Here is a 70,723-nt window from a genome sequence, read left to right as displayed (position 1 = left end):
GGCAGGTGGATTCATAAAGGCACACACTCCTGTTAAGTGTTGGTAATCTAATTCAACACCTATCCGTGTTTGAGTTAATTTAAATGTAATCAAACTATTACAGCAACATATCTGAGGCCAAGCTCTGAGCCTGAATTGATTGTGTTGCATTCAGATCCCTCTTAGGCTGCAGCAATGTTGTATCTGTAGCTGTAAAAGCACCAGTTTAAACATTGCTATGGTTGGGAGACTTTAGCACTACTTCCCTCCAAAACAAGGGCAGAGCTGTCATAGCTTGTAAAGCCAAAAGAGACTTGTGACCATCCCGTGTCCTGCTGCAGGACCTGGGGGTAACTGCCTTGGTGCAGAGTTGATGTCCTGCAATATGACCTCTTAGGGGGGTGGAGGAGAGCCTGGTGCAGCTGTACAAATAAGGGATTTAGCTGCTTTGGTTTCAAGTTTGCCAGCCAGTTTTGGTCAACTGAATTGAAAAAAAAAATTGTCTTTGCTGTCAAAGTGCACAGCACATAAAAAAAGGTGTCAGACCTGGGCTGAAATTACATGTTATAACTGAGGTAGAGAGTTTTTTATGAGTAAAATCACTTCATTTTAAGATGTAACTAAAATACAGAAAACAGAAACATCTGTTCCTCTTTAGTTTTCTGGCAACTTTCTTTTACATCTGCTCCCCAAATTCCTCCCTAAATTTTGTCCCAGTTACCATGACTTAGTATAATTATTTTTTTCTCTTTAAATTGTAGAAGCAATAGGAAGCATTTAAGAAATGTGCTCAGTTTCAGCACACAAGTCAAAGCAGCACAGTTAAAAGTGGAGGTACTACCTTTACAGATAAAACCATCCTTGTCCCTCTTGCCCAGATGCAATAAGGTAAATGGTAGGTTGACTGAAAGCAGAAAATTGAGTTTCGAAGCAAAACATTGTCCTCAACTTACCCCATCTGGTATGTTCACACCAAAGGATCCAGATCCCAATCACAATACCACAGGAACTTTGGTTGCTGAAGGCAACTTTGCAGTGCAAGAGCATAAACATCCTCAGAGGAATGTCACCCTTTCATGCATCTCATGGGATACCCTAAACATGAAGTTCTAAATCCATGTAGTAATTGGAGCTGTTAGGAGTAGATAGAGTCCATCGGAGTGAGTGAACCCCAAAGGGGCTTTCTAATTTTACTGTAATATAAAAGTCCTGTGCTTAATAGAAGGAAAACTATATTGGAGGGGGGAAGAAAATACAAGGAATTTTTACTGGCAATAAAACAGTGCAATTCATAGCTCGGTCATAAGAGTTGTTTCACTGTGTAGTTGGCAGAAGTTGTCAGGGACAGATTTGGGCAGCAAGGCAGAGGTAGGTGGTGTGGGACGTGCACTTGAGGTGATGCCATGGGGGAGCTGTCATTTCACTGCACAACTTTTCCTCCATTTCATGCCAACTTAAGGGCAACATCCTGCATACTTTCACAGGTTGTACAGCGCTGTTTTTGTTAATTTATCAACATGTGGCTTCTACTCAGTGGTCTCTATCACCTTGTCCTATAGCAATACTACGTGTGTGGAAAACAAACTGTGCCCTGCATTATTTCTTCTTAAGTGGGTCCTAGTCCCCAGCATAGAGGAATTGCACAAAAACATTTTGCATGTGTCTGGTGATAGAAAAGTTGTTCTGGAATCCCCTGTGTGCAAATGCGCCCCAACCTGATTTTCACTTCAGGCAGATTATGGCAGATCTAATAACCCCAAAACTCTAGAAACAGAGATACAGATGGGCCATTGCCAGTGAAAGAAAATTACTGCTTCTATTTAACCATAGTTTATGCCACTTTTCTTGAATAAGCTGCCAAAAGAACAAGATCATAAGCTGTTACAAAAACAACTGTAGCTGTGATTTGTGTCAAGCTCATAAGAAGGAGAAATATAGAATCTGTAGGCAAGAGCAAACATAGCACAATAGCTGCGACTCTGGGACAGAAAATAACCCACCTCTTAGAACAGTTTTCTTCAAACTTGTATCAATTGCTAAATAATAGCATCACATATCTATCATAACTCTTAAAGTATTTGTTAAAGCTGGGGAAACCCTGGTCACCTGTGTTTGGACTCAAGATACTTTACTTTCAGCCTGTTTTAAAATAAGGAATTACACTGCATCTGCAATGTTAAATACACCAATTCTGAAAATTACTGTTGTTACTTGAATCTGGCTCCCTCCTATTTATTTATTTTAATCACAGATGGGAGAAAAAGGAGAAGAGGTGGTGTTTAGGTTCCCAGTATGTAGTCCTTTGATGCCTATCTTGATTAGAAGGAAGTGATAGGGACAGCAGATTTGAATGTGAGGTAAAGCCAGATGCATCTTGTTATATGGGCTGCTTTTAGAAACCTGGATTTGTTTTCTTTCAGCCTAGAACTACTGATAACTGGAGCTGTATGGAAGCAACTCATGTTCCCAGGACTTTTCTTCCCTTCAGTCCACTCCAGCTGCTGCTGCAGCAGCTTCTTGGTGGGCAGTAGTGACAGCAACAATGTTGGGAGTGAGATGGTGAAGAAAACTGGACTGTTATTTAGCCTTGCTTTGTGGGGAACACAGGTATGTGTCCTGCAAAACAACAGGTTTTTATTTGCAAAATCAGAAGCTTCTTGCCAGAGAGCTGTTTAAAGGGCAAACCAGAGGGCAGCCAGCAGCAAAACTGTTTTCTAGCTTCAGAGCTATTCTTTTCAAAGGCCAGTGTAAATCCTTGAAGCATTAAAGCTGTGAAAACAAATCAAGAGAAGAACAGAATGAAATTGTTCTTACCACAATAGCAAGGTTCATATGCTCAGAAATAAAACAAACCAGAGCAGTGCAGAAGTTACACTTCACCCTGCTCTGTGGTGTTGAGTGAGCCAGTGCAGCTGGGGAGGTGCCGAATTATTGCCTGTGGAAGGTGGTTGCTGCCAGGAGGGTTCTATGGGAACTGGGGAGGGAGTGTGAGGCTTTCCTTCAGTGGAGAAGGAAGAGGTGATGCTGTGGCTGGTGAGTGGTGTGATGTAGCTGTATGAGCCATATGGAGCAGCTGCAGCACCTTTTTGATTCTACAACCAGCTCCTTCCTCAAACAGTTCGATTGAAGCCTTGTTTTGGTGCTTTACTGGAGAGAACTGATTTCTTGTAGTGCCTTTTTTTTATCTTTGGCTTTTAAGCTTTTCGATTTCTTAAATGGGCATTCTTTTCCCAGCTACTGTGAGTAGCTAACTTTGCTCCCTCCAACCCCAGGTAATCTGAGAGAATCCTGTATTTATGGAAAATATTGAGTAGATGGTCCTGATCCCCAGAAATGGGGCAGGGGAGGGCAGGTATGCAGAGAGTTGCGTTGCTCTGTCAGCATTTCTCACTCTTGCCCTGAAGGACCACACAACATGCTGAGAAAACTAATCCAGCACCAAGAGCTGGCTTGCTTGAAGAACCTACAGACTGTTCCAAGCATTTCTTTTTCTCCCTGACATTTGCCTTTAATTTATTCGCAGCTCCCGTTAAGAGGAATTTACATCAAAACCTCAGGAAACCACTTAATGCTCTTTAAAACAAGATGCTTTAGATCAGTTGTTACTGAATGCGCCTTTGTGTTTTTAAGGTATTTAAAATATAGCTAATTAGCTGGATTGGTTTTATATTACACATGTTCCTCATGATAATTCAGCCGAAAAGCCATCACTGAATTAAATCAAGGTTACCTAATTCTCAGTCATAGGTGTGATGATGATTCACATTTACATGTAACTCCTCCTAGCACACATAATTTTTGTCATTTCAAAGACAACTACCTGGCAGTGACAAATGACCATCAACTCTCCCCTGTTCTCAAATTAAAAGCTGTTAATTAGTATTACGTACTTTTAAACTGAAAATACCAGTTTCTTAGCCCTAGACAGATCCTAAGTGAGCAGGTAGTTGACACCTCCAGTGAGAGAACCATCAATATGAGATTTTTTTTCCTCTCTTTTGAACTTCTCAGCAGAAGAAAGGTGTTGCTGTCTTCACTTCAAAGACACTTGCTGATTGTCTTCCAAACTGGCTGTGGAGCTGAGATGGATGTGGAGGGTGGCCTTTCCTCAGTAACTGGGTCCTGTTCTGGAGCACAGCAGCACTCCACCATGCACAGCCTGACCTCCTTCACGTGCCAGCAAGGTCAGCCCCCTTTACTTTTGTTTATCCTACTGGAGAAATTCAACTTCACTGGAGTAACTCCTGGTTAACTGCAGTCACCGTTATCAGACTGGGAAGAAATTGGAGAGATCCAGATCAACCCAGATATTCTTAAGAGCCTTGGTAGGGAACAACTCTGTCCTATTTTGTCAAAATTAAAGTGATGGTGAGTGTTCAGATTTTCTCAATGTTTTATGTATTTTTATTCAGAGTAACACATAAAGATTGCAGAAGTGCAGGAGCCTAGTTGAGGAAGATGATGATCTGTAATGGCTACTTTTGGGCCCTCAGCTTTCACATTTTGAAGCAAGAAAAACACTAAATATATAAAAAATAATGTATTATATAATTATATCTAATATTTAAATATATAATTATATCTAATATTTAAATACATAGTATAAACTAAAATAATGGATTGTCATTGTTAATGTAAGAACTTGTGCTGTGTATTCTAGTATGAATCTAGCAACAGCAACAGGCTGTTAGTTCTCAGAAATTGTTGTAGCCAGTCAACCAGCAGTCCAAAAAGGGCAATTTAAAAGGAGTTTTATAACCCAGCTATAATCATGGAAGTGCAGAAGCTGGAAGGGACTGCCATTTGGTCACCCCTCATCTCTCACACCACACACAGGTCACTCAGTGATGCCTCACAGGACAGGGTCTACTCCAGCCCAGTCCCCAGTGAAAGGGCCATAAACCAGCCTCTGCAGCCTGTTCCATTGCATAACTGCTCCTCCTAATTTTTTCCTGATATTTATCATAGTTTTTCCCTTTTGCAGTTCACATCCACTACCTTTTCCTGCCCCTGTTTGCTAATGGGGGTGGTTTGGTCCTCTCATTCCCTGGGACAAGTGAATTCACTGAAACTCCTCAGCAGGAAATTCAGTCCCCTTGGATGTCCAGGAACAAGGAACAGATCAAGGTGTTCAGATATGTATCTGAACCTCTTGAGTATGCAAATGCAGTTTGGAATATCTGTCCTTAAACTGCTACTGGCTGCTTTTCTGGGCAGAGCATAGATCCTGTAAGAACTAGGAGCTGTGTTAGGCTCAGAGGGAGCCTAAACATAAATCCCTTCTCTTTCCAACCACATGATGATTTTCATTGCCTTTTCCTAATGCCCCAGGTGACTTCCTCATTACCTGACGCTAAAACAGTTTCCACTATTTCCTACTTCTAATTTTGTTCACTTCTGTGAGGGGGAAAAAACAAAAAAGATGTAGTTGGGCAAAAATTCCTGATTCTTACAGTGTCACTTCAGATTTATGTTCAGACTTTGGTGGAAGTTGCACCACTTGGCCTCTTTGTTGCCTGTCTCTTCTGGCAGGAAAATGGAAACCTTTGATTTACAAACCCTTTGTCAAAACTATCTGTTTTGTTTTGGGTTTTTTTATGTTCTCCTGAGAAGAGCACTTTTCCAGAGTACGGCAGAATTGCTGGATCCTCTTTGTGTTGAACACTTTAAGTGATACTTTCACATATTTTGGCCTTTAGACTTTAAGAAGTTGTAAGGTGAGATGGGATCAGTTTGATTCCCATCTCACTGACTGCTGTAAGGTATGTCCTTCGAGCCAGACAAACCCACCAGTAAAAAGAATTACTGTACTCTCTAATGCACTTCTAAAAAGTCACAGAAAAAACCAAATGGCATCAGACAGATGTGTCTGGGAAGTGTTGACTGATAAGCTATCAAAGTGACACATTAATCACTAATTAATGCAGTTCTTACTAGCAGTTGAGTCTCATTTTTGTTTAGTTTTCTCCCTGGGAATGTCACATGCAAACATGAAATGTCTCGCATGAGTGGAATTTTGGGCTCTGGCTCGTGATCTTTGGCAATTAGTATTGCAGTGATGTTAAAAAAAAAAAAGTGTTTCTTTCCTACTGTCTGCATCATTCATTAGTTAAAATGCATGTTTCGCAAGGAGAAAGTAAAAAGTTTACCTTAATAGTATATAATTTAATATAAATAGATATAAATAGCAGTGGTACTTAACACACGTAGCTGTGATTAGGAACGTCCCCCTTTGCTCAGGCTGCACTGGGGGAAACAAGATCAGAGATTACTTTAGAGGAGAAGCAAAATTACCTAAACAGACAAGAAAAACTGGAATGGAGTGTCAAAATTACTTGCTTGATGTCACATGGCAGACCAGTGACAGAGCTGGGACTGAAATGGTGACAAATCATGGGCCTGTTTGGTCTTATTCTGGGAGACTGGGGGAAGGAAAACAATAGTGGTTTTTACTGAGCATGTTTCACACACACAGTGAAAAATACACTTAATTTATTCCTTTTTGGAAACTAATTTAAAGCAGAGTTTTAACACTGTTTTCTTTAATTTTATGACTTGAAAATATTTATAAATCTTGGTTTTTACCTTAAAATTGAGACAGTTACCCTTAAAGTGACACAAAAAGGTTTTTTTGTAGTTGAAATGTTGATGTTCCAACCTTTATCCTTCATTCAACCTCTCCATCAAGAGAAAAAGTGACAAAGTTTGAGGGAATCACTACTTTATGTAAAAAAATTACCTGCAAAAAATGCAAGAGAAAATGAACCATTGAGTTCTAGGTTAAATAAGACACCTTTTGCTTGAGCTTCAAGAACTCTATGAGATAACCAGGATCATGTCTATAAAATATTTTGGTCCTTTTTAATAAGGAAGAAAAACTATATCATGAAACTTTGTGTATTTTTAAAAATCCTGTTTGTTCAAATAGCAGCTTGAGCTACTTCTGTGCACGCTGGCAGTCCAAGTGTGCTGCAAGGCACTTGCTTTAAAAGCTGCTTAGAGGAGGATCCCTGGGACAAGAGACAAGTTTCAGGCGTGCCCTGAGGAAAATATTGGCCAGGCTTTTTCCTCATCCTCGTGGTGTCTGCCTCTAGGAGAGAGGCTGGCTGGGGAAGCAGAGGCTCCTGGAGCAGTTTCTTTCTTGCCAAGTACATGGAAGAGACCTCAGAGGCTGAGCAGGAGTTTTGGCTCTCCCTTAGGTGGAGCCCAGTGGCCACGTTCAGCTGAGCATGGGCTCAGGTGGTGCCCGTCCTGCCTGTGCAGATGAACTGGGCTGCTCAGTGTGTGTTTGTAAATGCTTGTGGCTGAAAGGGGGGCACATTCCCCTGTCCAGCTCAGAGAGGGGCTGCCCAGCCCCTCTGCCTCAAGCCAGGCCATGTTGCCCTGACAGGAGGAACTGCTTTCACCACCTGTCCTGCTCCTCCACGGAACTGGGAGGTGGAAAACTGGAATTAGTGCACAAAAAACGCCCCTTATGCTGTCCATGGACACACAGCCAGGTCTCACTGGTGTTACTGCCATGCCAAAAATCCCTGAGCCAGCCTGAGTCACCTCATGGCATGACATGAGGACTTGGAATTCATCCTGTCTTGACAGGACGAGAGGACACAACTTCAAGCTGCGCCAGGGAAGGTTCAGGTTGGACATCAGGAAGAATTTCTTCATGGGAGGGGTTGCCAAGCATCGGATCGGGCTGCCCAGGGAGGTGGTGGAGTCCCCATCCGGAGGTGCTCAAGACACGACTGGACGTGGCGCTGAGTTGACAGAGTGGTGATCGGTCCAAGGTTGGACTCGATGATCTTGGAGGTCTTTTCCAATCTTTCGGATTCTGTGATTCTCCGCGTGCGGAGCCCTGCAGACCTCCCCGCAGCCCTCGCAAGGGTCGGGCCGGGCAGGGGCAGGACCCGACCGCCCCCTCCGGGGCTGTGGCCCCGCCGGGGCCGGGCCGGTGGGCGGGGAGGCAGCGCTATAAGAGCCGGAGCGCCGGCCCCGAGCTGGTCTGTGGCCGGAGCTGCGTGTGCTGGGAGCGGGGAGGACCGTGCGGTGTCACCATGTGCGGTGAGTGACGGGCCCGCCAGACAAAGCGGGCAGAGCCCGGCGCCTCCTCTGCCGGGGTGCGGGACAAGCGCCGCTTTGTCCCTGAGCCGAGGGGCGCCGGGGCTGCGGGATCGCTCGGGACTGGCATCCCGTTTGGCGGGTGGGAAGGAGAGGGAGCGCCTGGCAGGTGAAGGTGAAGCCCCTCCGCCCGCCCCTTCTCCCAGGGAGAGGCGATGGTCGTTCAGTTCCCCCCACTCTCCCTCCTCCGTCCCCTCCGTGCCTGGCGCCTTGTGATGGGAATCGCCCTGTTCCCAAGTGCCCGGCTGCTCCGGGAGTGTCCGGGTGCGTGGATAACCTCTGCTCCTCCTGGTCCCGCTGCCTCTGAGGAACGGGCTGCTGGAGGCTCTGGGCTCTGTCTTTCCTGATCCAGGACTAGATATTAGTCGTGACTCGTTTCCCAGCTGCGGCGATAGAGAGAGTTTTGTGGTTTTCAAACAAAGACAGTGAAGGAGCCTAATTCTTAACTGATGTGCGTTTATTCACCTTCCTTTAATGAAGATGAGATGGTGAAGATAATTCCTACGTCATGTATACAGTTGCTTAGATACACTTTGAATCAGATTAAAATCAAAGTGTGGGTTCAGAAGCTGGTAATGCAATTGTATTTAGCTACGGAGGAAACTTCAGTGAAACTTTGCCTATCCCGTCACTGACATCACTCAGGTCTGGAAGGATACTTGTCTTGAAAGCAGAAAAATTTGCACTTGTACTTAGTCGTCATGAACAAAACCTCTTTTGTGAGATGCAGACTGAAAGTGAGTTGAGTTACTGCTCCCAAAATTGTGCTTTCCGAGTTAGATATCTTTTCCCTGCCTCCACATCCTCTTTGATTGTAACCTCAGAAAGAGCAAGGAGCTCAGCAATCCTCTTTCTCTGGAATGGAAACACGAGGTGATATTGTGTGAGCTCCTATTGTTTGAGCTCCTAAGTGACAGATCGCTATCAGTGAGACAAACTCTGGTGTCTTCTAAACAAAACCCCTTCAGGTGAGAGACGTGGCTCAGTGCCTAAGCCACCCAAAGGTACTGATGGCAAGCACTAAGCAGTGAGACATGTAGTGGTAATGTAAAAAAAAAATTGCAAATCTGGACTGTATGATGATTGGGAAATGAGGGTGTTAACAGGGTTTAAAGGAGTTTGGTAAAACGTCTGACTTGGGGTGGAGTAACTGAGTCAGTATGAAATGGCAAACAGCAGCAATCCATGAAGTGCAGTGAGAGTAGTGCTAGGGTTTTTTTCCTATCAACTTTTAGAGACCATTTGTGTGACATTTGTTCTCATGAAAAACGTCCCCCAGCTTGCTATGCTGATCTGCTGTAGGAAGTGCAGGAGCTCTTGAGATTGTAACCAGTAGTTTCTAAATTACTGTTTTTGTTGTTTTTAGTTTTGCATATCTTTCTTGGTTTAAGTGCTGATAATGCATTCTACTGTGTTTTGTCTGACTTCAGGTAGCACATGAAGATTTATATACACTGCTTTATGTTTTGAACATATGTAGGTCATAAATTAAGCTATAAACATGCTCTTAAGAAAACAAAATTGAGATGTTATCACACTCATATGTAAGCAGACAGTATAGCAAAATAATGCAGGGTTTAAAAAACAGTTAAGATGCTCTTAAACTGATGATCTACCTATTTTATATCAAATTTATTTTCATCAGGATGTGAAGTTCAGACTGAGACTTTCTCAAAGCTAAGTTTCTGGCACCAACACTGTGCTTACCCCAATAGAGGCATAATTTTATTTTTTTAAAAAAATAAATAATTTTGTTCCAACTTCAATCATAGGCTGCCCCCTTCTTGATTTTGGTGAAGTCTTGCTACCGCAGGAGTTCTTGTGGAATTTTCCCACAAAAAAAAAACCAAACCAACAACTTTTCCTCCTCTTGATGCTCTACTTGCAATCCTGAAAGGGGAAATATACAGGGAGAGTCTGGCTTTCAGTGTTTGCATCTGATTGAAGCTGGTTTTAGTGATGTTTTAACAACCTTCTGTTGCTGCTTTTAGTTTCATTCTAAAGGTAAGCCATACATGATCGACCTAGTTCATGCTTCTGTGCAAACTCTGCAAGTACAGAAAGTTATGAACTAGATTTGCTCAGATCAAGAGAAAAATGCCCTAGTAAAACACTTTTTAGATGCTTTCATTGGATTTTATGTTTATATGTACTTGAGTGTCCTCAGGGGGGAGCAAGCTCAGGAAATGGGATCTAATACCTTGGGGAGGTCATTAAAAAGTAACTTGCTGGCATCACAAAACTCTTATCACGAGTATGATTCAACTAGGATTCAGTCATACTGGTGTGCTTCCAGAAGGAATGAAGCTACAAGAAGTCTTTATCAGAAGTTGTTTCTAAATAAGTTGAGTAATGTGCTTTGAATCCGGCCAAAATAATGACTGAGGAGGGAAGAAATATGCAAGTGGATAAATCACAAAACAGAAACGTACTAGAGAAACAGTGAGATTGATTTCCTTTAACTGGAAGAGTTTATAATATATTCCTTGAAGTCAGGCTGCAGCTATTGTTTTCATTGTAAATGGCCTCTGGTGACTTCTGCATCTTCCAATTCACGTGTGTGGAAGTGCAGCTACAATTCCCTGGAAACAAGGATCTTTTCAACAATCTCAGCACACTGGTAGCATTGTAAGGACTATCCCAAAGGAAGGTTCTTCCTGGAGCTCTCTGTAGTCAAGGAGGCCACATGGAACATACAAGGCTGATGAGTCTTAAATTCATTGTGAAATCTGGCCTAGAAAGTAGAGTTGGATCTGAAGTGAGGTGTGTGGCAATTTTTTGGAATGATGTTGAGAAATTTGTATTTGAAGGAATTGGAGAATACTGCTCTTGAGGTTCGTGGTCAGTGCCAGAGAACAGCAAATATCTGTCCGGGAAAATTATCAACAGGCTCTCAGTCTAAAGTGACTGTATGACCAGAGGCATTATTTTTCAAAGCATCCATGAAGAGCAGTACTTAGCTATTGAAATTCCCAAATACCTCCTTAAATGCAACTGTTGTCTTAATATCTCTGTTCACATTGTGTGCTCTAGAAATAATTAGGCTCAACTCCTCATAAATCTCACTTCTAAAGCAGAAAAGCGTTTTCCACGCTCTAATCTTTCCAAAATAAATTCAGAGGCAAATGTAATAGTCTCTTAGTCTCACTGTCAAATCAACAGTATTAACAGCTTATAAACCAGTGGAGTAACCAACTTCACAACAATATTTATAAGGGAGATTTATTGGTGTATCATTATAACAGCTTCTTCACTACAGCCATTTACAGTTCAAAAGCCTTAATTGAACGGGAAGAGGGTGTTAAATTTCAAACAAAGGCTTTCCCTATCTAAAACACTTGTCTGAACTGCTTATCTGTTGAATTCTTGAAGTCTGTTTTTTTTTTCTAACTGTAGTCTCCGGTCCTGACTTGTTGCTTGAAGAAACTATTGAAATAGTTGTTTCTGTTTCATTGGGGTACAGATTTGCCAAACTTAGTAAAAGAGTCTAATGTATCCTTATAAATATCAGAGTCCCAGGAAGAGCAGTAGGCAGAGAAAAGGAATGGTCGTGTTTTCCTTTGCAGGTGACCCTTTATTATACCTTTTCTAAATCTAAAACAACATCCACAAAATCCTTCTAATAAAAAAAAGCTTGTGTACTTTTGCCTTCCAAAAAAAAAAAAAAAAAAAAAAAAGAATTAGGGTGGGGAAACTAAAAAGGCCTCTTCTTGTTCCATGACTGCTCTATTCAAGAGAAGAGGGATCAGACTTTCAGACTCTTCCAGGCTCTGTTTGCCAAGTAGGCAAGGAGAGAGTTCATGTCTTTCCCTGTGATGCCTCTGTAAGACCTGACCTGAGTAGCACGGGGCAAGCACAGGGATCTTGTGTCTCGCAGTTTGGTTTGGCAGCACCATTGTGTTGAGGCAGCGCAAAGGGCGAGTGCTTGTTTTTTGGGTGACCCCGTTTTGTACCTTCTGTTTCTTTCCTTTGTTGTCCTATCCTATTGACTTCTGCCCTTCCTTCATGTTTTCTTCCCTATTCTCTTCCTGCTGAAGTGCCTGTTGTATGGAGGATTAAGCTGGAGCCTTTCAGAAATGGATGTTGTGCGTAGTACCTACCCATGGGTATTTAAGGCCATGACTTGGATTACAAAAGTCTCCTTGTGTTAGTCCTGGTGAATATATTCCTTCTTTGAATGTCTGGATATGAAATAGATCACAATGTTCCCATTTTCAGCTGTGGTTTTCGTGAAGAGTAGAATTTTTTTAACCTCTCCTCACCGTTTAACTCTTGGTGGGTAACATGAGGAAAGGGAAGCTGGCCAGGAAAGTGTATGTTTTGTGTGGTGAAAATGAGGGTCCCGAGTCCTTTATTGTATTTGAACTCTTTCCATTCAAAAACGCATTAGGAGGAATTGTACTAAGTGGTAGGTTGGGTGCCTCCAGGGCTTCTCCTTGATAGTAGTTTTAAAGGGTTTTAAATTGAGTCTGAAGGCATGCAAATTCTAAAAAAATCTTTGCTTTTTTTTTTTTTTTCCCCTCCTTCCCCTTTTCTCTTTAAACAGGAATTTTTGCTTATCTGAACTACAGAGTGCCTCGTACTCGGAAGGAAATATATGAAACCCTGATAAAAGGATTACAGAGACTGGAATACAGAGGATATGACTCTGCAGGTATGTAAACCAACTCAAAAAATTAATTTTTAGCAACTAGGAGCTCATTGCATGATTTTTTTGGGTACTTTCAATGTCTGGCACGTTGGATTTTTTTCTTTATTCCACAGATTACCAGATCGAAACTAATTATCTTGATTCTTGGAGTACTTCAGCTTTCCTCAGGACTTTAAATGGGGTGTTTAGCTCTGTAATTAGATGGTTGAGGTTTAGTACACATGAGCAGAACAAACAGGGTATGAGGAAGAAGATCTCTGTACGGGGCCATATAGTTTGTGCCTCGGCCTTTTCTGTGCATGTGAGTCCCAGTGAAAGGATGGGGAAGATTAAACTTGTATTTAAGTTTGAGATGGTTCATTTCATCAGGCAAAATATTTCAGACTGTCCTTAAGCAAAATTTGAGATGGCTCATGTATGTTTTGATCTATGCAGTGGATATAGGCTTCATGTACTTTCATTTGAACATACACAAGTCTTGCAACAGACTTCAAATATATCCCTTTCAAGGATAATTTAAAAAGTATTGCTTCAGTGGTGTGTACTTGTCTGTATTTTTTCAGTCTTTTCTTCATCCAGTGTATTTAACGTTTTAAATAACACTTGTGACTGTGTCCTATATTGCAGGAGTGGCAATTGATGGAAATAATAATGAAGATAAAGAAAGATTCATCAAACTAGTTAAGAAAAGAGGAAAAGTAAAGGCCCTGGAAGAAGAGTTGTACAGTAAGTGTCTTAAAAATGACCCCTTTACTTTGGCCTCCCAGTCAGATATAATCTGCATCTCAGCAGAAAGCCAGACCGTAAAATTGCAGTTATGATTTTGTATCAGAAATAACTGCATTGTGAAATCCAATATCAGTTAAACTGTTTGTGCCCCTCAAACCTGCACTTTAAAAGCAAACTGATATTTAGATACAGCACTGTGAAATTATCAGTCTACTCTCCCCTCTTTTGGTTGCTTCTTTGTTCAAAACCTGGGCTCCTTTGGTGCTTTACTCATGTGACTTCTGTGCTGGAGGGCTGAAATGCTGAAACATGCACTGTGACAGAATTTACGACCATTTAAGCAGCTGGCTGTCATCACAATCTGCTTTATGCAGTGCTTCCATCTGTGAAGAACTGAAGCTGTGTTTTAATACGTTTACACTATAATTTGTAGTAATGGGGTCTGTTAGCCTGGCTGTTGGTATGGGCTGAAAATGCCCCAGTCTTGGCAAACAAAGTTTTAATCACAGTAGCTTGAACTTTCTGATGTGTAATGTTGAGAAAGCAAATGGTTTAAAAAAAAAGCCAGAAGATAACTTTTAGATTTTTGCTTGTAGGAATTCTCTTTGTTTTACTCTGTGTGTGAGAGACAGAGAGAGAGAGAGAAGCAGCATTAAATATTCAGTAAACTGAATTTCTCGTTTATAGAACAAGATGACTTGGATTCAAAAACAGATTTTGAAACACATTTCGGAATTGCTCATACTCGCTGGGCAACCCATGGTGTACCAAGTGCAATAAACAGTCACCCCCAGAGATCAGATAAAAGGAATGGTACGTAATCTCTGCAGCACTTGAACTGTATGAATCTGAAATGATTCAATCCACATAGCACATATGTTATTACTAATGTTATGATATCTATTTTTTATACTGGGGTTGAGCTGTTGCCATTCTGGACACTTTCACAATAAAATATTCTCTTCTCAGGCTAAAGTAACACTGTAAAAAATTAATGAAATCTGTTTTCTGAAAATTGCAAGTTAGTCAAAGTACAACATTCTCTTTATGAAAGGTAAGATTGAAAATGTGAAGTGGTTAATATTGCCTGGCCCAGAAAAGAGAGATTTCATATAATTTTTTACTTGAGATGGCTTGATTCTCTTCTAATAGGTGTAGTTTAGAACTGCCTTCATGATTTGGAACTGCCTTCATATGTGGTCAGAATTTGTAAGGTTCTGCTTTTGTTCTCCATGTTGTGATAAACTGTAGGTTTGAAAGCTAGAAGAGGTAGTTTTGAGTGTACTCTTAAGGGCTTTCTTGTTCCCTTTAATTTTGTGTTCTGAGTTAAATATCTTAATTATTCACTGCTGATGAATGTGTGTATTCTTCCTTTTAGAATTCGTTGTTATCCATAATGGAATCATCACAAATTATAAGGACCTGAGAAAATTTCTGGTGAGTCTGTGCCAACTTGGTTCTAAAACTAGAAAGTAAATGCTCCACCAACTACTGTCAGATCTTTCATGACTTTGGTGGAATCTGAGTTCAAGTTTCTTAATATAATTTATAAAATATTAGTGCGAAGAAGTGTGCCTAATAAAAATACTCAGTAGCTAGTGAAGTGCAATATGTTCTTGTAATCCTAAATGTGAAGTATTTATGAGTAGAGTAGCAGATTGTGCCCTCAGACTCTTTGAGAGGGTGTGTGGAGTGGGCTCCCTCCTGTCTCTTTGTTTCTTGACAGATGCTAAACAAGTCTTACTGCATGTCTTATTATGTTATTTCCCAAAAAGACTTATTCTATGACAGGATAAGTCTTTATATTTTGTCTACAGTGATTTCTATCCACTAGTCCAATGTAGTGCTCTGCCTGTGCAGTTTCTAGTGAGAGGCAGCTGAGAGACTCTTCAGTGCTTCTTGTCTGAGGATGAACAAGCTTTTTACTCTTCTATATATTTCAGGAGAGCAAAGGCTACGAATTTGAATCTGAAACAGATACAGAAACAATCCCCAAACTGATCAAATACATGTATGACAACAGAGAGAGTGAGGACACCAGTTTTTCAGCCTTGGTAGAAAGAGTTATTCAACAGTTGGTAAGTGGGATGTTGCTTTTTTCCTGTACCACTTTACAAGCTACTTGTGGGGTTCCTGCAAATTCTGCATTTATGCATTTAGAACCTCTGCAGGAATTCTTAGAAGGTGCTGCAAATAACACTTCTAGGTCTCTAAACAATGCTTAATAGACCAAGAAATGAGATTAAAATTTTGGAGACTTCAAAGGCTTTTCAATGTTAAATCTTTAAATTGTAGCAGCGGTAGGTTTGGTTTGCTGAGTTTTTTTGTTGTCTGTTTTTGTTTTTTTTTTAAGCAAGAGATTATCGCCGTTTTTTAGTGAAGAAATTAAATTAAAAAAAAAATTAATAGGAGCCTCTGGGGGTTGAAATCTTTCATAAAGGGCAGTGTGTTCTTAAAGGCTATTCTGATCATGTTAAAACACTGCTGTGATTCAAGTTTGGCCAATGCCTTGGCTCCCCTATTTGGAACTAGATCTGACAAACTGTACTGATTTCCAGACTGTGAAGTGGGAGTCTACTGTTACTCAGTATGTGAATGCTTGAAAACTTTGATAGCTGCATTGCAAACTTGGAGAAAGCTGGCTTTGTTTCCTCCCCCAGTCCCTGGGCAGATGTTTTCCCTCCCCTTCCTGCAGTTTCTTACACTCTTTTCACCTCCCCTGTCTCCTCTTTAAAGCAGCTCTGTAGGATTCCTTGGAGCAGGGCTGGAATACACACGGAGTGAAGGCCTGGGTGGGTCAGGAGGGAATAGTGGTGAAGCCACATAGCTGAGGGGAAGGGTGGCTTCACCTGGCCACAGAACAAGGGCAGAACAGCCTGACTGGAGCCCTTCCATGAGAGGAGGGAATGTCACCATCTCTCGTCTGCTTGCAAAGTGTGGGGGCCTTTGCTCCTGCTTTTGGAATACTCCTCCAGTTTGCCAGCTGTGTTAGTACTACAGAGATGTTTCTGGCTTTTGTTCTTGTGTTCTGGATTTTTTTTTTGGTGTGCGTTTTGTTTCTGAAATCCATTAACTAGAATTTGCTGCTTAAACTGGGAATAGTAACTCCACAGTTTTAGCTGAAAATGCATGATAATGCACTACATGCACATTCTTATTGAAAGTCTTACTAAAAGTAAATGTCTAACAGTCTTCATGTTGATTATGAGTAACACCTCTGACATTTTCATAACCCTAGAAGTTGCTGTTTTTATTTTTAAAGAGAGGCTAAGTGCTCACTTCCTGATCTTTCTGCTGTTGCACTGCTAATGTCCATGTTGGCTTGTTCTGCTCCATGGCCAATTCCTTTAAAGGTGCAGTCTGCCCTCCAGGAAGAGATTCCTGATAGCAGTAAAGAGTGTTCCTTCAGAGCCTCTTCAGGGAGAGGGGCCCCAGTTTAATGGGATGCAACTAATTGAGATAAGCTGCTGAGGATGTCTTCTTTTTTTCTTTTGTTTTCTTGGTTTCCAGGAAGGTGCTTTTGCATTGGTTTTCAAGAGTATCCATTACCCAGGTGAAGCTGTTGCTACCAGGTTAGTAAAAGTCCAATTTTATACATAATTCATGCTGTAGGTTAAAAAAGGCTAACACCTCTTAAAGATACTAGAATATTGATGTGTAAAGTGCTTAATTAACCAAAAGTCAGTGAGTCAATAAAGAAACTCAGCGTATCTTCTGTTTGTGAAGTTGTATTAAGAGTGTGCTGGCATTTGTCCTATATCAAAAAAGGGACAGAAAGGATATTGTTCAATTTTACTTCACATGGAGTAAAGACTGAGATAGGTATATTCAGGTTGGTTAAAAGGCCATCAGAGTAATAGGTTACACAAATAGTGTTCTATAGTTGTCATAGCACTTATGATTTCTCTTTAAGTTCTACTTTTATTTATGACTTGGAAAACAACTTTCAGGAAATGCAAGGATATTAAAATAGCAAATGAAGTAGCAGTGGGAAATAAAGCCTGTTTTATACTATAACCCAAAAGCCCATTGCTTCTGTGGTCTAAAATAGGACTGCATTAAAACTGTGGAACAGCCAGCTGTACCATCACTCTAGCTGGAGAACATCTTCTGAAATGAACTATTCTATATGTGGTTCAGGTTTGGGTTTTTAGGACTGAGGGTATTTAGAGAAGCTAGTCTTGTACTCTGAGGTGATGGTGGAGGGTGACTTGTCCTTTTATTCCTGTGATTTTTTTTTTTTTAACAGTCTTCAGTGTGGCATGTGACCCATATAATTAAAAAATTATCTTCATACTCTACAGTTTCAGAGGTGCAGTAATGATTTGGCAAATCTTACAGAAGCAAGCCAAGCTGATTTAACTCCTGCCATGTAATGGCTTTAGGATCATGGTTGAGGAGGGTCTTTCTACTTAGGAAGCTAGATAGGATACTGTCTTTCAACTTCACAGATGTCCTTTGACTTATTTGTGTGCACGTTTCTCTTCATGAACTTGCTTGTTTTCCGTTTTGTAGGAGGGGGAGTCCTTTGCTCATTGGGGTAAGGAGCAAGTACAAGCTTTCAACTGAACAGATTCCTGTTTTGTATAGAACATGTAAGTTGATTATTTTTAAGAACTAAAATTACTGTTATTTTATAATTAGAAATCGGGTTAATTGGTCTTTGTACTGTAAAAGTACCAGCTGATGCCCCAAATAGCTTCTTATCTATTATATTTTTATACTACTGAATGTGCAGTTCATGTAAAAGACCCATCCCCCAAAATACTTGTGTTACTGTGGTATCCTGAACCTGTATAATCTGTAATCTCTGACTTGAACAGAACTGGTCTTGCATTTAAAATATCTGGTTTCTTTAATAGGCAACATTGAGAATGTGAAGAACATCTGCAATTCCCGAGTGAAAAGACTGGACAGCTCAACCTGCCTTCATGCTGTTGGGGATAAGGCAGTAGAATTCTTCTTTGCTTCAGATGCAAGGTAGTAGAAGTATTTAAACTTTTCTGAAAATACTGGTTCTTGTTTAGAAGTGAGATAGTTCTGGAAATCTTATGCTGTCTTGCTGCTGTACAATTGCTTTCTGATAGAATAGCTTTTAATTCAGGTAACTTCATAAAGCCCCCAGGCTCAGGTACTTGAAAAATGTGAAGGTTTGTCACCAGCATCTGAGCTTCAAACAAGTGCAGCCAGCTGCTGACCTCTATGTGAAAGACATCCAGTGCAGGAAAGTAATTTGGGTAGAAATGGACAATATCAGCTAAATATTTGGGCAGACTGTAGGTTAGTCTGGGTTGTGGTGTCAGAAGAGGAAATAGTGGTGTGGTTCCAAGCTTGGCAGATACCTGGACATCAGGTGCACATTTATATCAGAAACGAGATTGGGACCTTAGCGGGATCCCTCAGGGACAGGGGGAGGCAAGACCAGATCAGCAGGAACTGATGCAGTGGTTCCTGAGCCGCCTCCTCTGGGTTGCTGTGAGAGTGCAGGAGGAGCAGCAGATGGAGCCATTGCCTTTGAGATGACTCTGTTTTTGCCCAAAAGGAAGAGACAGAAGCGCGGCTGGAAGTGCTGCTGTGACATATTTAATTGCTTTACTATTACAAGCTCTGATGTGTCAGGTTTTGTTTTGTTTCTGTTTTTTTTCTGCAGTGCTATCATTGAGCACACCAACAGAGTGATTTTCCTAGAAGATGATGACATTGCAGCAGTAACTGATGGGAAGCTCTCAATTCACCGTCTGGAGCGTTCGGCCAGTGATGATCCTTCCCGGGCCATCCAAACCTTGCAGATGGAATTGCAGCAAATCATGAAGGGTGGGTTGAAACATCTGTAAATGAATATCATAAAAGATGGATGGTTACTGTTTGTGAAGTAGATAAGGCAGAAAACTCTTGATTTGTTGTGAAAATTATATTTAGGTTATTTCTACTGGGAGCTGACAATTCCAAATTTTAAGATTGAGAGACGATGGGCAGTCTGGCACTCTATCCATTTTAGTCTTGGAAAAGTCAAAGATGCTTCTATTCAGTTCAGTATTTAGTGAAAATGTATCTAATGTTAACATGTTGTAATTGTTGGCAGAGTTTGATTGTAAACTAAGAATTTATGCAGAACACAAAAGTTTCTTTAAAAACTAATTTAGTTCCCTTGTCAGTGTTGGGAAATGAAACCAACCAACCAGAGTGAATTACCAATCCTCCCTTTCTTCTTGCCTATTCCTGAGGTTTTGTTTAAGCTGATACAGTCAAATTATCTTGCTACGACAGGTTGTCTTAAAAGTTCTCTTTGTATCTGGAATAGGCTTAAAATAACAAACCTAAGCATTACCATGTCATGCTTTTGTAAACAGGTAACTTCAGTGCCTTCATGCAGAAGGAAATCTTTGAGCAGCCAGAATCAGTTGTCAACACGATGAGAGGAAGGGTGAATTTCGAGAGCAGCACAGGTAACTCAGAGCAGGTGTTCAGGCTGCATTGGGCTTGAAAACTGTAAATATACCAATCAGAAAATAAAATGCACCATTGATATATGCATATTTATTTGTCTTCAGTTTTGCTGGGGGGGCTGAAGGATCATTTGAAGGAAATCAGAAGGTGCCGAAGACTGATCATTATTGGCTGTGGGACCAGTTACCACGCTGCAGTAGCTGTATGTTCAGCCTTGGCTCAAATGCACACGTAACTCTTAATTGCTGGGGTTTTAGACAACAGCTCTTCATCTGCTTTTTCTTCTATCTCAAACTTTGTATTTCATTGAGGGGTCTCACCCTTTTATTTAGTTTTCCTTTGTGCCATGTTCTTTATTAATGCTCCAATGCCCATTAACCTACCATGCTAGAAGCTGACTTTTTTCACCTTGGTTTTTAAAGCTCTGCTGAGCTGTTATTATCAGTTTTTCTCATAAGAATCCATTTAGATTATCTCTGACTCATAAGATGCCCAGACATTAATGGGTGGCAATAGTAACAAATATTGTGTTGCTGCTTGAATACAGACTCGACAAGTATTGGAAGAATTAACTGAATTACCAGTGATGGTGGAACTTGCCAGTGACTTCCTGGATAGAAACACCCCTGTATTCAGGGATGATGTGTGCTTTTTCATAAGCCAGTCAGGTGAGCTGCATTTACTGTTGAGTGTGTGCTGTAAGATTGCTTTCCATCGCATTTTGCGCTGTGTGGGCGTGAATACAGTTATGTAGAATTTTATGCTTTTCAGGAATCATTACTATCCTCTGCCAACCTGAAGTCAAGATGCAAATGTTTTCCAGGTGAAACTGCAGATACACTTATGGCCTTGAGGTATTGCAAAGAACATCGTGCTCTGACAGTTGGCATCACAAACACAGTTGGAAGCTCAATATCCAGGGAGACTGACTGTGGGGTACATATCAATGCAGGACCTGAGATAGGTGTGGCAAGCACAAAGGTAATTGCTGTTCAGTGTCTGACTTTCATGCTTCAGCCCTGTGGAATCCAATTAAAATTTTAATTGTAGCACTTCAAACTGAGATCATATTAACTCTCTGCAGACTTAGCTGTTAAATGTTTTGTTTTGTCTGCAGGCTTATACCAGCCAGTTCGTGTCTCTTGTAATGTTTGGCCTAATGATGTCTGAAGACAGAATTTCCTTGCAGAAAAGGAGACAGGAGATCATTAGTGGACTAAAATCATTGCCAGGTATATTGATATTTTGGGTTTGAGGAGGCATAGGGGATGTTGGCAATATAAAATACTCCTCAGGGATTTTTCTTTCTCATTTAAGTTTCACTCTCCCCCACCTACTGAAAGGGAGACAATATGAGAAAAATGCACTACTCATTTCTGCACCATTTGCCAGTTTTACAAGCACCCTTCCAAGAAACTTGGCAGGAAGATTGGAATTTTCATGGGCTGGGTTTTCTAATTACAATAAAGTAGTTTTGCATGAGAAATACTATTTGATCTCCTAAATTGACAGTTTGAGTTTTTTAAAGCCTTCCACTTTAAATCAGGATAGATAAAAGGAAACTAATTCAAGGTGACTTTAAAACGAATGTTCACAACTTCCTTTAAAAATTCAAACGGGATGCATGAGCACTGCTTAAACCAATAGTAGCTTTAAATTTATTACTGTAAATAAGGCTGGAGAAAATATCCTTAAACTGCACTCAAAGTTACTAAGTTAGTGGTTGAATTCTATTAAGTGTATTTGTTCTATTAGATAATTAGAGCACGCTACTACAAGCAAACTATTTTTTCCAGTTAAAAAAAATTTAATATTTTTTTTCTGTGCCTCAATAGAGATGATTAAAGAAGTCTTGTCCTTGGATGAGAAGATACACGATTTGGCTCTTGAACTGTACAAACAAAGATCGTTGCTGGTTATGGGTCGTGGGTATAATTACGCCACTTGTCTGGAAGGAGCTTTGGTAGGAACTTCTCAGTATTGTAGAATGTTATTTAAAATGAGATTTTGTGGCTTCTGCAACATAGATTATTTCTAATATTTCATTACAACTTAATTCTGCTGCAGTAAAGCTGTTATCTATAACTAGGAGCATTTAATTGAACACATACATAAGGTGAACCTGGATACAATATCAGTTTCTTGTTTCTTTCACGTAATAAATGCAGCGTTTAATGGGTCTATTTAAAAACCAGAAACCTAACAGTTTACACTACTGACCCGTTTGAAAATAACATCAGAAAAACCCAATGTGCTGGTGTTGAGAAGAGGTGCTTGTGAAGGAAACTCATGAATTATGTTATGAGCATTCTGGTGGATGGACACATACCCATCTCTCAGAGGAGTTTGAAGTGTTAAGGGTAGACTGCATCAGCCAAGGTTGTGCTGGGGGCTTGGTTCTTAAAGTTCCTGTTGATTATTCCAGCTCTTTATCTGCAAATGCATGTGCCTGGGCAAGCTCTGCTTCCACCCACAGCCTGCTGGAAATCCCAGCAGACAGTCCATGTGTTATCACTAATAACTGATCTTTGAAAATACCAACTTGATACCACATGTCTGCATTGAAGTGGCAGAGGTACAACTTTGCTGTTTTGCTTCTTGTGGCTGCTGTTTCTCCTCTGATTTACCAGTAACTTGATGGCATTTCTTTTTTTCTTTTTTTTTTTTTCAGAAAATAAAAGAAATCACCTATATGCACTCTGAAGGGATCCTGGCTGGTGAGCTGAAACATGGGCCATTAGCCCTAATAGATAAACAAATGCCTGTTATCATGGTGATAATGAAGGATCCCTGTTTCACCAAGTGCCAGAATGCTCTGCAACAGGTCACTGCTCGGCAGGTAGGATATTTAACTACTACAGTGTCAGAGGAAAAGAGATTGTGCAAGAGATTGTATTGCTGCTGGCTCTGCCTCTAAAAAAGGATGTTCTGCTGATTTTGTTTTAATTATAAAGTTATAAATAAGGTACTACGTCTGCATTGTGGGTTGTCATTACAGGTTAAGACCAGCAGTGAAAAAGATAGCATGTGGGTCATTTATTTGTTTAGGTTTTTTTTGTTTTGAAGCAAATGGACTAATGTTAAAACTTTGCAAGGTGAAAACATTCAAGTCTCACAATACAGTGAAAGGCAAAAGTCATTAGACTGGCATTGCCTTTGTTAGATACTTGAGTGACTTCAAACATAGACAGGCATGCTGTGAACCGATATTTCAAAGCAGTTCTAGGTTGGCTCTTCACTTACCAGTGCAAAATTGTATTTTCAGGGTCGTCCAATCATTCTGTGTTCTAAAGAAGACACAGAAAGCTCAAAATTTGCCTACAAAACCATTGAGCTCCCTCATACCGTTGACTGCCTTCAAGGAATCTTGAGTGTTATTCCTCTTCAGTTGCTTTCATTCCACCTGGCTGTTCTCAGAGGATATGATGTAAGTGCTTTCTATATTTAACAGTCCACTTAGTGCAGTTTTGAACTTCCTCCTACCAGTGTAAAGTGAGAGACCCAGTTGTATGGCATATGTAGCAGAGGACTTTGATAACAGTTAGAGGAGCTTATCATGACTACGGTGGTACAGGTGGCATTTCAGTGCCAATTCTTCAGTTCTGTATTTTTTAAATTGCTACCCTTCTAAAAAATGATAAAGATCATTTGTTAATTTGATTAGTTAAGAATAGATGTGGGACTTTTTAGAGAACTAAATCTTAAAATGTGACATTGTAGCTTAACCTAAAATAGGTCAATGCTTTCTACAGCTTGGTTTGCTGATGTGTAGGTGTGTCAGTTGGATAATGATGATGGCTTTGGAGGGTACCCTGAGCAAAACAAATCTGTATTTGTTAGGAGGGTTTTGGAAGCAAGGATGAATTCAGCTGGAAGTCATTATCTGCAGATCTATAGTCTGTTGTGTGTGTTAATGTGCCTAGAATAAAGCAGAACTAATTAGGAAGTCTGAAAAAACACACTAAATGAACTGTCAAATGCAGAATGTCAGTATTACTCTGTCAATACTGAAAGTCTGTCTCTTCGTTCTAGGTGGACTTTCCAAGAAATTTGGCCAAATCTGTTACTGTAGAATAACAGCCAAGAACAGCTGATGTTTTTGTCACCAGACCTCTGAGTTATACTTGTAGAAATGTATTGTTCTCAACTGATAGGTACATGTTTTTTCTAAAGAGAATGACAGTGCTGACTGGAAAGTGTCAAAAGGATTTACCTTGCAGCTTAAAAAGCTTTTGATGTGCCTTGTACCCAAGTGCTTTTGCTCACAGCAAATATTCCTCTAAGTCCTGGAATTGCCAAAGAAGATAAAAATTGTTTACACATGGTATACTGAATGAACTTTTCTACTGTGCAATATATATATATGTACAGCTCTCTCCAGAGTAACTGTGAACATTTTTTTAGCCTACACTACTTAACTAGTTTTAAAGATATAGTATTTATAACTACAATTGTATAGCTTTTTTTTTAAGTTATTTTTTTAGTACATTGCTTATCTGTAACATTGTTAATGCTCAGAATGTAAATACTGAGCATGTTGACACTTATGTACAGTTGTTGGGGATTTCTCTTCTTCAGCCTCAAACTGGAAATTTGTTGTCCCTCTTCCTCCCCACCTTTCTCTCCTCCCCTTTACATCTGTGTTTCATATTTAACCAGTCATTTGCAAAGTTATTCTGTGGCTGTAAATTCCCAGCTATGTTCTAAGTTTCTGCTTCTTCCAACTAATTTGAACATCTAGAACATCATTTGTTTTCTATGCCACCCTAGCTCTTATTTGCATAACATGTACGGTGCAACAGAATAAGGGAACTGGATGTCTTTCAAGTGATATTTTTGTTTGAAGAGGGTACAATGAAATTACAATGCTATTAAAAGATGATATAATTCTTCTTGTTTTGTGGCTTGGGTTTTTTTTTGTGTGTGTGTTTTTGCTTAATTGGTTTTTGTTTGGTTTGGGTTTTTTGAACTTGATGACTCCACATCTCAGATCTGAGATGTTTTCCAGACGTGTACTGACACAGCAGTGTCATCCCTGTAGGTTCTACTGTTGTTCACACCAGCTGTTGATTAAACCTTTGCTTTCTACCTTCTGCTGAGGTAGATGAATGTGGAAAGAAATTTCCTGCAGGTGAAAAGAGACTCTGTGCCTGTGTTTTTACATATGTTGCTCATGGTCATAAAGTTGCCTCCTTGGCCAGGAAGAAGTTGCCATAAATTTGCATTTAATATATAGTATCTAAACTCCTGATATTAGAATTTATATAAAAGAAACTCCAACACCCTATACTGGCACGTAAGAGAATACTCAGTACATCTTCCAGCTAGGGATAAAGTCCCATTTATTAACATATACATTTGCAAAAGCACACTGTGCTAGCTGTGAACTAACTTCCAGTAGGGAAGTACTTATAAACCTCCAAATAAATAAGGTAGATTCACACATGAAGTCCTCTGCTCTTTAGTGTTCTTTTTTTTTTTTTTTTCAAATGGTCAGAAAGCATAATATTTAATTTTTCTACATTTTATTAACTAAAAACTTGACCAGTGAAAGTTTCTTTATGCTGTTCCTCTGCAGGTTGGGTTCTTAATGGAGTTGTTTGAATGCTTGTGTAGGTTAAGAGCTTGAGAGTATCACACTGGATTGTAATAGGAGCTACTTATTGGAAACTGGTATAGTACTTTTAATAACCACATAAAAGAGCTCAGATCATAACGAAAAGCATAGTGCTAGTCTGACCTAGGTCCCAAGAACATGTAACTATGTATCTGACATGTTTTGGTAAGTAATGCAAAGGCCCCTTTTACTCTCTGTCTAGAATTAGTATCGTCTTCATATTAAAAAGACTAAAAATATTTAAAAAAAAATCAAGGGATACTGATGTCATCTAGTCTGTATAATACATTAAATTGACTTATTAAAAAAATTACGTGTGTGTTTTTCTAAAACCATTGGTTAGAATAGAAATCACGGGAATTGAAGCTCTCACTAGTCCTCGGAGAGGTGGAAAATTGAGTTTATTTTTAGACAGCACCTGTTTTAAAAAACAAGCAGTCCTCGTGTCAAGGGGGGGTGGCATGGTGAAGGGTGGAAAGGTTATGGTTTTTGAGTGGGGTTGAAAACCAACCCATGTGACATCACTGTGCTGTGCCACTCTGAGGGCTTCTTGTTACAGGGGAGGTGTTTCCTTCATGAAGGACCTCTCCCTGCAGCTGTGAGGAGCCACCAGCCACCAACCGGCCATGTCGTGGTGCTGCTGCTGTGAAGTGACGTCACAACCACACTGCCAAAATGACGTATGTTGTGATGTCATGCCTGTCGATGACGTCACGCTAGGGGCGGGCCGAGCTGCCCACCCTTCTCCACTGCGGTCCTTCACCGCCCTCCCTTATATAGCGGGTGGTAGGTCCCGCCCCCGAAGCTCGATTGGCTGAGCTCAGACGGCGTAGGATCGCGATTGGTCCGCGTCCCTGTCAGTCAGCGGGCGCGCCGTGCGGAGCGCCGTGCGGCCATTGTGGCCGGGGCAGCGGGAGGCGGCGGCCGCGGCCGGTGCCGCTCCGACCCAGGTGAGGGGGCGGCCGTGAGGGGCGGCGGGGCTGGAACCGGGGCGGGACGAGCCCTGGGGCGGCCGCAGCTTCACCCGCGGGCCCCGCCCGCCGCGGCGCGGGCACAGCCGGGGCGCCCCGCGGGCCGCTGCCCGGGCCCGGCCGCGCCGGAGGGACGTGGGGCAGCGGCGGGGCCGGGCCCTCCCTCCTGTCCCGAGCCCCCCTCGCTGCTCTGGGAGCCGCCTGCCCTCCGCCTGCTCCCCTCTCGCTCCGTGCCCGGTGCCCGGCGGCTCCCGGAGCCGGGAGGGTGGAGGGAGCGGCACCAGGGACTGCAGGTCCCGCTCGGTGCGGCCGGGGCGAGCCGGGGCTTTGGAAGCGAAGCAGTTCCTCAGTAGAAGTTTTAAGGGAGACGTGGGAAAGCTGCTCTCTCTCGGTTCTTACATAAACAGCGAAATAGGTTACGGCACGTTTAAAGTTTTTCCCTCTTCCCACCAACTTGCCTTGGCAGAGCGCTGAGGTGCGTGCAGTGTTTGCCTGCGGTGCGTGTGTAACAGCGGAGTGATGCCGTGAGAGGTGGTGGTAAAATCTTTGCTTGGTCGGTGGTGGTTTGGGTTGCTTAAAGAGGAAGGTCGACTTTTCCAAGAGCTGACAGCTACAGAGAACCTCTGAACTGCTGTAATCCCTTGGCATTACTCAGCGACTGCCTTGTTACACTTTCGGTTTGTAACGGGCTGTTCAAGGGCTGTGAGTAGAGGAGTAGGAGGTAAATCGCTCTGATTTGTAGCTGGACTCTTACCTGTTGATATACGTTCCTGTAAAGATTAAAAAAAGAGCCCAACACTGTTGGATGGTAGTCCTTAAAAAGGCACACCTGAATTTGAAGTACATTTGCAAAGGTGGATAAGAGAATAGGGGGAGGTTTTCTGCACTAATGTGTATGTCTGAAATAATATGTATCCTAATGCATCCGAGAAACTTGCAGCCCAAGTAAAAATTAGGACTCATCTTATGGAGAGGTACTTAGCATGGTGAATTGCTAAGAGTGTCAGAATACATAAAACTTGTGTGTTCTGATGCCTCGTTCCCTCTTTGGGTCTTGTCTAAAGAGTTTATCCAGATCTCTAAGTGATTTTTAAAAGTTGGCTTCATGCAGACAAGGATCCTAAAAGGGAGAATTTCTCTAGTTCAGGATAATTTCATTTTGCTGTATTTTTTTGTATCTCTTATAGACAAGTGTTTCATGAACCCCTGAAGACCTCAGGTACAGCATAGTTCTTGTGTAACAAACAGGCTGATAACCTGCAACTTGATACCCAGCTTATGCAAAATCTATGCTTTTTTGGTTTTGTCTGTAAGCCCTTTCAGAGAGAGGATCTTGACCTTCCAGCTGTACCTTTCTTCCAGTAATGAAGATTCACTGAAAATACCATGGCTGCCCAGGGACTGTTTGTCAAAAAATTTGGTACTTCTGAGTCCATAGCTTTGATGTAGCAAAAAAGGTTGGAAAAAAGAGTGGGGTTTTTCCTAGGATGTACTAGGAAAGGCTGGGAGCACCTCTTAAGGCATCTCTTTGGTCTCATGTTGGTGTGAGCTGGCTGGAACTGCATCAGACTGCCCCTAAAATTATTGTGTAGGGGATGTAATTCTCTTCCTCCTTCCCTCTGTTACTGCTGTGAGAGAGGCAGGAAGGTGGCAGCTCACATTTTCCCTTTGCTGGTCCTTTCTCCTCTGCTTTTGTCTTAAGCTACTAAGGGGAAATGCCAAGTAAACTGACTGTCTAAATTGCTGCTGGAGATGACCCAGTTGAATATCTGCTTTTTAAAATGCTGCATAGATTTTGAGAAACTAGGTGAAAAGGACTCTAGACATTTCTTGAGAATGTCTTAAGACTAACTTAACTACTAGCAGTTTGATTTTAAACTCCATCTTTATTAGGACTTGTAGGTCTTCAATTAGTTTTATTGCAGATTCCTCGGAGTTCATCTACTGGCTTAAAACATGGAAAAGATGTTGCTTCCTCCTACGTGCACCGAGGAAGAGGCAGGTCCAAATTCTAATTCTTGAAGCAACCCAAATTAATTTGTGTGACTTTGTGCCCTTCTAGGGTGAGTATCTGGGTTGCTCTTGAGGCTTTTCTGTTTTGCATTGGCTTACAAATGTTCTGTGGGACCAGTCAACAGAGGGGGCTGAGCTGCTCTTTCTGTAGCTGAACCAGACCACACAGGACACAGCTGCTCTCATTTCCTGTTTCAAGGAACTCTTGCCTGTGCAAATCACTTCAGGCTCTAATGACACTATCTGTCACAGTGAATGCAAAATTAAAAATGGGAGGATTTGTTAGAGACCTCTTCAGTAATTACTGAGGTAATTTTCTTGTAAGGTTTGGAAGAGGGATGGAAGCCCAGGAAAACTGGCGGTCTGTGCTCTCGTTACTGTAGCACTTCAGAGCTAAAGAGGTTCAGTCCATTACTGTGCTCTCTGATGTAATTACTTACCTCTAATTCATTCCTGACAGATGGATATAACTTGTTCTCTATTGTGGCAGGAAAGTCTCCTCCAAACTGTGGCTCAGAACTGTAATTCTGTATCACTATAAGGACACAAAGTGCCAGCATCAGGGGTGTTATGGTGTGTGTAGGATGGGAGGGAGAATGTATTGGGATAGGTCTGGATCAGGGAAGGGTTGCCTGGCAGAGGTGAGGAGGCAAAGACCCCCTTGGAATTTCCTACTGACCTAGGTTGAAAGGGATGTTGGAGAAACTGCAGCAGCCACAGGGATTTGGGGGCAGTTTTGTTTCAAACCTGTTTTGCAGTTTTAGTCAAGTTTTTTATTAAAACCCAGTTTCCTTCTGTCCATGGACTCCATGGATTTCTGCTGTTGCTTTTATCTGCATTCTCAGTTTTTGAAAAAAACATAATTTTTAATTTTCTTTTTTGTAATACAGAAATCAATACAGTCCTAGCACATAGTAGTAATTCTAAGTTATGGAGTAGCCTTCAAGGAGTAGAGAGTTGTTGGATTTGGGTGCTTTTGTTTGTTTTTACAGTTGTTTACTTAGCTTTTTGGTTTATAGACTGGAGTTTGAACATGGATTTCCTTAAAGCTGTGAAGGCTCTAATTGGTGTCTGTCTGCAAGTATTTTTCATTAGCAGTGGTAATACAAGAAACTGAAAGAATGTTTGTTTAATGGTGTGCTGTTGAAAAATTCATATGTATTAAAATATGTATAATATATTTTCCATCTTGTCTGCCTGAAAATTAGTGAGAAATTGAACATCTGTTTCTTTTCTTTTTCTTTAAGATCTTGAAAACTTCACCAGGCCCTGAAGAGAGGAAACTATATGACACTACACCATGACTGACAGTAAATGTGATAGTCAATTTTACAGTGTTCAAGTTGCAGATTCAACATTCACTGTACTAAAACGTTACCAGCAATTGAAGCCCATAGGGTCAGGGGCACAGGGCATTGTTTGGTGAGTAATAAATACTTCCTTTAAATATAAAAAACTGTATTTCTGAAACAAAACTCTAATGCATTCCTCACAGAGGCACCAAAATGCAAATACTGATGATAAATTCTCCTGCTACAGGGTTATGGATTAAATAAATTCTAAACCAATTGCTAGCTATAGTTCACTTGCAAACCTCTTTTTTGTTTTGTTTTGTTTTTTTTTTTAGGGAAAATTAATGTAACTGCATAAATTAAAATGGTCAACAAATTTATTCCTTTCTCATTAACCACTTTGTTTCTGTTTCTAGTTCTCCCACCCCCTTGCAGTTGTGATATTGCAGTGTAAGGTTTGACAAAGCAGCCGTGGAAGACTCTGGGTTTTACTCGTTTCTTCGTCACGGCCCCTCCTTTCTTCCCCCTCTTTTATTCCCGATCACTCCTGTCCATGGCCATACTCCTGTCCATTTCTAGGAGCCATCAGTGCAGTGGCCTTGCCCTTAACTGGCAGGATGAGGCAGATCAGTGTCATTGTCACTCCATGGGATGCTGTGTGAGGGGTTTGGGCTGGCCAGCCCTTCCTGTCACCCCACCTTTGTGTCCAGCCTCCAGTGGCCCAGGACGTGAGAGCCATTAGGCTGATCCTGAACCTTAGTCTCTTGTGTGGCACCACACCTCTGGGCCAGCTAAAGGTAAACACTTTCAAATGTTCTTTAGACTGCAGCAATCCATTCTGCACAACTTGGTTCCAGCCCAGATTTTGTTGGGCAAAACTTACTTGGTAACAGCAGAAATGTTTGTTGATGCGGTTTTTAATTCCAAACGCAGGGGAACAAACAGATGCACTCAGGAACTCTCTGATATTGAACTTAATCACAACACATGGTGGGCTGTTCGTGCTTTAAATCCAGCCTGCAGTTTGTCTTCATCTATGAAATCTGCAGAATAACTGTGATGACTCATGTATTGTGAACAACTCCTTCTACAGCACCTGCCCATGTCATCCTGCCCTTTTCATACACATAATAAGTTATATAAGTGGGAAAACAGTGCATTTTTTGTGAGAGCGTGCCTTTATTTTTAGATTATTTAGATACCCCTATTGCCCTGCTAATAGGTGAAAAATAAGCCAAATGAGAACACCATATTTCATTCTTCCTCAGTGGGTTGAGTGGTGGGGGGACATGCATCCTAGATCCTGGTCATTAGTGTTTGAGTAAGATTTAGTGTAGTGCTGACATTTTCCAGGTATAAATGTTCTCAGAGTTATGCTTGTTTTAGAGGGCGTGCAGGAATTTAGGGTGGTTGTAAACTTCTCTCTTTTCATTAGAAGTAATGCATTTGTAAACCAAATTACTTCAGCTAGGTCTCTGCTGCAAAATGAAGTTCAGGTAGTGTTAAGGGCAGTGTTTTGGGAGGAAGAAGGAATGATTTGATTTATTGACTTGTTTTGAAACTACTTGATTTATGAAGTAGCAGAGTGAAACATGGTGTAAAACGTTCATCTTCCTGTGAAATACTTCAAGTTGAAGAGGGTGCAGAATCTTAATTTCTCCTAAAATCTCTTATAGTGCACAAGGGAAAGAGACAAAATACTAGAATGTAAAATGTAGAAAACTCAGTGTAAGATGAGGGCTATCCTGCCGTGTTTGGCTGGAAAATTTCTCAAGTCATTAGTGGGATGTGATGCTTTTTTTTATCATCCAGTGTTTAACATAAAAAACAGAAAAAGTGTTTCTGGAGTTTTGTGTCTGGATTTCATTTCTTTTATGAGAAATTTTTAACACCACGTGTGTCACTTCAGCTAGGAGAGGTCTAAATTTGCTTTTTTTCCCCCAAAATGTTAATGGGAAACTCCATTCTTATTGCTTCTGTGAAGTTTTATCTTTGGTATTAAAATGTAGGAAAATACGTATTTTTGAGAACACATGCTTAGGAAAAACGGTAAATGAGAGCTCTAGGAAGGTGAAAAAGTAACTCAGTGTTATGTAGAGGGTATTTCTAGCTCACCCTGAAAACAGGTTAGGAGAGAAATTGGATATATGTTTTGTATTTTATATACAAAGTACATGTATATGTAACTCACTGCACTTCTTTGTTCCGAAGTATTCATCCATTTGAAGTCTTGTAGTCTATTTCAAACTGACCAATTAGGTACACAGTCATTCTTTTGAAATAGTTTTTGTCTTCAACTTCCTGATGACTTTTTTTTTTCCTTTCTTATCCTTGATTTCCTACATTTTTTAGTGAATCCAATTTTTCTGTCCCAGCAAATTTCTTTTGTCCTGCAATGCGGCAAAGCCACGATCTTATAAATAGCACAGCTTTGACTGTGTTGGTAACTTTACTTACAGTTGCACTTGGAGAAACAGTTGGGATAAGTTTGTTACTTTTTGGAAAACTACACAAGTGCCCTGAAGACCTAGTTACAGTTTACTGGAATCACATTGGAATTACTGTTGTGTGGTGGGGTAGACACCGAGATTCTTCTCTGATATCAAGCAATGAAATAATTTGTAGATGTTTTGTTAGCAGCCAAGGTGATAATTGGGTAGACTTTGGCAAATCTGCTGTTTTAAACAGTTGCCATGATGAAAAAGTCTTGAATTCAAATGAGCAGGGATGGGGAAAGAAATTTAACACCAATTACACTCATGATTTCTTTGGTGTATTTATGTAAAATGAGGTAATATTTAGAAGTGAGGTCTTGGTGGCAATAAAGATTATTTTCTGTCTTATTTAATTTACCAAGGGAAAAAATTAATGGTCACACAGTTTTTTACCAATTTTATTTTTTTTTTTTACTTCTACCAGTCTGGTTTTATTTCTTCCTCTTGGATTATGGAGGTATCAGACAGTTGTGGTTTTTCTTTTTCTTTTTTTTTTTATCTCCAAAATAAGAGGTTCAGGTGGAGTTCTTCACAGATGCTCAGACCAAGGCTTGACATACACCTGATTTGTCAGATCACAGAGGGACACTTCCCCTAAAATTGCTCCTCTGTCCACTGCTGACCTGTGATTGCCACCTAATTTGTGCAGACCCTGTTGGTTACTGATCTGATAGTAATTTGCAGGTATAGTCAGTAACATATGAAAGTCATTAAACATCAAAGTCATTAACATATTACTCCCCTAATTTATATATAACATCTTTTGGGTGAAGTGAATACTGAAACATCAATGCTTTCATACTTGGGAGGAAAATAATTTCTCCAACTGTCTGGCCAGTTGCCTTCCTCCCACTGTGTGTTTTCTTTTGCACAGACATAAAGGCTTTAAATCTCAGAGCGATTCTGGCATTGAATAGTGACTTATGCATTTCACAGAGCTAAGCTGAAAAAAAATACTAGCAGGTCTTTGGTGCAAGTGGCACATTGGTTCACATTTGGGACGTGTAATTTGGGGCATGGCTCCAAGAAAACACAATATCTCATGCGTGAGCTCTGCTTTCTGGTGAGGCTTTTTCCAGGAGGGAGGGAAAGCAGTGACTTTGTGCTGGTAAACTTGATATAATTTGAGTACTGTTGTTGTTGCAGGGGAGCTGTAATTTCTGTAGGAGTACTATTGTGTGATGGTCCTTTTTAATTCTGGTGTTGTATGTACCACGATGAGGTAGGAAAGGAGCTCACAAAGAGCTTAAATGTGCTTGGAAAATATGTGAATGGGAATTCTTTCCTACCCTATGAAAGTAACATTAAATGGAAGTAGAGCAATGTGGGAATCCTTATTTAAAACTGGAACTATTTAAAGACTGGAACTCCTGAGTAGCATGTGCTATGAATTCATGTATACTTTGCCAAATAGTCTATGTGTAAAAAATGAAAAATATTCCCACTTACGTCTTGTTCTCCTTATACAGATTATTTAGCTTTAAGTTCTTATAACTATTAGAGCAAGTTTACACTTTGACCTCAAACTGCAGAGGGAATGGACAATCAGAACTGAAAAACAGGATAAAATTTATGATAATGTTCAATTTTAAACCCTTGTATTGCTCCCTTCAGTCTGAGTTTTCCATATTTCTTCAATGGATTTTTTTTTTCACCCCAAAAGCAGATGATAAAGGTAATTTTCTGCTAGGCACCAAAATTTTCTATCATTGTAAACTATCCACAGAAAAGAGAATATTGATGCCTGCAGAAGGGATTGTAGAGACATGGTTGTGATTCTACTTTAGCAAAGAGAAATATCTACTGCAAATACTAAATGGTTGTCAGTCAGCAAAAGTGTCCAAAAATATTCCAAATATGCAGACTAGGCAATTGAAATGCTTCTTGATTTCAAATAAGCCTAAAATATTTTTAGATCTTGCAATTTTGAATGTGAGTCTTGAGTCAGCAGATTCAGTCTAAAGACAGAAAGGAGAGCAGGAAGACTTCTGATGAATGTCAGCACCTTCTGTTTGACCTATTTGTATTTATTAAAGGCTGTGTAGTTTTTAAAGGATGTTTGTTTTCTGAATTAGAATTAGATGAAGTTAGTACAAGCAGGTTAGTGGGTATGCTTTGTTTCAACTCTTGATTTCTTTCCTCACTCCTGCCTCCCTTTTGCCCCCTCCTTTCCCTCAAACAGACTTCAACTTGTTTGTCTTTGAACACTTCTAGTGCTGCCTTTGATACAGTCCTTGGAATCAATGTTGCTGTGAAGAAGCTGAGTCGTCCTTTTCAGAACCAAACCCACGCGAAAAGGGCCTACAGAGAGCTCGTTCTTTTAAAATGCGTCAATCACAAAAATGTAAGTTGGCCTTTGTATTTCTCTCCCTCAGTTACTGTCACTTGTCAGAAAAGCTCTGGGTTGGCTCTCTCACTTGTTGTTAGTAACCAAAGTAATGGAAAAATAGTGAAGGACTGCAAAGATTTGCTGTTCCTTACGATGTCTGGTCAAGGTTTTGGGTGAGCTGTTTGGGGTGTGCAGTGCCAGGGGTAGGAGGATTTTGCTCTGGTTTTGGTATAGGTTGCCATCAGTGTCAGCTTTACAGAGCTGGCCTTGCTCTGTTCCATATCCCTTTTTAAGTTTTACTGCAGCAAAGCTTATTTAGCAGTGGGATGGTTTGGAGATTTGACCCTTGTTACTGCATTGTAGTTAAATCTTCCGACCTTAGGCAGGATTTTTATTAAATACAGCATTTAACTCATGGGGTTTGCAGAGGTGCAGCACTGTCTAACAATTTATTGATAAACCAAAGGGAAATACTATGGCCAACACTTGTGAATTTTAAAGTCTGTGAACCTTCTAAAATAAGCCTTGATGTCAATAATTCAGTTTTCAAGTGCAAGAATATAAATTTATGTGGCTGCTATGTTCTGATACTAACATGAACTAGAAACGTCGTTGGTCATTGAAGTAGTGCAGTAAGGTCTCAAACTTTCTGGAATAATTAGCCTTTCAGGGTTGATTTTTAAGTAAGATTGTGGTGAAGCCCAGATGTAGCAGAATGAAAGCAAGGTGGTTATTAAGGATGGCAGTACAGTAATTTTAGCAGTTCTGGAAATAGTACATCACAATCTAAGTTTAATGGGATGGCGTGGGGCACCTCTGTGCACGTGGTGTTGGACAGCCTTGGCTAAAATTCCTTGCACAACATGTGATTTAAAATAAGAGATTATTATTTATGGGGGGGGAAAAATGGCACTGGGGAGGGAAATAGAAAGTGTCTTATAACTTTAAAAAAAAAAAAGATGATTTTTTTTCTGTCTTGGTTCCTTTGGCACACATGCTGCAGTTTGGAACTGGTTCTGAATTGGCAGTTTTTCAGCATATGTGAATTAACTGCAGCCAAGTAACGTTCAAGTTGTATACAGTAACAGTGTGCACTTGATTTTTGAATAGTAACTTCTGTAATAGTGGAGTTTTATATGAATTAAAGCAGAGATTTCTTCTAATGTTTGTTTTTATTTTATAGATAATTAGTTTATTGAATGTATTTACACCACAGAAGTCACTAGAAGAATTTCAGGATGTGTAAGTACTAGATTTATGTTTTAATTTTCTCTGATAAATACTAGCCTAAGCACTGGAGGTGTATTTCCAGTATCCTACAGACTTCATGCCTTGAAAATCAAGGGTAGCTAAAAGCTGAAGTGGGAAATAAAAAAAGGATATTTACCTTTTATTCATCTGTCTGCCATACTTTGCTGCTTGTATCTGGTTGGTTTGTATGGTCCTTCAGCTACAGGGATCACCTCAGGATAATTACTTGGTCAGGATAACCTGAGAGCATTTTTTTGCTGTACCAATCACATCAGCACAACAGTATTATTGGCCTCAATTAAGAACTGAATATATTTCTTTTTTATTCAAGCTGTGTCAATTGGTCTAGAAAGGATTCCTGGCCATTTGATTGGTGGGATATTCCTATAGGTTCCAGGGAATATGCTGTTATGGTTTGTGAATGGGCTTCCTGAGTAAGTGAGGGAGTGTGTGTGTCTCAGGTGGGTAAGCAGATGATACTTTAACTTGAAAATTATTCGATGATTCTTAGTTTTTACTGTGCTTATCCTAATTTTCTTATTAATGTTTTAGATTAAAATACAGTGAAAGGGAGCATTTACATTGCAATATCTGCAATCTCTGCATCAACTTTAGTCAGTCGTAGCTTTTCATGCTGCATAAAGTCATAATTATTCTTTGTGTTACTGTTTATAAAACTAGTGGAATTTTGCTGTCTTGTGATGGACTATTCAGCACTTCATTTTTCGATAGACTATTTGAATAGATAATTTAATTTTGTAACTGCATGAACTTTTTTTATCATTAACCTTTTTGACACCTATGTTAGCAAAGTAGTGAACTTTATTAAACATCTCTTATGCTAAGCTTAAACCTCATATGAGAAGACTTGAGTTTCCTTAATGCTTTCTTTTCTTGTGCTTTAGATATTTGGTTATGGAGCTGATGGATGCAAATTTGTGCCAGGTTATTCATATGGAATTGGATCATGAAAGAATGTCCTATCTACTTTACCAAATGCTTTGTGGTATCAAGCATCTCCACTCAGCTGGTATCATCCACAGAGTAGGTAGTAGTAGATCATTAAAAATACTCTTTGTGAACACAGTTGTTATGAAACAGGGAGGAAGGGAAGGGGTTGTATAAAGAAGCAGATACACCAGAGCAGGAAAATGCAGTCGATAGTAAAGTGAATTTTTGGCTTATATTGACTGTGGAGGGTGTGTGTGTATTACTCTGAATGTTAATCCTTCCTTAACTGGAGTAATTTCTTGTTAGGATTTGAAACCCAGCAACATAGTAGTAAAATCAGATTGTACCCTAAAAATCCTTGATTTTGGACTGGCAAGAACAGCATGTACTAACTTTATGATGACTCCATATGTAGTAACACGGTATTACAGAGCACCAGAGGTTATCCTTGGAATGGGATATAAGGAGAATGGTAAGTTGCTGGAGGAATGCTTTAAATCTTCTGTCTAAAGCATGTCTCTCTTGGAACATAACTTTGAAAGGAGGAGGGAGGGCTGGTTTCCCCTGTCGTGTCTAATTGTGGTATTGGAAGTAACAAAAATTACACTGTAATAATTGTGGGGAATATAACAGTTTGCTGTTCTGTGTGCCTTTATGCACTTAACATATGCTGCTCCCTCTCCCCTGCTATTGTTATATCTTTTCATGTGTTCACTTATTATCTTTTTGCCATTTTTTTATTCTCCAAAGACCTCTTGAGACACTTGATTCTGGCTGATCTTAAACCTCCCCCCAAAACCAAAAAACATCATTATATAAATAATAAACCCTTAAATCAATATGATTTTCTTCTGATGCATTTACCTTTGACAGTGTCCCCCTTTCCCTCTTTGATTATTGAAATCTGCTGCAGATCCCTTCATAAAACATGTCTTATACTCTCAAGTTTGCATAGCACTCAAAGAGGCTGTGTGTTATATTATTAAACCCAACACAGCTATAAGGTATTGAACATTGAGCCAACAAAATTGTTGTCAGGGAAATTTTTGCTTTATTGGGGGTTTTACCTGCTGATTTTTACTGGCACTGGACTTGCATGTTAGTAAATCTTTTTGCTTTCTCACAAGGGCTTGGGGATACCATGGGGTTTGTATACATGTAATTTTGACCATGTAAAACAAGGGACCTTGATTGGGCCCTTGGTAATGGAAAAAACCACTTTAATTAATGCACAAGGCAGCTTGTCATACAGGAAGTGCTGATGTGGATAAGAACTTTAGTAGAGGCTGTTCTGGTTGGGACAGAAATAGTCTGCAGGACTGTAGGAATAAAGGGTGAGCTTACAAATAAGTAATTGTGGTGTTTTAAAAAACTCTCTTTAATCTTTTGTCCTTGTTGCACCTAACATGTGCTAGTGGATATCTGGTCTGTTGGGTGCATTATGGCAGAAATGGTGCTCCATAAAGTCCTGTTCCCAGGAAGAGATTGTATCCTTCTTCACAGTCATTTCACAAGTGGAAACACTGATTACATTTTACAAAAAGCTCATGACAAAGTTTAGGAACAGTCAGTTGGTGTTGATATGATTGAAAATTCATGTGAGCAGTTTGGTTTTCCACATTGTTGTGTTTTATTGTAGATGCTTAGATGGTTTTGTTTGTTTTCCTCACTTTTGTTCATGATACTTCATAATTTGATCATTTCACTTTTATTTTCAGTTGATATCTGGTCAGTTGGGTGCATCATGGGAGAATTGGTGAAAGGTTGTGTGATATTCCAAGGCACTGATCGTATCCTTCCCTAGTCATCCCTGAATCCCATTCCACTTCCAACAGAGACACAATTATTTTGATCTGTATAAGTATAAAAGCATAAACAGTATTTTCAATAACATGTTGTAATAGATCCGCTGTACTATTTGAAATTAGTGTCATTAACCAAATTGTTGAGCTTTCCATTTTATTTTCTTAGTAGACTATATTTAATGTAACTTGCAGTAGTTGTGGAATATATATTAAAAACTTCAGCTTTTGTAGTTTAAAAAAGGGAACAGTTAGGTATAAAAACCAGAAAATATACTTACTGCTTTTTTTGCTCTTGTTCTTTGTATATAAGTGTTATAAGCAAAAACCTACAAAGTTACTTTTTACTGTGCATGGATTTTACTTACTGTTTGTTCAAATAGTAGACTAATTTTGTTTATTGCACAATTTTTTGAGTTTCAATCAGATTTTTTTCCTGCTTATTAGTGTTTGCTGGGCAAAGGTGTCCCACTGGCAAGCACACTGCATGAGATCTTTTTTTATTCCTATTATTTAATACAAAAAGAAAAGCTTTCTTTCTGGAGGTTTTTTGTTTCATTCTACAAAAATTTGATTTTAGGCTTATTTTTTCTATAAGATTGTTACTCTTCCATTTCTTCCTCCAATATTTTTGACCAAGATTTCATAAAATCATAGAATCACAGAATGGTTTGGGGTGGAAGGGACCTTAAAGCTCATTAGTTCCAATCCCCTGCCATGGGCAGGGACACCTTCCACTAGCCCAGATTGCTCCAAGCCCCATCTAACCTGGCCTTGGACACTTCCAGGGGTGGGGCAGCCACAGCTTCTCTGGGCAACCTGTCTTGATAAAATTCTGCTTACTTGTATAATAGGAAATTTTACTGTATTAAAAACAAACTTTCATATATATATATATATATATATATATATTTAGGTCTCAGAGATTGGAAAACTCAATTATACATCACTGGATCACAAACAAGTGTTCACACTGTATTAAGTGAACAGAAGTGATCATTAATAAAGATGTTCTTTGAAGATTTTGATTATGTTTGAAAATATTTCCCTAAAAACAAAATTTAAAACATTTGACTTGTTATCAAGTTCTAGTTATAAAAACTGGAGGAAAATCAATTTTGTCCTTTATCGGTAATCTCATAAAATACCAATGTTGTAGGACCAAACAGTCAAAATTGATCAGTTAATAAATAGAATCCAGCCGACAAAATCAAACCACAATTGTCAGTTGTGGCTGTGGGTCTCATGTAGCTCCTTGTGCTCCAAGTTTTTGAAGGAAGAATAATATTTTTGTTCATCAGCAAGAAGCAGTTGAGTCCATCACCTGTTCACAGATACCTACATATCTTATAGTGGAGGACTTCCAATTGTAATGCTAAATTTCATGACACTAATCTTCAGCAGTTGATCATGCATTATTGAGTAGTACCAATGATTAATGTTAAATAAGTCCTTTTTTTTTTCCTACCTTTCTTCCTTTCTATACTTATTATTTTACCTTTTGAAGCCTTCAGACCAACCTAACACAATTCTTCATGTATGTTATGTGTCTTTCACCTGCATGTTGTTAGCATGGGCTATTTCAATTTATTCATGAATAAATGAAGGAAATTTTGTGCATAATTTTTGAACAAGTTACCATTTGTGATTCCCTCAGGGTCACTGAAGCTCCACCAATCTGTGTTTCAAGGGGTCTTTTCCCCTGGTATGGAAGTGCATAGCTGTGTTTACAGGGATTTTTGCTTCTTGTAAGAGTTTCAGTTTTCTTTAATGTGAAATACTGACAACTCTTTGTGTTGTTGAAGCTTTTTGAGGTTTTGTTTGTTTTCAAGTTAAATTTTAAAATGTGTTAGTATTTGGAGATATAGAGGATGGAGCCAAATTCAGCATATTTTCCAGTGCTATGCCCTTGACTATCTTCAGGAAAACTTACCCTTAGACTCAGTAATTTGTCTTTTCCCAGATGGCAGCTGGGGATTTCTGGGATACTTGCAGCAGTGCTCTGGGTGGAATGAAATGCTCTGCGTTGCCAGGGTGATGGAGGCACAGAACCTGCTCCTGACTGGAGCTGTGGAGGCCTGAGAGACTGGAAAGGAGAAATGCAGGAAAACCAGGCAAGATACCTAAGGTGAAATAATGGAAAAATGTGGCAGCACCAGAGTGGTTTTAATGCTCTTCCTGCCCACAGGGTGAAGGAAATTAATTGCCTGACTGATGAAAAAAGCATGAGGAGTGTTCAGGCTGTCTTGGGAGAAGTCCTGCTTTACTGTGATTGTAAGAAAGACTCTGTTTTCAACTTCTTTTCTTCCAGAGTCCCCAAAAAATAGACAAATATACTTGGCGTGGCTTAAACTGCTGGTTACTTTTGACCCTGAAGTCACTGGAATGGGAAGGGTGATTTTGTCATTCAGGGCTTGCTCTGGCTGCTTTAGCCTGAAATCCCTCATGGGTTTCTGATAAGAGGTTTGTCTTATTTCAAGTCCATCCTATATTGAGAATTTTTTTTCGACTTTCACCATCTGTAAAGCACTTTGAAACATTCCAACTGAAACACTGTTTTTTGCCAGTTTTTACCTCTAAATTGAATAGGTGATTAAGTTTTCTGCCCTCCCCCCAGTGCTCTGAGACCTCAATAGACTGGACTCTAATTTGATTACTTGATTAACCAGGCTGCTGTTACTCAAAAGAAAAACATCTTCTTGAATCTAGATTGGTGGAGATCTCACAAAAATCAGTTTCTTGACCAGGAACAAAATTTCCTTATATATGTCAATATTCTTTGTCTGTGCTTTGTTTTAGCATGATGTTAACAATATTCACTTCTTAATTTTGATTTTAATAACAGCTTTTCCATTGGAATGCATTCAATAAGTAAATAAAATTTTCAATCTTTGTATCAGAAGTCTAAATCTAAAGTCTTAGCATTAAACAGTGAAAATACATATATTCCTAGTTGTATTTTTGGCACACTAACTACAATAAAAGCACCTCAGTGTTTTTAAATACATCTTAATGTACAGCCTACTTGTTGTTTTGTTGCATAATCTGTCTATGAGAATAGATAGGTTGAAGTGCTAGATTATGAATTTAACTATGAATGTTTGCAAGGTCAGTGAATAGGCTCAGCTGGAATTGCACATTCTTTTTATCAGGAAAAACTCTGAAGTATAAATCAGAGTAGACTTAAATATCAGGAATATTAATGCAGTGTCTTCTTGGTGTGATAAATGAGCTTTGTTACCCCAAGTTCAGAGCAGGCTCTGGTATGTTGTCTGGGGGAAATTCCTTCACTTGAAAGAGGGAGAAGGGACAGTCCTGAAGAAACATGAGGCACAATTTCAACTTGTGGTTTGTAAATACTATTCCTCTGAGATATTTAAATTTTGGATTTAAGAACAGAGTAATCTGTGAGTATTACCATGGTTGATACACTTTAAAAAAACCCCAACCTGCTAAAAACCTACAGGAATCTGGATTTGCTGTTCAGAACCCCTCTGAACCTTTTCTGATGTTGAAAAAACCCCACAAAAACAACAAACAAAAAAACCCCCAACCAACCACAAAAAACCCCACCCAACCATCCAACCAGCCCCGCCACCAAATGCTACAACCCAAAGCTTAATTTCCTTAGGAGACAGGCAGAAAATTCCTTTCTTTGGATGGGATCTATTTGTGCTTTAGGGGGTTTTGTGTATTTTTCCCCACCTTCATGTGGCACTTCAGAAGATTACACAGCAGCCTTACTTTTTTGTCCTTAGAGTTATTTTGCTGTGGATACAATTGCCAAATAAAGCTTCTTTTGGACTCCAAAAAAGTATTGCTTTCAATACTAGCCAATAGATAATAATTAGGAGGAGATACCTAAGCATAATATATTGTGCAGCACTTCCAGCCTGTCCTTCAGATTAAAATCTGAATCTTTTTTTTTGTCAATGTAGCTTTTTGCATGGCAGCTCAGAATACTGCCAGTGCTAGAATGAAGTTCATATTTATGTCCTCTGTTCAAGTTTTCACTAACTTTTCAGATTTTGTAAGTGCTATTTTTGTATAGTGCAGACTTCAAATCCTTCAGCTGATTTTCCTAAAGATCTGGTGCAGATATTGATCAATGGAATAAAGTTATTGAACAATTAGGAACACCATCAGCAGAATTCATGAAGAAACTGCAGCCTACAGTGAGGAATTATGTAGAAAACAGGCCAAAATATCCTGGTATTAAATTTGAAGAGCTCTTCCCAGACTGGATATTTCCATCAGAATCTGATCGTGACAAGTTAAAAAGTAAGGCGAGTTTTTTCTCTTTTTTTTTCCATGATGTTATTTACACCTAATTAAAAAACCTAATATAAAATGTTTATTGCAGTAGGTGTCAACATTAAAAGATGTATACCTTGTGTTTCTTTCATTTATGACAAGTTCTGGAGTCTTAGTAGCAGTTACTAAATACAGACTGTTTCCCCATCCCCAGGATTCTGTTTAATTCCCTTAATTTTAATCCATTGAATAATGTCTGTCACTTCATGTTCTCCTAAAGCAACACTTGTTATGGAGGTTATTGCTGATTATCTTTCTCTAACTGCTGTGTGCATACAGCTCATTTTGACTTTAATTTGACTTCAGATAATTACTGAGAAAATGGAAAAAAACCCAACCCACCTTATTATATTCTCTAGACCAGAAGGGAAATCTGTTACTGTGCATGTCCTACGTTCCCAGTATTTATTTCCTGTGTCAGACATTAAACTGTACAGCTCTTTTACATGTGTGTTCTTTTCACCTTTATTTTCTAGCCAGCCAAGCTAGAGATTTATTGTCAAAAATGCTTGTAGTAGATCCAGACAAGAGAATTTCTGTAGATGAAGCCTTACGTCATCCTTATATTACTGTCTGGTATGATCCAGCTGAAGCAGAAGCTGTAAGTTTGCAATTAAAATAAATTTTTAAGATACCAGTTTAATAACTTGAAAAAAATACCTTTAATTTTAGTCTAGAGCATGCTTTGAACTCCTTCACTGGAAAGCAGAAGTCACACATAAAGCCTTCAGATCAACACTGAAAATGGTTGTTGGTATTTCCATTTACTTCACAGAAAGAGGTGCCTTTTTGGTGGCAATCCAGGGCTGTCTGAAACAGGCACTTGCTTAAGGCCCTACAAAGCCTTAAAAAGAGTTTAATTTCAGTTGATGCTTTTTAACAACCTTTCAGTGGGAGGCAGGACTTAAAAGCAAATTCTGGAATTGTAAAATGAATGTCATTGAGGTATAGAGAATAAACTGCCAACAGTGAAGGTAACAAAATGCTAAAAAAGTTGTCATTTTTACATTTTTTTAGTTATGACTGGGTGTGTTAACCTGATGCAGTAGACACAACATAGACTTTTCTTTTCTTTGTAGCCTCCACCTCAAATCTATGATGCACAATTGGAAGAAAGAGAACATGCAATTGAAGAATGGAAAGGTAAGAACTGAGCATGTTGAATTACATTTATTGTAATATCTTGTGTTATTAATGTGTGGCCCACAGCACACATGTGCTGGATTGTGTAACTGAGGGGAACCCACTATTCCAAATAAGCAGTACTGCCTGTGGCAACAGGAAAAGAAATCAATAATGGCAACACGTTCTGTGTGGTGTAAATACATAGATAGGTGTGTATATGTTCATATATAAATGTAACATTTTAAGTCTGGTTAACAAAAAGCTGCATTTTCTTTTTTTCTTCTCTTTCTGTTTTTCTTAAGTGTTTGTAATCTATATAGCTTTTTCCTTGATAGAGAATTCTCTGAAAAAAAAACATGCCTCTTCTCAGTGTGCATTATTTAAGCCACATCTCTTGTCAATATTTACTAGTTCATTTGTTCTACAAGTCTTAAATAGCAGAAGAGTTCTTTGGTGTGGGTTTGTTTTTCCTCTGATTGCTTGTTTATTGACCAACTAGGTTAAACTGTTGGCTTAAACAAAAGAAAAGACAGCACCGTGGTATTGAAATCAATTCCACCTTATAGTTTTAGTCAAAAACATTAAATGGTGAGGCAGTTCAAATTTTAAACATGTGCCATCACAAGACCAAGGGTTATAGACATCCTTGCTGACTACTTTGAAAGCTGCTTGCTTTTGTAAAACAGCTTTATAGATTTCAGATATTGATTCTGGCTTATATAGACATATATTACCCTTAGGACCAGCACAGGTAGGCACACTTCAAATTATCTTTGATTACTGCAAGGTAGAAAATTAAATGGATTAGCTAAATCTAATTGAATGCATTTGTAAACATTGTTACCCAGAATTAAAAAGATCTTAATCTATTTAGATATTGTTACTCTTAGTTACATTAAGACTATGGGTGCATACACAAGCTTCTGTGATTTAAGTTACAGCTCTGATTTTGTTGTTGTTTAGGTGCCTGTACCCTGAGTTATCCTTGATTAGTAAACGAGGGGTTCAGTGCAGTATTTTAACTGTTTACCCTACTTCAAAATCTCCAGGCTTTGCTCAATACATCGACAGAGATTGTTCTTCAAGAATAGAGATGTTTGTGTATGGCTTTGTTATCAAAGTAAAATATCCATAGGGGTTTTAATTAAAATCAGATTTTTAAATCCAAACCTGTAGAATTCTTTTAAAATTGCTGTAGGCCTTTGAAAAATGAGGGAAAATAAATATCTCTACAGTTATACTTCCAGGCAGACCCTTAACCATTTCCTTTTACCTTGATACATATGTGACTTATATACAAATCCTATGTGTTCTTACAGTGTTTTTTTCTGTCTCTTTTCTCTTTCCCTCCGGCCCTTCTCCTAAGAATTAATATACAAAGAAGTTATGGATTGGGAAGAAAGGAGCAAGAATGGTGTGGTAAAAGATCAGCCCTCAGGTTAGTCATTGTTTCAGTAGTTCTTCTGTAACTGTCACACACAGTGCTGGCCTGTGGCACTGGTAAATTAAGAAATCCTGCTTAATAATCCAGGTAGGCAAAATTTTGTTGTTTAGGACTCTTGAGACTGATTTGCCTTTGGAGACCTATGTGCTCTAGTTTTTAATTGTTGTGAACTTGTAGGAAAACTTGAGTAGTGTTGTGTGTCCTGTTGCCTTCTCCCCAAAGGGCTCAGTCCTCACATGAAATAATGGGTACCATCTTATATCACCTGGTGCACAGGTAACTTTTATGTTGGTTCTGCAGGAACCCCTTCCATGCAGGGTTAAACAGCATTAGGGCTCCTTTAGAGCAGTTAATAGTACAAAGTATTTATGCTGATGATTGAATCCTTGATGTTTGCTGCTGTTCTCAAAGCTCAGTGATTAGAATATTGTGCTGTCTTTAATAACTTATATCTGTTAGATTTCTTGGCACTCAGGTCACTATTCACACTATACATTGTTAGTTTTCGTTCTCCTTCTTCCACAGAAAGGGAGAAAAATAAAAATCTCTTAAAGGTCACCTCAGCTTTTGAGTGCTAGGCCCTTAGTTCTTGCTTTTCCACTCTTTAATAATTTCTTGATTTCCTAAGGATTTCTGTGGGGAAAGAGCTGCTCAGAGCCCAGAACTGTGCTTATTTGTGTCTGCAGTATTGTCTTGCCTCAGATTTTATTATGTTTGGTTTTCTTAGCACAGATGCAGCAGTGAATAGCAACACCAGTCCTTCCCAGTCATCATCTATCAATGACATTTCATCCATGTCAACAGAGCAAACCTTGGCCTCAGACACAGACAGCAGCCTCGATGCCTTGACAGGACCCCTCGAAGGATGTCGATGATCAGCCGTGATTGCAGACCTGACTTTGGGAAAAAAAAAAGCTCTTGTTTCCATTGGGCCTGAATTGCTTGTAAGTTAATGGAACCAAGTAGAAAAACTCCATGTTCTGCATGTTCTGCTAAAGTAATGCCTGTTTTTTTTACTCAGTTGTTATGAAATTGCCTGCTTAATGTTGTAGAATGAAAGCAAATCAATGTCTAAAGAACAAAAAAAAAAATTTGAATTTAGACACTATTATAGGCTTTTCTTTGTTTCAGCCTATTTCAGGTGAGCAGTTACAATAGGCCTTTAGCCAATAACTCCTCTTCAGTGGCTTCATCAATCTTCAGTCCCCACTGGCAGGCTTCTGTGACACAGTGATTGTTTACATTTTAGTACAGTATTGCTCATTAATAGGTTTCTTGAATGTATAATCTCTAGGAAGGGTTGTTTTAATGTGTGACTGTGGCAGTTTGCTTTATTTAACTGGAGTGTTGTATGTAAGTGTGAGCTCACATGTTGAACGCTCTCAATTCTACCTTTAAAGGGCACTCATTCTTCCACGTAGCACTTTTTTTTTTTTATTGAACCCTTTCTATCTTCCCTTTCCAACTGCTCTATCTTCTTGTTGAAGAGATAAATGTGAAGTTTGAAGAATACAGCCATTACTTTGTGTTTCACTTATGAGTATGTGTCTCGTAAGTTCTTCAGTTTTTTTACTGTGGATGGAAGATACAGTGGCTTAAATAAATCTGGAGGAAGGATGAGCGAGTTTTCTGTGCAGCAGTGCCTGTTTGGAAGAGGAGAGTGTGCTAAAATGTTCTGTATTTTCTAGCTTGTGATACTGGTCCTTTAACAAGCATAAACAGAGAAGGAAATGATATCTGTGATGCTCTTCATTCACTGCAAACTCTGATAAAAGGAGAGATGAATTGGAGAGACTTGCAGCCTGAAAAAGCTGCATAAATATTTTCCATTTTTTTAATGGGTCCACTCTATCTATCAAGTAATTAAAAGAAATAAAAATACCATAGTTTTGAGTCACTTGTAAATTAAGTATTTAGTTAAGAGAGCTCAGCTCTGTTCTCGCCTTAGGGAAACCTCTCTATTTGTACTGGGGAAGGAAATCATATTTAATACATGTTTTCTTGATACAGTGTCAGAGAAGAGGAGGAGGTTGTTTGCTGTTTCAATTCAGACTTATCGATACAGTTTTCAGAATCAGATAATAGAAACATTGCCTGTTACATTGCACAATCTGTTGAATTAGTAAATGTGTTTGCAGTAGAGTAGGGCTTAAATTGCTTTATGACACACTCTTGTGAGTTTGTGCATGTTCACTTTGGAGTGCCCAGGTGTGACATTTTGCTAAAGGGTCTTGTGTGTGCATGTGTGTGACTAAACTATAGAAGTGTAAGAGTAATAAGAGATGTACAGGATGAGGTAAAACACCACTTTCTTAAAGGCACTATATTTAGCTATCAATCCAGATACTCTTGACTTGAATATATAAATAGAACTTGTAAAATATACTGGCCCAGACAGCCACTGCATTACTGACATATTTCTCTTGTAAAAGAAAGTTATGCATTGTTCCTGACCTTATGATTAGGAAAGCAGCACTTTCTCCTTATGCAAAAGTTGCTTTTATATTAAAATTGTACCCCTTTTTAATAGCTTAATTTGCTGTAGCAAAAAGATTGTTTTACTGTCCCAGAAGGTTAAAAGAAATAAAACTTAAGAAAGTAGTTAATATTAACTTCAGAATTGCCATCTGGAGTCTCTAATTTTTAAAATTCTATTTAATTGAATGGTAGGATATTGGGGCTTGGATTTTTTCTTATTGTTTGGTTTTAAACCTACGGATAACTTAATTTTATCTCTGGATGCTGACAGTATATGTGAAATATTTTTAGTGCGTTTTTGTCACTGGAAAAACATTTAAAAATACCTATTTACCATATAGCAGAACAGTACAAGTTGTGTTCTTTTGCATCTTATTTTTTTTCGGTCCTTGTTATTTGTGTGAGTTAAAATTACTGAAGACACCTGTTCACAATGAACATGAGTGATCCATTATGGAAGTCATCTATTGGATTTCATTTTTCAAGACTTACAGATTGTTCAAGTGAAGTTGTACTGGGCTGTGTTCATTTTGACACTTAGAGCTTTAGAAGACTTAACAAAGATTTACTTGTTTTTCTTCTTGTGTTTGGATATTTGTTTGGGTATTTGCATTTTTTCTTTTGGACTTGGGCTGCTCTAATAACAGGGGGTTGGACCAGATGACCTCCAGGTCTCTTCCAACCTAAATTATTCTGTGATTCAAATTGTCTTTTAATGCTTTTAACACAACTGTCCTATCTCCATGATTTGAACTGGTATCTGATCTTCTCCTAGTACATACTGTTAACTTGAGTATGTACTCTTAGAACAAAAAAAAACCAAACAGCCCTGAGATTAACTGAGTTTATTTGTAAATCTTCTTGCAGGAAAAGCTGTCTCATACCTTATTTTTTTAATGTCTTCTTGCTGTGGCATACATTGAAGCTTTAGAATTTCACAGAATGCCTTTGAAAAATGCATGAAATGTCTGTGAATATTGTGGATTTTGATTCCAGGTTAATTCAAAACCCAGTTGCAAATGCACATCGATCTCCAGGGGGCAAATCTGCAGGTGATACTCACACAAACCCGTGCAGAGTAGGTGCATGCTGCACTTCCCAGGCTACTCCAGGGTGCATGTGTAGGCTCTAAATGCCCTGCATGCAGCTTCTGTACATGTCTCTGTGCTCCTGGCTGCAGAGGAAATCCAGTGCCACACTTGTGAAATGGTTGTCAGTGCCATGAGAATCCTCACTGGTGGAAAGCAAAATGCAGTGTAACTTGGCAGGGGTTTATAAATTTAGAGAGTTTGGTGTGCAATACAATCACTTGTGTTCCTAATACTAAAAATCATGTGTGTAAAGTGATGCAATTGACCATTTTTTTGCACTTTGGCATTTATAAATATTTATATGTATTTAAAGATTAAGAATGTGTGTGTATACATAAATATTAAGGAAACTGCTCAGTTTTGTAAACATGAATGTTACTTTCCTTTGAGAGGCTTTGTATAGTGTTAACACTACTGCAGTATACAATTTAAGAAATATGACTAAAATAAGTGGTGGTCAACATAGATACAATCTGTAATCTTAACTGCTCACCTGAAAATGAGAGGGATCTATGGCTGTCAATCAGATATTTTACCAGAAACGTGTCAAATATATGAACACTGAGTAGCTGAATGGCATTGCAGAAATGGAGTATGTTTTAAACAGTTCATTTCATCTGTGCTCATATCATTTTTCCTCAAAAAAAACGTTAGAAAGGGAAGCTTGGTGTTTTACAATCTGGGTAAGCAGCCTGTAAGTGTGCTTTGAGGAAATACAGTGATATGACAAGTGTCGGTTTTTATTGAAAAAGACAAGAAATGAATGTCAAAATTAAGTCTTTGTCTGCATGGATAATACAAACTGAACTAGTTTAAGGGCTGGAAACTACTGTTTGCAAACAGCCTTTGAGGTTTTGTAATGTTTCCAGTACGGGTTTGTGTTTTCTTGTCAAAATAATGAAAAACTCAACCTTAGCTAGAAATTAACTGGTTGGTTGGGGTGTTTCCCAAGCTGTTAGGAACCAGAGGGCTCTTGACTTTTTTTACATCCTGACAGAGCATACATGTTTATTCAAAATCAATTAAAAGCAAAAAAGTGATTCCATACATTTAATTTTTCTTTCTTAAAGGAAGGACCTTAAATGCTAAATCGGTTTCCTTAAAATTATAATTTTATGGATGAAGTAGGATTTAGACATTTAAATACAGCTGACATACAGAGTCTCCAAGAGCTGGGTGGGTGACCCTTGTGTTGTCAGAAGGGCCACCCTCCAGTTGGGTGTGGGGAGGTCAGAGGTTGAAGTGCAGACAAATGTTTATGCCCGTGATGCTGTTGGGGAGTGCGGGGTCAGTCTTGCAGCGACCCAGCGTGGGGGGGAAGTGCTGAACAGCCTTTGTCTGTATATTCTACACATGTCACATGGATTCTACCAGGGCTTGATGCTAAACCTAGTGATGCCATATACTGGGAACCAAATTCTTTCCTGGGGTACGTAGGGTGTAGTTCCTGCTCAAAACTGGTTTTGATCCAGGGGCACCTGCACCCAGATGCAGAATTTGGACTTGAGTTTCTATGGATGAATCGAATGATTTCTTTGCTTTTCCAGAGTGTCTTTGATTATTTTTTTTGACTATTTTTTTAACATGTCAAAATATGACAGAAAAAGTGTATTGTCTCATTATTTTACATTTTTTAGTTTGTCTATTACATGAGTGACAGTGATGTTCTCAAAGCTTATTACACAACTTATCAAATGAGTTTTGTTTTTTGCCCACTCTGCATGCTAAAAATGTCTGGAGCTAAACTAATGTTTTAAGTAAACCATCTTTTCTCATATTAGTTTTGGAGGAAAGTGGAGAGATAACCATTGTTTCTGTTTGTGTTCTATAAAATAACTATTTTTGTAGCTAAAATTTCAGTTGTTGGATTTCAATCCCACAGTGTTGCTTTGTGGATATAAATTTACCTGGGTCCGCTATTTCAAACAGTACATGTATAACAAGTCCAGCATAAAATTAAACTAATAAAATGCAATCTTCTGCAGTTTGTTGTTGAAAACATAGCAAATCATTTTGGTCCAAGAATTCAAAACAAAATGGAGAAAATACATTTAACTATTTAAGTTTATTCCTTGATGCTGCTGCTTATTTTTTGAAAAGGTGCTTGCAGTTTTGCACAAAAAGAAATCAACTTTATAAATTGCTGGGTTTGAAGCACTTTAGGATTTATCTAAATACAACCAGTATATCATGTACAAAGGAATGACATAACATGTTTAATGTGCTTAAATTTTGGTTGCCATCTTTGCTATTCTGATCGATTTGATCAGCATGTTTCTTTAAACCTGTTTTCAGAGATTTGAAATCAGACTTTTTTTTTTTATGGGCTGAAATTTAGCACATGGTAAGAGATTGTTTGAGAAATATCCTGTAACTGGGTGACTTGATCAGCAGTGTGAATACCTGGCCATCTATTTGATAAAGACACAACGAAGACACAGCAATGTCTGTTCCTATAGCAGGGTCAGCCAGCTGTGAGCACTAGGATTCTTTTTATAAACAAAAAAACCTGTTTTCTGAACTTTTGGCTATGCATCATGAAGTAGTTGTATGTGCTGTGGTAAGGCCAGAGCATCTGCTCTGTGGGACTCCACTGCAGCAGATGCTCTGTGAGCACCACAGGAAGATGCTGTCCCTGCTCTAAAATACTCAACCCAAGCCCTGATATTTTCTGGGGTGTCCTTAAGCAGGTACCTGTGTCTTTGTTTCCCAGGCTGGGTCTGTAGCTCAGCTCTCTGTAGCATCCTGGGATAACAAAAGCAGAGGAGAAAGGAATCAGGCATGAAGAGCCTTTGGTGTTTGTTACTGATCACAGAGCTCCTCAGTGCCCGAGAGCATTTGCTGTTGTCTTCTGATGGGGAAAAACTTTTTTTGAAAACCCAAGTTGTGTCACGAGCTTTTCTATGAATTCAGATGCTTAAATTGGTGCTAATTTTTTAAAAGAAAATGTAACAGATGGTTAGCAGTGTATTTGTCTGTTTTTGATACCTATATTTTCTTAACTGGTGGCAAGCCAAACTTTATAAAATGACTAATGTGCATTTTCAGCTTCATCAGATTCCCAGATTTTCCTGAAGTACAATGTTTTATCTTCCATGGTAGCTACTGCTTCTTTGGAGCTTTCAGGTGTTTTATACACTAATAAAATGAACACAATTAGAACAGACAGCAATACCAAACTATCCTTTTCTTTAAATCACATGTTGTGGTTCCCCAGGTGGTTTTAGCAGTTTAGTGTGATCAAGATGCCTAATTAAGAGCAAACCAGAGATACCTGTGTGCAGTTAACTCAGTGCAGTGAAGCCTTATCTGGTTGTTAAGATAATTTATAAAGATTATACAAATCTTCATCTATTTTAAAGAGGGAATAACAAGTAGAAATCATTAACTGTTTTTGTACAAATGAAAATGTTAATTCTAGAGAATATATTCTTTAGTGTACGCCAGAACACGTGCTATTAAAGAGTATAATAGGCTCATTGAGTGATTTATTATCAAATCCACTTTTATCCAATAAATCAAAATAAACCCCCTTCAAAACTTAGTTGTTGGAGATTTTTTTTTTAAATGCCTTCAAGTTTAACTCCCCTTGGAATCTGTTGTTGTTTTGGTCCTCTTTCCCACCTTCTGTTTACCAAATGTCACAAAAAGTAGCATCAAGCCCTATCCCTTGTTACAGTGTTCTGGTTTTATGGCCTTAATATTAGTTGCAGTATGGTATGTAATTTCAGAAGAAAAATGTGCTTTGAAGTCTAATTCTATAGATACATGTGGCCTCTTCTGCCTATGAAATTAGGCTTTGATTGTCATATCTCATTCTCGATGCTTGTGCAATAGGAACATGTTCCTCTCAATGCAGTGGCTATTCTGTCTGATGCTGGACTTTGTTTTTAGGATGACTAGAAAGTTTTTTGGCTTTTTTTTTTTTTTTTTTTATGGACAGCAGTCATGCTTCCTTGGTTTTTTGGACTGATACTCTTTAGGAAATTAGAATTTCATAAGGAAAACTGTCAATAACTAGTTCTGTAGTTCTAGTTAAAGCCTTGTTCTGAAGCTTTTTTTGGTTTTTGTTTTCTTTCTAAAAATCTTATCGTAAAACAGTACTAAAGCCACTGTAAAATGACAAATAAATATGTATACCTAAAAGATTTGAGCAGTCTGTCTTATTTGCTGTAGCAATGTTTTCTTTTTCTTGATTCTTCCTGTGTTGTAGAATGTTTTGTGTAAACAAAATTATGTATGTTAGATGTATAGATCAGTTCTCTCAAAACATGATATTTCAGTTACCACTTCAGCTTCCAGTTAACCAAAAAAATAAATGTTGGCATGAAAAATGAATGAAGAAAAGCTTTAAGAGATTGGTTGGAGCAGCTTTTTCCTGATCAGCTGGAACATTTGGACACATTAACAACACTTGGTTTTACTGCCAAGTGTGCTTTGAAACTTGATTGGGGTTTTTTTTGTTGTTTAAATGGCAGAAGCTTGAAAAAAATAGTTCCATTGTGCTTATTTTGGGGATGACACAAGTATTTTTGCAAAGACAGTGCTGAGGTTTCCAAGCACCTCACTGAACTCACTGCTCTAACTCCAGGGGAGGGGAGGTAAAACTCAACTGCTACTTTGATCTAATGGCTTTTAATGGAGGGTTTCTGATATTAAAGGAGGGATTAACAGCTGCCTTCCTAGAGCCAGGACTAGGGCTCTCAGCCAGCCTTTGGGGTTGTGAAAGCTTCATCTGGAACTGAAATAATTTTTAACAGCAACGTTGCTCTTTCTTGCATGGAGAACTTGGAATTTTTGCCTCTTCTCTACGAGGCTTTGCAAGAGAATATCTGGATAAAGCCCAGTAGATCCCAAAGCATCCCTGTATTGGATGATAGGATGTTTTTCAGGTGCTTCTTCAGCTACAGAAGATCTAATCCATTAAATACAGAACAACAGCAATAAAAGAATTAAGCAGGATGATGATGTGTTTTACAGAGTGCTTTACAAAGCATTGCCCAAAAACATTCCTTGCTTATGCCATGCCTTTCCTTTACATTTCCTGCAAGTTCTTGAAGCTGGCAGGGCAGTTTTAGAAGGGTGAGGAGGGAGTGATGTGATTAAACAAGACCCAAATATTTTTTGAGGGACTTCAGAAATTGATTTTTTTCCATAGCAATGAGGTCTCAGGAAAAAAAAAAAAAAGATGGGAAAAAGAAACAAGAAGAATGCAAGTGCATGGAATTCTAATGGAAAACCTGCTCATCTGTGCTTGCTTGGTGTGAAGGTAAGGTGGCAAAGAAACAGGCTGTTCAGTGATGCATTTGCACGAGTGCATGGAAGGGGTTGGCTGGGGGGCACTTGGGAATGAAGAGCCTGCAACACTGCTGGGGCTTGGAATAGAGCAGGGCTGTCACTGTGGGCCTTGTGGGGTAAGACTGGTTTTTTTGATTCATTCTTATTTGATCTTAAAACAAGCTGCTTGCTCTTCTGTGGGGAAGAAGAGAAACATCTGTGTGGTTTCTGCTTACACACCATCAGCTGCTTTATGAAGACACTGAGCTCTCAGGTAGGTGGCCACTCTAACATTTAATCTTGCTGGAAGAGCAAATAACGTACCACGTGTTTTTATCATACAAAGTATAATTTTAAGTTGGTACTTAAGTTTTAAGAAAGAGATGCTGTTTGTTCACATGAAACTTCTGGAATAGGTTAAAAGAACAGTGGTTATTTTGTTGATATTTAGCTGTGTAAGTGTCATTAATGCTGTATCAAGATAATTAACACAATTCTTGTGTAGAGAGAGGTGGCTTAGAAGGGAGGGACCCTACCAGTGACAGTCTTAAGACTAATGTGTTCTTATGTGAGTGCTGTAGGGAAGCTAATTGTAATCCAGAGGAGCAAATGGCTTTGTAAGGGATCTCCTCCCTCTCCATGGATGAATATCCCTTCAGTGAGAGGAACAGGAGCTCTGGATCCCAGAGTGCTGTAAGGAGGTGCAGTATGTGTCTCATTGTTTCTCTGTCTCTAACTGAAACAGCTGATTTGGGGTGCAGGTGAGAGCTCAGCACCCTTTTGAAGCCCATGTAATAACTGGCACCTCTGGGGTGGCTGGTAAAACACTCCAGCAAGCCTGACATCCCTGGATTAAAACCACTCAGGCATTTAGAGCATCACTCAGGGTGACCCAAAAAATACTAGAGTGCTTCCCCAGGCTGCACAGGCTGGCTTGGGAGGGGGTACTGCAAAGTATCTGAAAGTTTTTTCCAATGGTAAGAGAAAATCCTGGAGTTCAGGGATCCCATTGTTATATAATTGACAGCCAAGGTTTTCCTGTTTAGGTTTCATATTTCACCTCTGAACCCGAGGTGAGGCCTTTCTCTCTCCCACAGCTCCATTCAGAACTGACACACTCCTGTTTATTTCCACCTGTTCATTTCCCCAAAGGTTTCAAAGAACTCCTCCATTTCTTTTTGGAGCATTTCGTTTCTTCTCTCTGCATCTTCCTTTGCTCTCTCTGCATTTCTCATCTTCATCTCCACCAGCCTGTACCACTTACGCTGCTGTCCCAGTTTCCAGTGCATCCCCTGGATCTCCAACTGCAGGGCTCTGTTCTGCTGCTCCAGCCTGTTGGAAACACAGATATTGTGAAGTACAAGATTATTTCCCTCTTTCTTTTTTTATAGAAAAGCTCCAGTCTTTTTTTTAAGTTATCCTTTTTAAACATATGTTCCCGTAAATACAAGTATTGGCACCCCCAATACTTTTCCAATTTATGGTGTTATACATGAGAAGCTGCAATTTTTAGTTATTTTAATTTACAGTAAATATAAATAACCATATGGCCAAAGGAGTCAGTTTGGGGGTTGGTTGGGTTTTTCTGGGTTTTATTTTTGTAGTAGAATACTACAGTAGTCCAACAATGAATGGCAATGCAACATATTTTAGGAGACAACATATTTGAGGATTGTGCTTATATTGCAGTTCCTTTGAACTGCAAGGAAAACTAGAAGTAGAATACAGCAAAGAGATTAAAAAAAACCCCACACTAAAATCCTAGGAGCAGCTCCTTCACTAAGAAAAAAATTGATGAATACTTCAAGAAATTAAAGATTAAATGGATTTTTTTTGTTTGCACAAGGCAAAGTGTAATTCGACATTACCCACCTGCCATCTGTTCAAATGTTGCATGTTGAGGCATTTTCTGGTTTATGTCAATTCACATGACATGCTTGTAACTTATAACTAATTAACAATATTATATTTAAAAAGTTCATTCCTTTTAACTGCACAATAACAAAGCAGCACTATTTGGAAAGTGGAGCCTGAAAATCTTGCTGCCTTTTGGCTTTGATAACAAGTTATGGCTAAATCTCTATTCAGTTTCTAATCTTAGAAATTGGGAAAATACTTATGAACACTTTCTTCAGAGCTGTTAAAATTCATGGCTTGCAATTTGTAAAGAATAATGACTTACTGCTAATGCTGCTGAGCAGCCTGCACATTATTCCCTGGAGAAATGCTTGATATTGGATTAAGGCAAAAAGAGAAAATACACAATAGACCAGAGGCTTTTCAAGAGCTCTGCACAGCCCTGCAAAAAATCTTATAGATGCTCTGGAGTTCCTCAAGCACCTCACATGAAAAGAATTCGGATAACTCTGAATAATTCCCTACCTAATCCTGTAATGCTGGATCCTGGTGCCATTCCCAGTGGTACGTGGAGGCACTGACTGCAGCAGCATCCATAGACCCTGTACTTGGAGTGGTTGCATTCAGTAGGAAGGGATCCCTTCCTTGAAGCCTCACAGCTTTTAAAATCCTTTACCTTGCAATTTTAGATTCGTACTCAGCCTTCTGTCTGGCCATCAGCATCCTCAGATCTGCGGGGTGGTGCTGTGGGCAGGGTGGCTTTGCTGGTGAGTCCCCGGAGGAAGCACAGCTGTCACTGCCGTCCCCTGGGATGTGTCCTGTGTCCTCCTGCTCCCGCAGAGCAGGACTTACAGCTGCACTGGTTTCTTGGCAGTCTTCTGGGTGGGCAAGTCTTGTCAAGTATCTCGAAGGAGTGTTTTCCTCAGCCATGGCTCAGCAGCAGGAGCCTGTGGAGCTGCCCAGTCTGCCCCACCCGGGCCCTCCAGCGCTCGCACCCGCTCGGTGCCTCTTCTGCTCCAGAGGAGACCTTGTCTGTGTGTCTGTCTTGCTCTGCCTTGCCGCGGGTTCTGAGAGTTTTCTTCCTCCCCACAGCTGTTTGGAGCTTTTCAAATACTTGGAAATGGTCCATTTTGCTGGGGCTGGGATCTTGTTTCAGGCTCCAGCTTTGCCTTTTGTACACAGCAGGCTGAGGGCTCAAACTGCTGCGCCCCTCTGCTGTCCAGTCCCATTGTCACCATGGCTGGTTTATTCTCACCTCCAGGAGCTACTGTTGCTTTCCTACCCCTGCTCTCTTTGCTGTAGTTTGTCTGACATCTGCAGGGGGCCCATTTGAGAGCTGCCCACCCTTAACTGGTTTCATTCCCGAGCTGGGAGTGAAACAGTCCCAGACCTGTGCAGGACCCGCTTTGCTGCGAGGAGGAGGCTCCTTGCATTCCCCTTCACGTGTATTAGGAGGGAGACATGTAACGTGTTTTGGCTGTGCTGTATCCTGCTGGTCAGGCATGACAAAAATTGCATGGATGTAAAATGGCTCGTTGTGCTGCTCATCCCTGGAGCGTCTGCTGCGTCGGCTTCGGCCAATTCCTCCAGTCACGATGCTCCAAGGACAAGAAGCTGGAGGTTAAGGAAAAATAGGCCACATCAGCGATATTCCCATTCCTCTTGGAAAGACATTCTTTGATGTGAATAGATACAGTGTTTATTTTAGCTGCCTGTTCTCACCAGAGAATCAAGCACGGCACAAAAATAACTCGACTGCAACTAAAGGAAGAGCAACCCTTGCAGTTTAAATGCGTATCTCAAAAATAATGGAGATGGTTTAAAATAATCTGAGAAGTTGTTTCCTCTCCCCGACCCCCACCTGTTCAGTCTCATGATACAAGACGTGAAAATGAGCTTATTTAAGTGCTGCTGTGTTTCTGTAAGTGTTTTCAAGGCCTCTCTGTGAAAACCTCCTCAGTTTCCCTCTGCCCACCAGACAAAACTGGGATGTGTTCCCTGCAAAAATTGGGTCTGGGAGGTTATTGAGACATTTTTCCACCTTTCCCATCAGTCAGAAGGGTCCTTAGAAATTAGCAGGCATGTGAATGTTTTGGGAATCTAAAGAAGGCCTGAGGTGAGTATGTAAAAGCAAAGTAAGGCTTTAGCTGTCTGAGAGGGGAGATGCTGTACTGGAGGAAAGTGGGGAGAAATCCTCTAATTTGATTTTGCAGAAGTAAAATAATAAACTGATTAAATTCCACCATCAACCCCTGCTCCCCACCCATTGCTGCAGTTGCTGCAACCTAAACTTTTCCTCCAGAAAAAGCTCTTCCCAGAGTATTACTGTGCTTTACAGGAGTCCTGTGACTATTAATAAGCTGACAGATGGCTGTAGTTTCTGATGAATCGGATTCAGTTTCATTGATTAATCTGTTTTCTCCTCACCCCAAAGGAAAGCACAGCTGTGCTGACCAGCAGCTGCTCTTGCACAAACCTGATTTCCACAGGCACATCCTGGAGAGGGAGCAATCCCAGCCCTGCTGCCATCAGGAGACTGGTGGGGAGCTGGTCAGTCATCTCTGCCTAACCAGGATGGAGGAGCAGGGCAGTCAAGGGGTCCCCATTGGAGAGCAGATGGACTGGGAGGAGTCTGGGCCCCTTTGCAGCTATAACAACATGATGTGGGTGAAATTAGGGAAGTCAATGGGATATAGGAAATGGGGAGAGCTGTGCTTAAGGCATTTCACCTCTCGTCATGGTCCCCAAGCCCATGTACTGCTGGAACTGGTTCAAGTGGTTCTTACAAGGGAGACCCTTTGGAGGCAGCAGATTTTGGCACATGAGGCTGGGACTTGGGAACAAGCAGCCCTTATTCCTGTACCTCTTTTACAGAGTGGCTGCCAAGCTCCAGGTTAGGAACTTGAAGTCCATCAGAGCACATCAACAGGGTATCACAGCTGGAGCCTCATCTCCTCTGTGCTTCCTCTCCTAATCACAATCTCGCTGATGCACAGCACCATATAATGTTGATTTCCTCTCCCACACCCCTCTGGATTTACATTTATTCATATGCCATGTTCTCCTTTCACCTTCCCTATGGCTTCTCTGGGAAGATTGCTTGTATTAGTTTCCTGACAATGTAAAGGTCAGCGATGAAAAGAGCTGTGTATTTTTTTGCCCTGAGGCAGAGGAAGAGCTCTGTTCCAGACTCTCAGCTTGCAGAGAGCTCGGATGTTTTGAAAAATTGTTTCTTATTTTGGACTGACTTGGGATGGAGCTTGTGATTCTCTGTGATGACCTCTCCCTGGAGCGCAGAGATGCTGCCATGTGTGGTTAAAATTTAACATGCTTGAAATAGTTCCTCCAGGCGAGCTGTGGGACTCGTCCTCCCTCAGTTCTGGTCCTGTGCCAGCTGCCTGTTCCCCTGCATCGCCTCTGAGCTGCAGAATAGAGACCAGAGTACCCTTACTCTGCCTCTTGTGGGGTGTCATTTGCTCTGGGGACAGAGGAGATGTGACTGTTCCAAAAGGGATGTCAATCAACCCCAGGAAAGTGCATGTCTGAGGTTACTGTCTAGCTAAAATCTCACAACTTCCTTCACACAAAAAACTCATGATAGAGAGTCACAGAATGGTTGGAATTGGAAGGGACTTGGAAGATCATCTTGTTCCAACCCTTGTCATGGGCAGGGACATTTTTCACTAGACTGGGTTGCTCCAAGCCCTGTCCAACCTGGCCTTGAACGCTTCCAGCTTCTCTTGGCAACCTGTGCCAGGGCCTCACCACCTTCACAGGGAAGAATTTCTTCCTAATATCTACCTGCTCTCTGTCCGTTTGAAGCCATTCCCTGTGTCCTGTCACTACACGCCCTTGTCCAAGTCCCTCTTCACTACACAGTTGGACTGTTGCTGGATTAATCAGCACTTTCTCATCTTCAGGCTGGGGCTAGAGATGAGCTCGGCTGCCATCAAGGGAGAAACCAGAGTGATCTGCACACAGCTTGCAGGGCATCTCCTCGTGCTGGACTCAGCTCTCCCAGTGTGTTAAAATAGCTGCATGTAGTGTGTGCAGGCAGCCAAGTGCTGCTCTGAATGCAGGTGTACCTGCAATGGTTGGGCTTGGCCACACCTGAAAACCAGCACTGTGCTCCTGAGTCACCCTGATGCTCTCAATGAGACCCTCCTGCAGCTGGGCTGGAGAATGTGTCCTGATGTGGGGACACACTGCTGGGAGCTGCTGCCCTCTTCAGAAGGATGCAGTCAGAGCTGTGTGTGGGATGCCAGGCTGGATGGGGCTGAAGTTTAATAATTTCAGAGATTCTTTGGGAAAATATTTTAACCCTTTGGTTTTTAGCTTCTCTTGCTTGTCACAAGCTGGAGCCGAACGTGGCATCGCCCTCCTCCCCTCCCACCCAGGGCCGGGTCATGGTCCTGCAACCCTGCGGGGCTGGAGCTGGCTGGGGCTCCGGAGCCCTTCCCGCTGGGAGACGCTGTCAGATGTTCGGGGCTGTTCTCGCAAGAGTGCAGAGATGAGTGGGGAGGGAAAGATGACCTTTTTTCTTTCCTCCCCAGCTGTACTCAGCCGCTTACCCGCTAGATGTCACAGTTGGGTCTGGGCTGGGGCTCCTGGGTCCGGAGCTGCAGGAGCCCAAACGCCAGGAGAGGAAAAATCCCACCATTTTTTTTTTCAAGCTCTCTGGCAGTTTTTGACCAACATCGTACAAAAAACAAGCCATAAAATAATTCACATCACTTAAAAAGGGGGCAGAAAGGCTGGTGAGGGGGAATATTTGAAAAACGCAGGCGCCTGACAGGAGAGGGCACTGTGTACTTTGCTATATCCAAGGGAACGTGTGGCTGGGATGAGAGTATTTCAGGTGGAGAGCTGTGCAGCCGCAGAGCGGGCACCCCATTGCCCTCGCGGTGTGACACAGCACCATTCCATGGGGAAAAGCTCCGAGGACAGAGCTTGGGAGTGCGGAGCTGCTCCCTGCTCCTCTTCTCATTCCCTGCTGGTTTGAGGAGGGGGGAACCGGGGATTCAGCCTGGGCAGCGCCTGCATCGCTCTGCAACAAAAGCATCCTTGCCAAATATATGCAAACACCTTTAATCTAAGCTGATTTTCTCCCTTCTCAACTGTATTTTTTATCTTAACCATATTTTACCTGTTTGCTTTAATGTCAGCTTTCCATCTGGGGGAAATGGTCTTTCATTGGAAACGTGTGTTCAAATTTACTCTCTCCTCCTTTGTTTTCTGCTGTACATTAACACCTGTTGTGTTACAATGGGGGAAAACGGATTGGAAGGAACCCTCCCAAATTGCCTGTCTCGTGGACTCAGATTTAAATGGAGGTAGTTCGGATGCAATTCCCTGCTTTGGTTTTATTTTAGCTCTGTAGATCTGCAAGGAAGAATTTCTAGTACTGGGTTTGTTCAGCACTAAAGGCAAACTCAAGGCTTTCTTTTGCTCTCAAAATGACCCTCAAACCCTCACAGGGAACAGCCCCTTTAGTTCAACATCTGTATTTCTGGTTAACATTAATGGGAGCTGCTGGTGTTCAGGCTGTCGTTTAGTTTTAAGGGGTTTATTTTCCTTTCAGGTTCTTCCCAAGGCAGGCTTCCATGTGGGACTTTTGTCTTTGCATAAGGACAAGGCTTTGACTTTAAAACAGCGAAAATGTTGAGATCCCTCTGGAAATGATCACTCTAACAAATGCCTGCTGCTCGGCTTGAAGCGAGCTGTTGTGTTTAGCTGCATTTTGGATGGTGTCTATAAACACAGCAGCTGTCTGCAAGCAAACGGGACTTTCCAGCAGTGCATAATATGAAAAGAATCTTATTACCAGTTAAAAAAAAAAAAAGGGCTAGAAAAGCTCAAAGAGCTCAGATGTTGCCAGCTTCCTATCAGCTCCAACAGCAGTCTAGACATCTCAGAGAGTCATCAGACTAATGTGATGTGCGTTCTGCGTTTACAGCTCTGCATTCCCTAAAGACAGCTGGGAAAAGTGAGCTTTCCCCCAGGGATCTGCACAGCTCCAAAGGGCTCCTGCTTTCTGCCTATTGCTTTCTCTCCTCTCTGGGTTTGGCTGTCAGGGGTCACCTCTCCAATGAATCACAGCACATGATGATGACCTTCTTTTGGTGTCACTGACCTCGTCGACACCTTTGCTCAGAAATTTCATGGCTCTTTGCAGATCCTCCTGGGCAGGGATGTGGTGGCTTCATTTTGGCTGAGCATCCAGCAGGGCAGCAGCCATGAGAAGGGCTGAGGCTGTGGGAGCTGGACAAACCCTGTCAGGAGGTCGGACAGATCCAATGTCCCATTCTCTGGGCTTTTCCTTAGGGTGGTGGAGATGGAACAAAGCCACAGTCTGACTCCATTCTCAACATTTCCCCCAGCTACAAGTTGCTCTTCCATCTGCTCCAATAACTGCTGTACTGGGATACCCCAAGATGGAGCAGGGCATTCTGCCAGGGACTATTCCTGAGCTGAGTCTCCCTAACCCCTACTGAGCCAGGCTGCTCCTCAGGGCAAGAATAAACCATCACCCAGCTGAAGGAGTCAATTTGTAAAACATTACAAAATTTTTGAAAAAAAGAAAAACCAAATGATCCCTCGCTATTTAACAAGTATTTACTTGCTTGAGTGGAAATCCAAGGATCTAAGTGGGTTTTGTGCCATCCCTCGTGACCAGCTGAGCTGTGGGCGATGGATGCCACAGGGAAAACTTGGCTCTGCCTGCGATGAGGAGGCTCCCAAAAAAGAAATACCAAAAAAACAGAGGAAAGACTGCTCTCATGATAACTTCTGGCCCATCCAGAGGGAGAAAATGTCAGGAATTTCCCAAGAAAATCTGTCATCTTTGCCTTTCCTGCTGAACCGTCCAGAGCTGTGTGGAGTGGAGGAGCATCAGAGATTGCAGGTGTCCTGCCCTCCCACAGCACCCAAACACAGCATTTCTTACAGGGCTCCTTTTTAGCCAGATTCTAACAAAATTTATTTGATGCTTCTGGGTATTTTATTCTTCTGGTTTGTGTTGGTAGGAGCTCTCTGATGCTGCTGGAGAGGAGGAGACTGAGGCACAGCCAGCACTGCAGGATCACCCCGGCTGACCACAGGGCACAGAGAGGGACAAAAGCCATGCCAGACCCTCTGACTCAATCACTTCTTCCTAAATGTCACTTGAAGAGAGTGGTCGTAATGTTGAGTCATTACCAGCCATTTGCATGTGCAATAACAACAGGGAAAGAGATAAAAAAATCAATATCTGGATCAATGGAGAGCTCCCTGCTCTGGGTCTTTTGCCTGGAGCTCATCATTAGTAGACACTCCCAGAGCAGAGTACTATTAATTAGAGGAAACATTTGCAATCCAGGGGAAATGACTGGCAGGTGGAAAATACTTGGATTTTTTTTTAACTGAGTTGTTAGTGGTGGTTTTTTTTTCCCTTTCACTTCTGGACTCCTCAGTGTCCTGAGTGAAGCGTCTCCTTCCCACCTGTGTTTTGAAGAAAGAGTTTTCTCACCTGGGGTTTTGAGAGAGAATGACTTTCCAAAACATGTGAGCAAAAGCCAGGGGCAGCTGTGCTTGAGTTTAACCCCTTCCTTAAATCATTGGGCAGTGAACCTCTGATCCTCCTCTCTTGTGCCCTCTCCCCCAGCAGAGCTCACAACCCAACATAGCACATAAATAACAAATATTTTTGTTGTTTTTGCAAACAGCAGCTGACAAGTTTCCAGAAGAGGGGGCTCTGGGCAGGCACAGCGTCCTCCAAGTGCTGCTGGAAGCCTCAGCTCTGGCTTGAGCAGAACCAGGACCAGGTGGGTGTATTGAACACCACCCTTGACTCCATCCAGTTTAAGGAACTTGCATCACACCCTAAGGAAAAAGCCTTGTTGTCCCCCCAGTTGCCATCAGGGCCATGGCATCCCACCATCCCCAGCTCCTGCAACCATCCAAGGCAGTGTTTGTGCCATGGCCTTTGGCCACTCATCCCTGTGACCTCTGGGAAATGGCACTGTGCCGAAATTCAGCTTCGGAGCTCCAAGCCCAGGCCCTGCAAACAGCAGTTATAGATCAGGGGAGAGGAAAGCACACAATTAATTCCAAAAAATCCAATTATTTTGCTTATTTTTGATGGCTCTGTGAGGTAAAAGGAAGACAAAATGCAGTGAATGTGTTTGGGGATAGCTGTGCCCTGGTTCAGCTGATGTAGAGCTGTGCCAGGGCTGGGCAGGGGCTGTGTTGTGGTGGGGGCATCGTGCCTGGGAGCACCCACTGGATCTCAGGCCAGGGGGCAGGACCTCAACAAGACTTTTTTTTTTTTAGCATTTTGTGGGAGCCACAACAAATTTAAAAGTGTGAGAGTGTACATGATCCTGCCCGGACTAGCTGGGCTGTGAGCCTGGCTCTTGGCAGTGCATTTGCTTTATTGTGTGCGGTTGTGTATTTATTTTAATTAATAAACAAATGCTGAAACCACATTTGAGATACTCTTCCTCCTCTGCATCGTGGTTTAGCTGATCCCAGGCAGCCTCTATTAGGTGGCTTTGTATTTTGGGGTTTTTCTCTTACTCGCTGTTACTACCATGAAAGCACTTACAGGCCCCAGGGAGGAAAGGGAAAAAAAAAACCTCTTTAAAAACAGCAATTATTCTTAGTAAAATATTCTAAATAATTCATTGCTTACTGGCTGCAGTGTGCTATTAAATGCCTTTTAGCTACTACTTGTATAAACTCTTAAAGCCCTGGTTCAAAGCCAAGCTCAGGTTAATGATACAGCAATTTCTGTGGGAGGCTCCGTGCTGCCGATGGAGCAGCTCCTGCAAACAGCCCCACAGGGCTGGGCACAGACAGGTGGGTGTGGGCAGGTGCTGGTGTCACTGTGCTCAGTTTTAACCATTTAGTCCAGGATTTCTGTGCTTAGAAAGTCTCCTCATTCTTGCCCAAGTTCTGGAGAAGCTGGATGGAAAATACACTGTGTTGGTGTAATGCTCTCCCAGCAGTGACCCATGGGATGAAAGAATGGTGACAACTGCCTTTAATGCATGGAAGAAAGTGCCACAAGTGAGAAGACAGCAGTGGCTCTATTAACCTGCCTCCTCAGCATCTTGTTTTCCATGTTTGCCCACTGGAGATAAAGGAGAGCCCTCGGCAGACTGGGCTCAGTGCAGTGCCAGGCACTGCCCACCTGTGTCGTGTGGGGGTGTTTTTTCTCTTATTTATCATATGCCTGCCCACCTCCATCATGTATTGGTTTCTGTCCAGTTTAATCCAACCCTTTGCTTTTCCCTCAAGCACTTCAGCCCCTAAATCTCACCCAGATGAGTCCTTGCTTGTCTGACAAGGACTTTACCTCGGCACTGGCAAAAGGCTGGGTGAGAGGACTGAACTGGGCACATCTGGCTCCAGTTCATCTCTTTGAGCATCACTTTTGGGTACATTTATAAAGAAAAGGCTGAAAGGTCCAAAAGCACAAAAATTTAAATTTAAATTTTCTATATAAAGCTTCCCCTCCCCCCCCCCCCCCCCCCCCCCCCCCCCCCAGTTTCTTCTGCCTATTAGCAGGTATTAGCATCTATTTGCATCCTAAATATCTGGGTAAAAAGGAAGAGCTATGAAATGGCTCAGCAGCTGCCACCTACATCAGGTACCAAGGCCGTTCCCATCAGTGATTCAACCAGTGCTTTTGCACTGTAGGATGGGACATGTTTCCAGGAAAAATGGCTGGTGGAACCAATTAAAGGTTTTCCATTTTCGTTCACATTTAAATGATGAACATAACAGGGTTTTGACAAGCCCTGAGTTGTTTGTCATTTCAAGTGAAAATAGGTCAGTTCATGACTTAAACCTCAGAACTATTTGCAGAGGTGATCCAGGTTACTTTCCAAGAAACAATATTTTGTCACCAGACCTGACAAATACCCATCTCAGCTGCTGGGCCTCATCCAGAAGCTGCTCACCCCATGGCACTGGGGTCTCTTCCCTCAGGGTCACTTTAAGACCTGGGATTTGCCAGATCTGGCCCAGGGGGCTGTTTGGGAACCAGCAGACATGACATAAGGTCTGTTCCCCCGAGGGTCTCCAGGTATTTCACAAATGGTGACCTTCACTATATCTCTTGGAGGTAGGTAAATAGTAATATATTAATTTTACAGATGACTAAACAGCGTGGAGGGTTTAAATGGCTTGGCCAAGGTCAGAGCAGCCAGCGGAGGGGCTGGGAGGAGATCCCGTCCTGCTAAATCCCATCTCCTCCTTCCACAGCTCCGCACAGACCCTGCCTTTCGCAGAGCCCGGTGGCGTGGGGTTGAATTTAAATGGATCTCAATTTCATATACAGCAAACTCCAGGATATAAACCGGGGGTTTCAGAGCAAATCTTTTATCTGGGCATTTTTTTAAGGACCGTGTCGTTTAAAATTGCGCTTGGCAGAAATCGGGCTCTTAGAAATCAGAAAATAAGCTGCCTCCTGAATGACAGCTATGAGGGAACAGGCGAGTTAAGGGATTAATTTGTTTGATTAAATCTTTAAAGAGTTTACTGAGAGTGCAGACAGGCCTGCAGATTATAGCACGGGCGCAGTAGTGGGCAAAGGAGTTATTTAGATAGAGCCCACGTGCTATCTTTCATTTTTCTCTGTCTGTAATTACTAATAAATAAAATAAAAGCAAAACCCACAACCAAAGCTGCAGAGTTATTTGCCATGCTATTTTTGCTCATCCAAGATAATAAAATAACTTGAATGACTGATGGCTATCAAAGTGCCTTCTGCAGCCACCAGCACCCCGTCATGGGAGCTCCAGGGAGAAATCAGTGCCACAGCCCAGGAGGGCTTTGGGTAAAAACCATTTTTACCTTCCCAAACATTAAAGCAACCTCTGAAAGCACACACTCAGGAGAGAAACAGGTTGAAGACACTGAAGTTTTTGATCACATTAATGAGCTCTGTTTTCATTAAGGCTGAGAGCCTGGAATGTCCCATTTGTCTCCACGTTTTGCTGAGTCCTTGGGAAGCCCAGCAGCTTCCAAGGAGGGGTGTCCATGTCACCAACCGTTTGCTGCTGCCCTGGGAAAACAAAGCACATTTATTTAAATCAATAATAATTAATGTGGAGCTTTTTTCTTCTTTTTTTTTTTTTCTACGATATGTAATGCAGCAGGAACCCTGCAACACAGGTTTTTTCCTTTATTTAGTGGCTCTGAATGGAGCAGTTCCCTGCCAGCCCACGGGCTGAGAGGCACCGGCTGCCACAGAGGAGCAGCTGAAGGAGCTGGTTGTTGACTGAGTTTCCTCCCCAGGTGTAGGAGGCTTTTCATAAAGCCATAGAGTAAACACGGGGAAAGTGCTGCTAACCAGGGACACCTCCCCTGGACCAGCCATCCAAGAGACACATTCAAGACACCTGTGCTGCTGGGGCTGGATCCTCTCTGCACCCCTGCCCCGGGGTGCCCTCAACTGAATGAATCACTTCAGGGCCAATAACCCCCAAAGTCTTTGCCCAACTCGCTCTCAGCTGCCCAGCAGGAGGGATGAGCTCGTTACAGTTTGGCACCCCACCTAATGGCCCTGGTGTGGGTACAATAAAGGGCAGCCCCCATAACTCCGTGTTTGAAGGATGGTTGAGGTTGGCTGAGTGGTGTATCATTAAACTGAAGATTTTTTGTCTTGATTGCAAGTTTTAAAGGGCAGAAGGCCTGTGGAGCTGCTGAGTTGTACCCCTGAGCCACCCTAAGGAGATGCCAGGTGAGAAGTATTAAGTTCTTTAATGCAAGAAACTGCAGGGAAAGCACACAGTTTGATTGGCAAATGTTGTCTTCTCTGTAATACAGCAGATTTTCAACACCAATCCTGTCCTGTAGGTTTTCCTACATCTGATGAAGCACAAGTTATCTAGTTTGGTGAGTGGTGAACAGTTGGATACCCAATGTATGTAAAGTTTTACATTACAGATTTGAAATTTATATAATATATGAACTGAAAACTAGTGTGTTTCCGACTATCTTTGTCAAAATTATGGTGCTGGTGGTGGGACAAATCCAGAGCAGCTCTCCTGAAGGGTGGCAGAGGCTTCAAGTTCACACAGCATTGCTCAGAATGAGATGAATTTTTGTGGCAAGTCTTTGCAGAGCGAAGAGCTCCTGTGCAGCAAACAGCCCTGAGCTGTAATTTAATTGCATTTCTGTTTTTTTTTCTTATTGTTATTATTCCAGAAGCAGTTTGGATTCCTGTGATATTATGCTGTTAAATGCACACGTAGGAAATGTTCTGGCAAGAGCCAGCTTATGGTGTAGAAAGAAACATCCTGGGGGGGCTCAGTGTCTCTGGGATAAGGTTTAAACTTTGTTTCTTCACAAGTCCTTCCCTGAGGGAGGGAGGTAACAGCACTGCTCCCACTGTGAGCATCACTGCCATCCCATAGCTTTGGCTTTAGGTTGTTGGGAGAACTCATGAGACTTCTGGGTGGCACGACCCAAAAATGCACAAGATGCAGCATGGAGGTAGAAACAAATGCCAAAGCTGTAAGATTTTAGTTCTGTTGTGCTGAATCACTTGAGGAGAGAAAGGAACTTACAATATTTTGTCATTGTTTGCCATTTTAAGCATAACTCCCCTCTGCTTTTCTTGTTACTGCAGTATGAGTATTTAGCAAAGCATTAATCTTGCTTGTCAGTAATAACATGCAAATTAAACACCTGCTCTAGGAATCTGTAGTGCTTTGTTCCATTAGGTGGTATTGACATGTCAGATATTTGGACTTTAATTCAGAAAAATGGTGCCATTTTCATTTATCTCCCCTAATGAAGAATGAAGGTGTGCACTGATACAGGGCTGCCCACAGAAATGCAGCTAAAAGTGAAAAACAATACTTAATATAGCCACTAAATTACATGTGACATCTCAGTTAAAGATAAACAGCCTGAAGGCATATGTCCAAGTGGCATTGATGAAATTTTTAAATGTTTCTTTGAATTTTCATTTAAACACCAATTTAGAAGGCACTTTGCTGGCTCGGAGATATAAAGTGCTGCTGTCTTAAATGTGAACTGAAAGCAGAAGTAGGAGAAAGCTGCAAGTCCTGAGGGACATGGATATGGATTGACCCAGACATTGCCCTCCAGTTCCTTGGGAAAACAGGACCTGTGCCCAGTAGATGGTGGCTGTGAGATGGGTGGGAGGGGCTCTTGTGATATGAGATGTCCAAGCTCACCTGTCCCCACTTGCAGTGACCTTGATACCAAACTGTGGGCATGGCATGGCTGGGCTTCAGCCTTGCAGGGCTGTGTGTGACTCTGAACAATGTCCCCTGGGCTTGAGCTGCAGGTTGGACACTGCTGAGAAATGAGGATACCAGGGGGAATGGCTTTAAACTGAAAGAGTAGGTTTAGATTGGATGTTACAAAGAAATTCTTGACTGTGAAGGTGGTGAGGCCCTGGCACAGTTTGCCCAGAGAAGTTGTGGCTGCCCCATCCCTGGAAATGTTCAAGGCCAGGCTGGGTGGGGTTTGAGCAACCTGGTCTAGTGGAAGGTGTCCTTGCCCATGGCAGGGTGGTTGGAACAAGGTGATCTTGAAGGTCCCTCCCAATCCATTCTGTGAAATGCTCTTTAGCAATTTAAGCTACACTGCCAACCTTATCTCTGGAGATGGGTTTCCCCCTGTGTGTGGGAGCACAAGGAATGGCCACTGGGAGCTCAATCCCTGCCCAAAGGGATGACCTGTTACACTTGCCTTTGCTGACAGTCACCCATTCCATCTCTGCTTCAGGATCCTCTGGCTGGACACACCACAACCTTCTAATCTAATCCAGTGCTCCGCTCTCCTCAGCTCCAGGAAGACCTTCTCCCCCAATATCCAACCTCTATCCTCTTTGCTCTGGTTCAAGCTCATTTCTTCCCAGCTGATCCATCATAAATATGGGAATCAGGTCCTGTCTTCAATCCTAGCAGGGAAACCCTCTATCCAGTTGAAGCTCATTATGTTCCCTGCTTGCTCTTTCTCTTCCAACTCAGTAGTCCCACTTCATTCACTCTTTCTTCCATGAGTTTTTCAGGCAGTTTTTGTTTTCCTCTGGACCTGTTGGCTTTGTTGTGACATGCCCTGCTAGACACAATAATTAAGCTGAGGCTCTTCCAGTGCAAAACAGAAGGTAAATCCCTTTTTTTTAGGGTTATGTTCCAGTTTATGCAATAGAAAGCCCACATTTTCAGCAGGGCTTTATCCTGTGGCTGCTGGTGTGGACAATCTGGGCCATCAAGAAGTAAATCTTGTGTGCAGTTGGGGCTTTTTGGTATCTTCCACAGCCTGTTCCTAGAGGCAGGCCCTGGGGCAAAGCATCTTGTGACAGAAACAAAGACTTCCAGAGGGGAGGCACAAAGTGCCATATTCTCCTGTCAATACTTGCCCATCTCTTGAAGTGACTGCTTGAATTGGTGTCTCTCTGATGTTTTTCCATTGCTGTTCTTGGATGAGAGCCTTTGATTTACTTTCAACTAATTTCTTTTGAAGCGTGC

At 40.9% G+C, this 70,723-nt stretch overlaps 2 protein-coding genes and 1 long non-coding RNA gene across 6 annotated transcripts; 2 read left to right on the top strand and 1 right to left on the bottom strand.

Moving 5' to 3' along the window:
* Positions 1-14,676: 14,676 nt before the first annotated feature.
* Positions 14,677-24,780, top strand: GFPT2 (glutamine-fructose-6-phosphate transaminase 2). The gene is made up of 15 exons (XM_027724087.2): positions 14,677-14,911; positions 15,418-15,552; positions 16,985-17,046; positions 17,990-18,069; positions 18,337-18,454; positions 19,125-19,288; positions 19,825-19,920; positions 20,026-20,123; positions 20,469-20,589; positions 20,745-20,902; positions 21,039-21,153; positions 21,757-21,884; positions 22,593-22,760; positions 23,187-23,348; positions 23,954-24,780. The coding sequence occupies exons 1-15, from the start codon at positions 14,831-14,833 to the stop codon at positions 23,996-23,998; spliced, it is 1,731 nt and encodes a 576-aa protein (XP_027579888.2). The 5' UTR covers positions 14,677-14,830; the 3' UTR covers positions 23,999-24,780.
* LOC120323458 lies at positions 19,036-23,251 on the bottom strand. The gene is made up of 3 exons (XR_005563926.1): positions 23,165-23,251; positions 19,803-19,961; positions 19,036-19,302 (listed from the first exon to the last, which is right to left on the bottom strand). It is a non-coding gene; the product is annotated as an uncharacterized LOC120323458 (long non-coding RNA).
* Positions 24,781-26,416: 1,636 nt separating the features above from the next.
* Positions 26,417-53,242, top strand: MAPK9 (mitogen-activated protein kinase 9). Of its 4 annotated transcripts, none has more exons than XM_027724038.2 (12): positions 26,417-26,488; positions 29,770-29,944; positions 34,524-34,653; positions 35,822-35,880; positions 36,795-36,933; positions 37,147-37,312; positions 38,559-38,630; positions 42,741-42,923; positions 43,433-43,557; positions 44,036-44,099; positions 45,448-45,519; positions 46,258-53,242. In XM_027724038.2, the coding sequence occupies exons 2-12, from the start codon at positions 29,823-29,825 to the stop codon at positions 46,398-46,400; spliced, it is 1,275 nt and encodes a 424-aa protein (XP_027579839.1). In that variant the 5' UTR covers positions 26,417-26,488; positions 29,770-29,822; the 3' UTR covers positions 46,401-53,242. The 4 variants fall into 4 exon arrangements, with proteins under 4 accessions (XP_027579839.1, XP_027579842.1, XP_027579840.1 ...); XM_027724041.2 differs by having other exon boundaries at positions 46,253-53,242; XM_027724039.2 differs by lacking the exon at positions 38,559-38,630 and adding an exon at positions 38,256-38,327.
* The last annotated feature ends 17,481 nt before the right edge of the window (positions 53,243-70,723 follow it).

The sequence above is a fragment of the Pipra filicauda genome, unplaced genomic scaffold (genome assembly GCF_003945595.2).
Source record: "Pipra filicauda isolate LSUMZ 115617 unplaced genomic scaffold, ASM394559v2 scaffold267_size1258537_pilon, whole genome shotgun sequence".
NCBI lineage: Eukaryota > Metazoa > Chordata > Aves > Passeriformes > Pipridae > Pipra > Pipra filicauda.
Note: the sequence above shows the minus strand (reverse complement) of the source record. Positions and strands in the feature narration are given on the sequence as shown.

Excerpts from the sequence above, each read along its gene's own strand:
- GFPT2 (XM_027724087.2), top strand. The coding sequence starts at position 14,831 with ATGTGTGTATTCTTCCTTTTAGAATTCGTTGTTATCCATAATGGAATC. Across the intron at positions 20,590-20,744 it reads CTTTTTCATAAGCCAGTCAG|GTGAAACTGCAGATACACTT; the intron begins GTGAGCTGCATT and ends AATGTTTTCCAG. Across the intron at positions 20,903-21,038 it reads TAGGTGTGGCAAGCACAAAG|GCTTATACCAGCCAGTTCGT; the intron begins GTAATTGCTGTT and ends TTTTGTCTGCAG.
- MAPK9 (XM_027724038.2), top strand. The coding sequence starts at position 29,823 with ATGACTGACAGTAAATGTGATAGTCAATTTTACAGTGTTCAAGTTGCA. Across the intron at positions 36,934-37,146 it reads CAGCTGGTATCATCCACAGA|GATTTGAAACCCAGCAACAT; the intron begins GTAGGTAGTAGT and ends ATTTCTTGTTAG. Across the intron at positions 43,558-44,035 it reads ATCCAGCTGAAGCAGAAGCT|CCTCCACCTCAAATCTATGA; the intron begins GTAAGTTTGCAA and ends TTTTCTTTGTAG.